The 60,948-nt window shown below is 40.8% G+C and overlaps 4 protein-coding genes across 9 annotated transcripts; 1 reads left to right on the top strand and 3 right to left on the bottom strand.

The window, feature by feature from the left end:
- Nucleotides 1–5,826: 5,826 nt before the first annotated feature.
- LOC105009447 (protein NYNRIN-like) lies at nt 5,827–12,432 on the bottom strand. 3 transcript variants are annotated; one of them, XR_004575181.1, is made up of 4 exons: nt 12,319–12,432; nt 8,541–8,596; nt 7,822–7,939; nt 5,827–7,555 (listed from the first exon to the last, which is right to left on the bottom strand). XR_004575181.1 is itself a non-coding variant. In XM_020042066.3 (3 exons), the coding sequence occupies exon 1, from the start codon at nt 9,522–9,524 to the stop codon at nt 8,613–8,615; it is 912 nt and encodes a 303-aa protein (XP_019897625.1). In that variant the 5' UTR covers nt 9,525–11,266; the 3' UTR covers nt 5,827–7,555; nt 7,822–7,939; nt 8,541–8,612. The 3 variants fall into 3 exon arrangements, 2 of the variants coding, with proteins under 2 accessions (XP_019897625.1, XP_019897626.1); XM_020042066.3 differs by lacking the exon at nt 12,319–12,432 and having other exon boundaries at nt 8,541–11,266; XM_020042067.3 differs by lacking the exon at nt 12,319–12,432 and having other exon boundaries at nt 8,515–11,266.
- Nucleotides 12,433–17,121: 4,689 nt separating this feature from the next.
- LOC114830061 lies at nt 17,122–18,622 on the top strand. The gene is made up of 2 exons (XM_029116794.2): nt 17,122–17,197; nt 17,310–18,622. Exons 1-2 carry the CDS (start codon nt 17,150–17,152, stop codon nt 18,609–18,611), a joined length of 1,350 nt encoding a protein of 449 aa, XP_028972627.2. The 5' UTR covers nt 17,122–17,149; the 3' UTR covers nt 18,612–18,622.
- Nucleotides 18,623–24,107: 5,485 nt separating this feature from the next.
- Nucleotides 24,108–42,542, bottom strand: LOC105009448 (ATP-binding cassette sub-family B member 6, mitochondrial). The gene is made up of 20 exons (XM_029116816.2): nt 42,330–42,542; nt 40,747–41,276; nt 39,526–39,669; nt 38,272–38,461; nt 37,964–38,056; nt 37,638–37,830; nt 37,185–37,306; nt 36,794–36,903; nt 36,551–36,616; nt 36,280–36,405; nt 36,082–36,158; nt 35,532–35,595; nt 35,366–35,451; nt 35,135–35,192; nt 34,840–34,944; nt 34,218–34,392; nt 28,718–28,830; nt 26,241–26,335; nt 26,080–26,148; nt 24,108–25,807 (listed from the first exon to the last, which is right to left on the bottom strand). The coding sequence occupies exons 2-20, from the start codon at nt 41,269–41,271 to the stop codon at nt 25,648–25,650; spliced, it is 2,571 nt and encodes an 856-aa protein (XP_028972649.2). The 5' UTR covers nt 41,272–41,276; nt 42,330–42,542; the 3' UTR covers nt 24,108–25,647.
- Nucleotides 42,543–43,788: 1,246 nt separating this feature from the next.
- On the bottom strand, nt 43,789–60,736 carry LOC105009449 (ATP-binding cassette sub-family B member 6, mitochondrial-like). Of its 4 annotated transcripts, none has more exons than XM_029116517.2 (20): nt 60,340–60,736; nt 58,968–59,497; nt 57,766–57,909; nt 56,135–56,324; nt 55,827–55,919; nt 55,464–55,656; nt 55,018–55,139; nt 54,664–54,773; nt 54,408–54,473; nt 52,885–53,010; nt 51,763–51,839; nt 50,784–50,847; nt 50,436–50,521; nt 49,701–49,758; nt 49,436–49,540; nt 49,149–49,323; nt 48,585–48,697; nt 48,114–48,208; nt 45,708–45,776; nt 43,789–45,371 (listed from the first exon to the last, which is right to left on the bottom strand). In XM_029116517.2, the coding sequence occupies exons 2-20, from the start codon at nt 59,490–59,492 to the stop codon at nt 45,257–45,259; spliced, it is 2,526 nt and encodes an 841-aa protein (XP_028972350.2). In that variant the 5' UTR covers nt 59,493–59,497; nt 60,340–60,736; the 3' UTR covers nt 43,789–45,256. The 4 variants fall into 4 exon arrangements, with proteins under 4 accessions (XP_028972350.2, XP_034145429.1, XP_019897662.3 ...); XM_034289538.1 differs by having other exon boundaries at nt 58,968–59,351; nt 60,340–60,735; XM_034289537.1 differs by having other exon boundaries at nt 45,263–45,614.
- Nucleotides 60,737–60,948: the final 212 nt, after the last annotated feature.

Below are 60,948 nucleotides of genomic sequence, written 5' to 3' on the forward strand. Positions count from 1 at the left end.
CCAGAAGGTGATCGGTTGACAGCCCCGCCCCTCTCTTTATCCGAGTGTCCAAAACATGCGGTCTCAGATCCGATGACACGATCACAAAATCAATCATCGACCTTCGGCCTAGGGTGCTCTGGTACCATGTACACTTAAGAGCATCGATGGTGGTGTTCGTTATAGATAATCCATGACTGGCACAGAACTCTAACAACAAACGACCACTCAAGTTCAGATCAGGGAGGCCGTTCCTCCCTATCACGCCTCTCCAGGTGTCTCCATCATTGCCCACGTGTGCGTTCAAGTCCACCAGCAGAATTATGGAGTCTCCTACTGGAGCCCCATTCAGGGTCTCCAAGAAGGCCAAGTACTCCGAACTGCTGTTTGGGGCATATGCACAAACAACAGTCAGAGACCACCCCCCCACAACCCGTAGGCGTAGGGAGGCGACCCTCTCATCCACTGGGGTAAACTCCAACATAGTGGCACTCAGCCGGCGGCTTGTGAGTTTTACTTTGTCATTGAGCACGTACAAGTACAGTACAAGGAAATGCAGTAAAAGCCACGCCCCCTGCGAGGACCGAACTCTCGACCTAGACGCTACAAGACTGACTGCGTTACAAGCCTGCCTGCCTGCCCTACCTACTGCCCTAAAAAGTCAGCTGTCAATGCCAAGTGACCAGTATCCTTCGGCCTCTGCTGCCGTAGCTATCCGTCACGTTTTGCCTCATTTATTTGGGTGGGTGGAAATAGCCCATTAGCTGCCGTGTGGCTATTCTCGCCCGGGTGCAAATAGACACTGCGATTCAATATTTCAATAAGTTCTCATATCCCTGAGCTGGGTTACAGAATGATTACAATTCTTAGTATGTTCCTTGTTTTTACACAAATCCTTGTTGGAATATTTCCTGCTATTTCCCCACTCCTGACTCACTCCCCCCTTGACCTAACCTTATCTACCATCACAAATGTTCAATGCATTCTGGATTCATCTTATCATACAACACACTTATATCTTTTCAATACTTCTGGTCTATTGTCCATTATATGGATGCTAAGTGTCACAGTCACCTTCCCTTGATTAATGTATTTGGATTTGTTCAACACTTTTTCGGTTATTACATGACTCCATATGTAATGATAATGTCAATATAGACAATTCCTTTGTAACAACTTTTGGCAATGAAATAGTCTTGAAATTGTTTGTAATGAATCCAGAAGAATACTGCAAATGTAAAAAATTTTAGATTTTGAAGTGTATTATATTGGGCTGTGTTTGTGTGTGGCACCTTTAACAGCCTGTCTAACAGATCACACAGTAGAATATCTGTAGGGGAAGAGGGCTTCCAAGATGACAACCATCTTTTGCTTTTCATAAACCCTGACTAGTGTGTGTCACATCAGCATCAGCTTGCACAGGGTCTCCCTTGACCCTTTCCAACACTGTGTGTGTGTCTGTGATGGTCTTATATCTATATTTGACGGTGGTTACATTCTTAAATCACCATCTCTTTCTTTTAGAACAAACTTAGTGGGTTCAGAATTAACACTAAAAGCCCTCAGCCATTGACACCTACTAGAAGCGCCATCAGGGGTCATTTTAACCCATGCATATTTTGAACGGGAGGGTGCTGCTGACACAATGATCGGCAGATGGCGCATCTAGCGCTTATATCCAATGCCAGTTACACTTAACGCCAGGAGAACAACATTTTGACCAAGAGGGACTTAAAAAATGGTGTGGGTGTGTGTCGTGGAAATCACTAATGGGAAAGGTACAGAGACTGTAGGTTCTTTTCACAAGTAAAGTTTTATTCAAGATTTGCAAACACTATTTTTCCTAGCCACTGAAATTCAACACTACTGTTGTTTGCTCCTTGTGGTTAAAGGCTGGGTGTTTTGTAAAAGCACTTTGTGACTGCTGATGTAAAAAGGGCTTTATAAATACATTTGATTGAAAATTTGATTGATTGCAAACCTGGAGCAGTTAACAACAACACTCTCTGCAGTCAGGTCAAGAGCTCTCTGTTGTAGGTTGAGCTCAGGCCTAAATACATTCAGTACAGCCCACTGTGTTCCCCTCCTATGCATGGTTAGTCTACATGTCTCACCAGCTTCTCTGTGAACTTAGAAAGATAAGATGTTTACGGCCCTTGAGAAGTTTAGCCAAAACTATAGCTATCTGTTGTAGGCACATCCTGTACAAGTGGGCAGAGCCAAAACACACAATGGCTTTACTAAATGACTGGATTGAAATCATAAGCAATATAATTATAGTGTTCTATGGAATAAGAACGTCTACCATATTCCCTCCTTTTGAGACTAAGTGTCAACAACAAGAAATTTGAAACAGTACAACCAATGAAATAACAAAACAGTAGAAATTACATCATACATTCCAGTAAGAGCAACATATTATTATCCCCCCAAAAGAATCTCTCCTACCATTACTCATCATTAAACTAACATTGTTTGGATGCAAAACAATCTTTTAATAAAGCATGAACATTTCTTCCCATATCCTAATGAATGGGAGGTGACTAAAACTTTGTTATTTATGTTACGGTTACAAAAACTATTTCCGCAAGCAATGATTATACAAAGAGTAATGTCTACTGTGTGTTGTTACACTTCATCCAAGTCCTTCACATTGATCCCCTGTACAACCGCATAACATTCAAGTGCCTTTTGTCCAGGTCAGTTTCAGTGTAATGAGGTGGGAGAATGTGTGGTTCATCAGCAACCACCAGACATTTTCATGGTGGTGCCTCCCGTGGGCCGTTGCCCAATCATGTAGATGGGCGGTCATCCTGTGACGGCTGGGGAGGCTGTTATTTGCTAGACTCCAGTCTTGAGCACGCCGTGGGCTCGCGCTGAGGCGGCTATTATTTAAGTCCTGCCGTTGGACTATACTGCTGCTGTTGGTTCCTCCAGTTTCTCCGTTGTTCCCCCCCAGCCTCTATGGTCCAGATAATGGCGGAAAGAGCAATACCGGCGATGAAGTCAATGAATGTGACTTTCAGTAAGCCCTCCTCGCTACTCCATGGCCATCGTGGTGGTCATCGTCCTTCTCAAATCTTCCACCAACCCTCTGGGATCCGCCCCCCCAAACCACTGTTGGTGGCGTGATGGTGATGTGATTTCTCTCATTCTCCCCAGATTCTGCCAAGAGAGTCAAGGACAAGCTACAGGTCCTTCGGTCCTCAATATGAGATAACAACAATCACTCATTGCACTGTCCATGGGAACAATAGTCGAGCCAGAGCACAGTTCTTCGCTCTCTCTTAACAATTAAATTGTTTAGGAAAATAATATGAGCCCTGGTTAAATGTTTCATCAATTAACACTCAATAATATACAAGTGATCACATGAGACGTTCTGTCAACTCTTCATCAGGTTAATGTGAAATAACATTTTATGAAAATATCCCTACACATCCCCCCTCTGGGACTTCTAAGTCCCACAATCTAGACCTGGAAATGGTGGGTGAGGAGGAGAACTCAGTTCCTATAAGAGAGTTGAAATCAACCCAATTACCTAAAACAATCTCCTCTGTCAACCACTGCTCCAGAGGCTGGAAGCCAAACCTCTCCCTCCCTGTTTGGCTGGGAGGAAGTAAAAGACTTCCAACCTGACCAATCAAGTCAGTTTGTGTATGCATGTGCAGATTTCTTTCAGAGCCTTGCAAAATATGTTTCAAACGATTACATATGAATGGAATATAAACTGATTATACAATGAGAATAAATTGCATTAAATAAATCATACATAATTTGAATGATAATCACTTCCATCAAAGAGAATGAGAATATAAGTAAAGTAATAAAAAATAATAAACCATCTAATTCTCCAAGCAGTCCTCTCTTTGTACTAGATTCGCTACTAGCCACCTAGAAACTTGACACCCCTTTACAATCCTTCTCAGCACAGAAATCACAGCCCCTCTCTGACACAAATCACAATTATAGGGTCTTGGGAAATGATAATGTCATCATGAAACATTTGGTCATCTATCTTCCCAGGATATTTGTATTCCTGCAACACCTATACCTATATCCCCAAAAATGGCAAGGGTAACAGCTAACACAACCCAATTACTATGTCGATCCAATTTAATAATGGTTTTACACTTTGGAAAATGTCTCCCTACAACCATACCACTGGCCTAAAAACATTCATGCCTGCCCAAGATCTTTAAACCTTCCCCCACAGGTATCCTGTATCTCGGACTCCTATCCCTATCAATCTCAGATTCTCACCACTTATTTACTTTTCCACTTCTCTGACCATCATTGTACTTCTTGTACCCACTTCTCTTCTCCCACATTTCACTTCTCTTTCCCTGCATTCCACCTCTCCTATCCTTCTTCTCACTTGCCTTGTCCTTCTTCTCACTTGCCTTGTCCTTCTTCTCACTTGCCTTGTCCTTCTTCTCACTTGCCTTGTCCTTCTTCTCACTTGCCTTGTCCTTCTTCTCACTGTCTGGGCCGTGGTACTGCTTGTGTCCCTATTCTACCTATTAGTTACTCATTTTCTGGGTCGTTTCCATGATATGAAAGTATGTAATTCCTCACTGGTCATTTTCCTGTCCCATACTTTTCCCCAAATATTTCCTTTTATTTCTACAACACCTTTCTCTTATAGTTGCTGGGTGGGCTATAACAAAAGAGTTACATTTTAGTTTTGACTTCCCGCTCCATTTAGACTTTGTGTCACAACCTCTATCCCAATACATGGCAAAGTCTGAATTTAACTGGGAAGTTACTCCCTAGTCCACTCCCTTCACCTGGCACATTGTCCTTTTGTCGTTATTTTCTGTTGATCTTTCAACCCAAAGGCCTCTTTTCTTTGGTCTTAAATACTTTAACAGAAACTCAGTCCAATCTTCTTTGGCAGTGAGCCACTCTGTGCTTCAGATCTGTTGCTTTTCTGTCTCACCGTTTATGTGTTCCAGACATAACAAGGTCAGGCCTTCCGCCACCTTCCCCAAAGAAACGTTCATGAATCAGGTTCTGGAACCCAGAAAGTGCCGAAGGGAATGGTTGCAGGAGGTTTCACTTCACACCATTGTTCCCAAATCGTCTCCATGCATTGAGTTAGAGGTCCATGACACCATCCTTATAGGAGAAAAGAGAAGACAAAAACACTACATCAGTTTACCTATTCTCCTGGGCCCTAACATCTGGGCTACTGCCATACTAAAATAATACTCAACTATTAGAGATGGTGGAACCATTAAATGTCAGACAAATAAACAATTGTTTCAGATGCATAAAATCATCACAAATAATTAAAAAATCCAAAACAATGATCAATTTAGATTAAAAATAATAATATGAATTATCAGTGACCTAATAAAAACTTTTCTTTTTGTCCAAGTTATATTTCCACCCAAACTGTTTGCTTAGTGCTATAGGGGTATCATTTTACAAAACACTGTTTCACATAAATAAAAAAATGGGCAAAAAACTAAAGACTAAAACTAGCTGGAAGTACAATCGCAATGACCAAATAAACAATTTAATCAGGATCTGCCAGAACATTTCTAAGACCCAAACATAACATTGATATAAAAAGTGTATTAAAAATTGAAATACAACTCCCCTCTCCTCTCTGATGTCCCCATGTCCAGTCAAGTGGCTCCTGGCTGTTACAGTCATGGTTGTAGGAGCCTCTTTGTTCTGCATGTGTCTCTCCATTCCTCCACCCTCTCCTTGACTGTGGTGCAGCTGGAACCATCAGTCTCTCCATTCCTCCACCCTCTCCTTGACTGTGGTGTAGCTGGAACCATCAGTCTCTCCATTCCTCCACCCTCTCCTTGACTGTGGTGCAGCTGGAACCATCAGTCTCTCCATTCCTCCACCCTCTCCTTGGCTGTGGTGCAGCTGGAACCATCAGTGTCCAATATTCTTATTCTGAACCCAAGGCAGTCTCTCACAGGCCTGGGCTTGGTTTGGCCTTGGAATGATCTGGGCCATCTGGGTGAGGTACCCCTTCATTGTACAAGGTGTATCAGGGTTGCAGGATTCAGGACTCCTACTTTGTGAGAAACAAAGATGGACTCTCGCACAACACAAAGCTAAAACCTTGACTGGAGAGTATAGCATTAACTTACTGAATTTCAAGGTGTGCTAATCAGCAATTTTAAACCCCAATCTTATATGTCTCTCTCTTAATGTCCTAAATTGGGAAATACCATTTTACCAATGTTCCATAAACGTAGAACTCACTTTCTTTCTCTCCTTTTAGAGTGAACCTCAAATCACTGATCTTGTAGACATATAGAACAAATAACACAAATAAGCAAGCATGGCGTTAGTTTGCAATATAGATACATAACATGACAAACACATGACCTACAAACACACAAACAATACATTTAACCCTGGCCAGTTGATGTACATGTCTTTGTCATGTTTCATAATTTAGATGAGCAAAATTTTTCTACAATTTCATGTACACAGAGGTCTCCAACTGGAATGTGAAAACAATTGCCATTTAAATCTTCCAATATAGAACCTGAATTTGATCTATTTTAATATTGGGAATCTAGTTCCCAGAATCTCAATTGGTGTGTCTGTCATCTTTTGCACCTCTCTCCAAGTGTCTCTCTGTGTTCTGGATTGGGATGCCTAGCGTTACTCCCTACTTTCTGGGACGGCAGCCAAAAGCCGTCTTATCTATGTGACTCCTCTCACTATCCTTTAACTGGACTCATTCAAACGTAACCAACAGACCACCTATACAATATTTTCAAACAATTGAATGAAACCACTTTAAAGAAAACCCAAAACTTGACCAGATCCTTTGTCCACTGTTGAATACTTTCTCGTGGCACATCTCCCACAAAATCTTTGTCTATCTGTCTATTTTCTTCCCATCTATCCACACGTCCCTTTTCTAGCAAATATCACTATCATCTACTCCTATCAATTTACCCAATATACGCATCACTCCCAATGAATCTCCTTTCACAAAGATCCTTACAGACAGGAATTCTCTTCCCTCACACACACTCTTTTGCACACACATTCACACTCACAGTCTACTGGTCCCTGCCTGCTTCCAGGTCCACAGGACGTTACCATACAGGTCTTCTTACAACCCCACTCGTTCACACACAACATGTCGTATACCTCCTTGGAACTAAGTTCCTGTTCGACCTCAGCCTGTCTTCTCGAATATTGACCTTCATCCCATTCACAAACAACTCAACACTTCTCGCAGCACTTCTCTCTGCGCCTACACACCCCTTAACATATTCCTCTATACTCCTCCGAACAGGAGAGTGCTATACTTTCCCACTCTTGGCCCTAACCATTCACGCTCAACTATCCCACAGCAGCGGACTCCCACACACCTGTAAGAGGCGGCCACTCATTCAGCCCCCGCCCGTGCTGTCACCCAAAGTTTGTCTGAGGTGGTACTCGCGGGGCACACTCATACAGCTAAACTCAAAGCTGCCTGGTCCTGTCCCACAGCAGTCTTCTCCTACTGAGGGTGACTCGGCGCGGTGGATTCGTCCATGCAGTCACTCGGGCCTTCCTGCCTCCTCATCTCTCCCGGTTGGCCCTAACAGACCGTGGTGGGAGCACAGGACTTATACTGGTTGCAACCCACACACTTATTTAATTATGTCCTATCTTGTTGTGCTGTGTCCTACCTAAAATGTGTAGCATGCCATTTACCCCCCAATTTTTGGATTCAAAAGCTCCCCATTGCATCAATCAAAAAAGGTTTAGTTTGTTAAATTTAGTAAGGCCTCACGTGGTGCCAAACTGCCAGGTCAGGTGTTTCAAGTCACACAAACCACAGAATTAAAGTAAGAACATGCTTACCTCTCAAAGTGGCCATGTGTTGTTTGTCCGAACCGACCCACGGCGCCTTCCGCAGTCGACAGCCAACCAGCCCGATGCCAACCCTGCTCGCAGCGCCAAGATTATGTTGTGGAAAACACTTCAGATTTCCAGACAAAAAAGATGCAAAGACTCAGGAGCCTTCGAATCCAAAAGCTTACTTTATTGACGTCATAAAGCTGTGCTGATCTGCAGAGCAACCAAGCCATGTTGGTCTGCAGAACAACCGACTTCCAAACCTTAAACACACATTTTTATACAGTATGGTTGTACAATTATATTAGGTCCTCCCATTATGCTAATTTCCAGATGGATCCTTCTCAAATCTTCCACCAACCCTCTGGAATCCACCCCCCCAAACCACTATTGGTGGCGTGATGGTGATGTGATTTCTCTCATTCTTCCAAGATTTTGAGTCAAGGACAAGCTACAGGTCCTTCTGTCCTCAATATGAGATAACAACAACCACTCATTGCACTGTCCATGGGAACAATAGTCGAGCCAGAGCACAGTTCTTCACTCTCTTAACAATTAAACTCTTTGGGAAAATAATATGAGCCCTGGTTAAATGTTTCATCAATTAACACTCAATTAATATACAAGTGATCACATGAGACGTTCTGTCTACTCTTCATTAGGTTAATGTGAAATAACATTTTATGAAAATATACCTACAAGGTCCCTCACAACGACCTAGTCACCTGGTTGGATCTTGTGGAGTGGTCCTCCCTTTGGCTCAGGCATGGCTGCTTTCACCCTAGGAAAAATAGACTTCAACACATTGTTAGGAACTCACCATCTCTGTTTTTCAGCGTCAGTCTATTCTGTGGGAAAGGAGTGGAGATGATCCTCATTGGTCTGCCTATAATCTCCTCATGAGGAGAAAGACCCGTAGTATGATGCTCTCTGCCTCGCATGTACATTAAGGCAAGTGGCATCACTGTTACCCATGACAACCCTGTCTCAGCCATCAATTCGGACAATTGATTAGCCCTATCAACCAAGCCACCACTGGCTGGATGATAGCTACAATGTGTGCGCGGATCGGTTTTCGGACTAGTGGAGATGCATTCAATCACACTATTTACAAAATGGGAACCATTTTCTGATGGTAGGCCCCATCTGGGAATAATTTCCAGTATCAAATTCTTTGCGACAGCGATGGCTGTGGCATGTTTGCATGGAAATGCTTCTACCCACTTGTAGAATGCATCCACCTTTACCAGGCAATAGTTGTATACCTGGCATGGAGTCAACTCATTGAAATCCATCATTAAGTGCTCAAACGGCCCCTCAGACCTTGGATGGGCTGACATCGATGTGCCCCTACCCACATTGTGTGACATACAAATCACACATTTTGCACCAACATTTTTGGCATATAGGGAAAATCTTGGTGCAAACCAAAAGTTAAGTACAATATTCACAACCCCACCCTTGGAAACTTGCTCTTGGCCATGTACCAACTTTGCAACATGAGGTAACAGGGGCGAAGAAGGACAAACCCAACACTTCAGCTTCTGGTCAAAGGAGCATTTCAACCCCTTCTGACGAGAGACCTCCAATGTGTCAGCGCCTGATTGCGAGTCAGAAACGTCATTACGAGAGAAAACATCAGTTGGAGGCAGAGAAACCATCTGAAAAATGGGGGAGACAGGAGACGTGGCAGCAGCTTTAGCAGCCATGTCAGCTACAGTGTAACCTTTAGAGACGGAATCAGAGGCGTTGAGTAGTACGCCACCCGCCACTGCTTCCCACCCTGATCCTGTGTAAAAACAGAAGACATTAACCAATTTTTTGAGGTCCGTCAATGGTCCAATGGTTTACAATTTTGTTCTTCATGGCCATTTTGTGGTCAAGATCTGTCAACACCATGAACAACCCGCTGTGCCGGGGCAGCCCAATAGAATGGAACACACATAACATACAACGTGGGGGAGAATTTAGAACCATCTTTCAGCCAGGTGCCAGCATCCTCCCAGTTAACCTGATCCGTCTTCGCTATTGAAATGTGGGGTATCCTATCAGTAAAGCCAAACAATGATTGTCGTTTGCTTGTTAATTGGACCGCCAATACACAGTGGTCTGGTCATATATACACACATTCCTGCATATCACAGTCTCAGACCCTGGTTTGACTAGCCATTTCTTCTCGTAGTTTGCGTTCCTATCTCATTGAGAGAGCACACAATGGAGTAGATTTAACCAAGGTGCACCTGGTCATAAATCCCATGCATAATGCCAATCTGGACCTGTCTGAATGTCAGACAGCATCAATATCAGACAGTCCTCATGTGGCTGTGTAATCACAAGACAATCCAGGATTTGATTATAATTTATTTATTTACAGGGACAATGGCAACATTTACTTTGGAGAACGCCTACCTCTGCATGTCAGAACCAGCCTAACAAAGCTCCAGCCACCATCCAGACAAAATCCAGCTATGGACAAGATCCAGATGACTTCATGGACTGGACAGAGGGGCCACAGAAGTATAAGAACAAAATCGGTCAATGGCAGAATAAATACCCCTGTCGTCAGGTTGAGGAACCTATGGAAGTAGATGTTGTGGACAACAAACATTACTTCGGAATACGCCTCCCTCTGCAAGTCAGAACCAGCCCAACACAGCACCAGCCACCATCCAGAAAAACATCTGCTATGGACAAGATCAAGATGACTTCATGGACTGGACAAAGGGCCCACCGAAAGATAATATGAAAATCGGTCTATGGAAAAATAAATATCCCTGTCATCAGGTTGAGCAACCTATGGACGTTGATGTTGTGGACAACAAACATTTACTTCCAAATAGGCCTCTCTCTGCAAGTCAGAACCAGCCCAACACAGCTCCAGCCGCCATCCAGTCCTGCTATGGACAAGATCAAGATGACTTCATGGACTGGACAGAGGGCCCCCAGAAGGATAAGAACAAAATCGGTCAATGGCAGAATAAATACCCCTGTCGTCAGGTTGAGCAACCTACGGATATTGATGTGGACAACAATCAATCAACACTGAGTAGCAAGAACACAATGCGGCCAAGCCAATCAGCTGGAACTACCAAAACAACCATCCGGCGCCGCTCATCAAAAGCAGCTACTCGTTGGTCATTCTCACGTCAGAACAAAGTGAAATGTTGGCCATACAGCCAGACAACCCGTATCCAGGCAACCAGGCAGCAGACACCAATTGTCACGCCCTGATTCCTTCTGAAACCCTGCCTGTCCCAGACCACGTACCTGCCTGTCACCCGTCTAAATAAACACTCCATTTTGGCATGTATCTTTGATTGCAGTTCAGTATTCTGTTGCAATCTCCATATGGTTTCTCTGCACCCTAAAAAACTGAGATTATCTTTTGTAATGAGAAACTATAACATTTAAATTTGTATTATTTATAATAATGCACATGCACGAGCGCACACGTTAAAATACCTAATTTATTTTATAATAAAGATACTCAATACAGGTAGCAGCATAGACAGGCTGGAGAACATTCACTGACAAAACTTGTTTCTCTCCTCTGGGGCATGTGTATCGCAGAACATGTTACTGTTCCACATAAAGTTAACTATCCTGTGCTCCTAAAAATACTTCTAACAGTTATGTATAGATCATCCAAGGAGAATAATAGAGTTAAACTGATAGAATTTATACAGATTAAATATGGCAGGTGCTATTTGCACCCAGCTGTCAGTAGCCAACAATGATATTTGCACCCGGGGTGGAAATAGCCCATGAATCCACATGGTAAACACCCTATGATTTGGTGAGGTAATGACTCAGGTTTTTTACTACAGCCTGTGTATGCATGTCACTAAAACAAAACAAAAACGGAATACCTAATATCAGATCTACCTGTTGTGAGTCATTTATTACATGATGCAAACGTACGAGCATTATATTCACATATTTGGCCTTGGTCGGCTAGCACAAAACATGCATATATGTGCTGAGCCTTGGAATTATTAATCATATGTCACAAGAACCAACGTATAAAGTCAAATTCAGGTCATCAAATGCAAAAACATTGCTAATATGTATGTAAATTCAGCCATTCCCCAATGTCCCCATCTAACGTTAGCTAGTTAATTTAACAACATAACATTGGACAAATCTGTTCCTACAGTCTAAAATCGAACCATTAGCCCTATTTTGGTGTTTAAAAACTTAATATGGCAACACAGCAGAATATTTCGATCCACTGCAGGAGTTTTGCCAAAGCTTGTTGAGCTGTAGCAAGTTAGAGCTGGTTAGCTAACACTAACACTACTATTTAGCAAAATGACTGTATGCCCTCAACACTGCTGGCTAACGTTTGCTAAATTACTTGGCTAACGTCTAACATTTGCTAAATTAGCTGGGCATAGCTAACCATAGAAGTTGGCACATTGGATCATTTTAGTTGAATTCTACAAACATCGAGAAAATACAGCGTCGTTGAGCAGGTTCTATTTTGTGTTTAATATAGCTTACCGTTTTTAATTGAATCCTCCTTAGGCACGTGCAACAATTGAGGCACGTAGCTCTGAACTTCTGTATTTTTTTTGTCATTGAGCACGTACAAGTACAGTACAAGGAAATGCCGTAAAAGCCACGCCCCCTGCGAGGATCGAACTCACGACCTAGACGCTACAAGACTGACTGCGTTACAAGCCCGCCTGCGCTAAAAAGTCAGCTGTCAATGCCAAGTGACCAGTATCCTTTGGCGTCTGCTGCCGTTCATGCATGTAGCTATCCGTCACGGATTGCCTCATTTATTTGGGTGGGTGGAAATAGCCCATTAACTGATGTGTGGCTATTCTCGCCCGGGTGCAAATAGACACTCCGATTCAATATCCCTGAGCTGGGTTACAGAATGATTACAATTCTTAATAAGGTCCTTGTTTGTACACAAATCCTGGTTGGAGTATTTCACATTTCCTGCTATTTCCCCACTCCTGATTCACTCCCCCCTTGACCTTTCCTTATCTACCATCACAAATGTTCAGTGCATTCTGGATTCATCTTATCATACAACACACTTATATCTTTTCAATATTTCTGGTCTATTGTCCATTATATGGATGCTATGTGTCACAGTCACCTTTCCTTGATTAATGTATTTTGATTTGTTCCACACTTATTTGGTTACTACATGACTCGAAATAGTCTTGAAATTGTATGTAATGAATCCAGAAGAATACTGCAAATGTAAAATATTGTAGATTTTGAAGTGTGTATTATATTGGGCTGTGTTTGTGTGTGGCACCTTTAACTGTTTGTCTAACAGATCACACAGTAGAATATCTGTAGGGGAAGAGGGCTTCCAAGATGACAACCATCTTTTGCTTTTCATAAACCCTGACTAGTGTGTGTCACATCAGCATCAGCTTGCACAGGGTCTCCCTTGACCCTTTCCAACACTGTGTGTGTGTGTCTGTGTATGGTCTTATATCTATATTTGACAGTGGTTACATTTTTACATCACCATCTCTTACTTTTAGAACAAACTTAGTGGGTTCAGAATTAACACTAAAAGCCCTCAGCCATTGACACCTACTAGAAGCGCCATCAGGGGTCATTTTAACCCATGCGTATTTTGAACGGGAGGGTGCTGCTGACACACAAAGATCGGCAGATGGCGCATCTAGCACTTATATCCAATACCAGTTACACTTTTGCCGGAAGAACGACATTTTGACCAAGAGGGACTTAAAAAATGGTGTGGGTGTGTGTCGTGGAAATCACTAATGGGAAAGGTACAGAGACTGTAGGTTCTTTTCACAAGTAAAGTTTTATTCAAGATTTGCAAACACTATTTTTCCTAGCCACTGAAATTCAACACTACTGTTGTTTGCTCCTTGTGGTTAAAGGCTGGGTGTTTTGTAAAAGCACTTTGTGACTGCTGATGTAAAAAGGGCTTTATAAATACATTTGATTGAAAATTTGATTGATTGCAAACCTGGAGCAGTTAACAACACTCTCTGCAGTCAGGTCAAGAGCTCTCTGTTGTAGGTTGAGCTCAGGCCTGTATACATTCAGTACAGCCCACTGTGTTCCCCTCCTATGCATGGTTAGTCTACATGTCTTACCAGCTTCTCTGTGAACTTCGGCCTAGAAAGATAAGATGTTTACGGCCCTTGAGAAGTTTAGCCAAAACTATAGCTATCTGTTGTAGGCACATCCTGTACAAGTGGGCAGAGCCGAAACACACGATGGCCTTACTAAATTACTGGAATACATTTTGAATAAGCAATATGATTTCATTGTACTATGAATTAACAACAATTCTACCACATTCCCTTCTTTTGATACTATGTCTCAACAAAAACAGAAAACCAATTTGCAGTGGGTGGGACATCAGATAAGATAGTGATGGGGTTGGGGACGACAGGGGAACCAGCATGTGTTCATTAACAGGTCTGAGATCTTGAACAAATAGCCAGCACGACATTCACAACTCCATATGGACTTATTACATGATATTCTAAACGCGTTACTTTTATGCCATATACACTCACCTAAAGGATTATTAGGAACACCATACTAATACTGTGTTTGACACCCTTTCGCCTTCAGAACTGCCTTAATTCTAGGTGGCATTGATTCAACAAGGTGCTTAAAGCATTCTTTAGAAATGTTGGCCCATTTATATAGGATAGCATCTTGCAGTTGATGGAGATTTGTGGGATGCACATCCAAGGCACAGAGCTCCCGTTCCACCACATCCCAAAGATGCTCTATTGGGTTGAGATCTGGTGACTGTGGGGGCCATTTCAGTACAGTGAACTCATTGTCACCAATTTGAAATGATTCGAGCTTTGTGACATGGTGCATGATCCTGCTGGAAGTAGCCATCAGAGGATGGGTACATGGTGGTCATAAAGGGATGGACATGGTCAGAAACAATGCTCAGGTAGGCCGTGCCATTTAAACTATGCCCAATTGGCACTAAGGGGCTTAAAGTGTGCCAAGAAAACATCCCCCACAACATTACACCACCACCAGCAAGTGCACAGTGGTAACAAGGCATGATGGATCCATGTTCTCATTCTGTTTACGCCAAATTCTGACTATACCATCTGAATGTCTCAACAGAAATCGAGACTCATCAGACAAGGCAACATTCTTCCAGTCTTCAACTGTCCAATTTTGGTGAGCTCGTGCAAATTGTAGCCTCTTTTTCCTATTTGTAGTGGAGATGAGTGGTACCCAGTGGGGTCTTCTGCTGTTGTAGCCCATCCGCCTCAAGGTTGTGCATGTTGTGGCTTCAAAAATGCTTTGCTGCATACCTTGGTTGTAACGAGTGGTTATTTCAGTCAAAGTTGCTCTTCTATCAGCTTGAATCAGTCGGCCTATTCTCCTCTGACCTCTAGCATCAACAAGGCATTTTCGCCCACAGGACTGCCGCATACTGGATGTTTTTCCCTTTTCACACCATTCTTTGTAAACTCTAGAAATGGTTGTGCGTGAAAATCCCAGTAACTGAGCAGATTGTGAAATACTCAGACCGGCCCGTCTGGCACCAAAAACCATGCCACGCTCAAAATTGGTTATATCACCTTTCTTTCCCATTCTGACATTCAGTTTGGAGTTCAAGAGACTGTCTTGACCAGGACCACACCCCTAAATGCATTGAAGCAACTGCCATGTGATTGGTTGATTAGATAATTTCATTAATGAGAAATTGAACAGGTGTTCCTAATAATACTTTAGGTGAGTGTAGATCCAATTATATTGATGAAACTTACTGTAAGGAGTAAGCCTAGGCTATAAAAGATGAACACAGTCTAATGTGCCATTTGTCAGTTCCTGCTCTTATTTCCACCCGAGTCAAGTGCTGCTATAAACACACAATGCAAATCTCTCTACACACTTAAACACAATTTTTAATAGAAGCTTCCATAACATGCATTTAGTAGACTTTCAGTGGGTAAAATAACTGTTAGTTCAATTAATTCAAATTATTGGTGGGCTACCATCTTCGCCCCATCGCCATATCCTTACATAATGTAATGATTGGATACTAGAAAAAATCTAATTTTGTTGACGTGGTGTGGTGTGTAATAATTTTTTAACATTTAATTTAAATTAATCAGCAATGGAGTGGTCACAATCTTTGCCAAATGACCATACAAGGGCTGTCGCAATTACTTAAACAACTGCCTGATCGTAATTATTTGCAACGATATTTTTGCACTCTGAATAAGGGACTTTCGTCAAATTTTAGAAACGTCTCAACAAATAGCCTACCACACGAATAATGTCCTTTTCCATAGGAAAAGTAGACCACGCGTGTTGCAGGAGCGCCTTTGACATGCTCTGTGGAAAGTTTTAAATCTACTTACACTCGTTTGCTTCTTATTTTCAGTATGTTTAACCCTGGTTGAGAATTTTTTTTTTCTAATGTAGCCTAATTTCGCATTATAATTGGACAAACCCGTTTCAATCGCTTATTTGTGGCATCAACTCTGAGCTAAAATAGAAAAACACTCAAGCGTGTGTAAAATACTTTGGCTAATATAATCAGTTGATATTTGTCATTTCCAACCATATTTCCGAAGTATTATGCCCATTCAAATGTATGGATAAATGTATATTGTCCCATCCGCTGAAACCCCGTGCTCATGTCTAACCATAAGAGGGAAAGGAGGCTCGCGGTTTTCTTGGCAACGTATCATATAGGACACACAATAGTAGGCCATTTAATATTTTAATATGCTTTTGATCAATGTTTTTATTTATTCAGCATATTTCCCACCTGACAGACGATATTTGCATCTGCATGACACGTGATACCACCTTGACATGACGCGCGCGCGCACACACACAAATCAAAAATACCAAAACGTTGCCCCATCTGGTGGCAAATAAGCAATTATTTTAAAGAATTACACCTATAAAAAATTAAATAGAAATGGCAGATAGTGCGACTGGCAGAAATACGGTGGTCCATGACAACAAGACTTCGATTATGACGTCATAAAAGAGCCCTGGTCAAAAGTAGCTTACTCTCAAGGGAAGCAGTATCATCTTGTAGTCATCAATTATGATGTCATAAAAGAGCCCTGGATATAAGTAGTGTACTCTCAAGGGAAGCAGTATTTTATAACTTCAATCATTTCAAGACACTTCAACAATGTACCTGTCACAATACTTCCAATTACTTTTCTTCATTAGCTGTACCACATTTCAGATAATAATCGACTCTCTCCATTACCTGAGCCAGTTTGGACCCCTCCACCTGATTCCTCTAGACCAGTTCACCTTTAATGTGTTGAGTAGTGTTCCCAAGGATGTTCTGTGTTCATGGCTGACCAGTCAGATGAATGGAGGACCTCCCACATCTGGAGTGGATCCCTCCCAGAACCAGGTTTGTTTGGCCTAACTGTTAACGTGTAGTCTGAAATGGCAATGTAGATGCTATAGAGTAGACAACAGGATTTAATTTCGAAGGGTATAATTATTTATTTATTTATTTACAGGGACAATGGCAACATTTACTTTGGAGAACGCCTCCCTCTGCATGTCAGAACAAGCCCAACACAGCTCCAGCCACCATCCAGACGAACTCCAGCTATGGACAAGATCCTGATGACTTCATGGACTGGACGGAGGGCCCCCAGAAGGATAAGAACAAAATTGATCAATGGCAGAATAAATACCCCTGTCGTCAGGTTGAGGAACCTATGGACGTTGATGTTGTGGGCAACAAACATTTACCTCCAAATAGGCCTCTCTTTGCAAGTCAGAACCAGCCCAACACAGCTCCAGCCGCCATCCAGAATAAGTCTTGCTATGGACAAGGTCAAGATGACTTCATGGACTGGACAGAGGGCCCCCAGAAGGATAAGAAGAAAATGGGTCTATGGAAGAATAAATACCCCTGTCATCAGGATGAGCAACCTATGGACGTTGATGTTGTGGACCACAAACATTTACTTCCAAATAGGCCTCTCTCTGCAAGTCAGAACCAGCCCAATACAGCTCCAGCCGCCATCCAGAAAAAGTCTTGCTATGGAAAAGATAAAGATGACTTCATGGACTGGACAGAGGGCCCACAGAAGGATAATATGAAAATTGGTCTATGGCAGAATCAATACCCCTGTCGTCAGGTTGAGCAACCTATGGATGTTGATGTTGTGGACAACAAACATCTACCTCCAAATAGGCCTCTCTCTGCAAGCCAGAACCAGCCCAATACAGCTCCAGCCGCCATCCAGAAAAAGTCTTGCTATGGAAAAGATCAAGATGACTTCATGGACTGGACAGAGGGCCCACAGAAGGATAATATGAAAATTGGTCTATGGAAGAATAAATACCCCTGTCGTCAGGTTGAGCAACCTATGGATGTTGATGTTGTGGACAACAAACATCTACCTCCAAATAGGACTCTCTCTGCAAGTCAGAACCAGCCCAATACAGCTCCAGCCACTATCCAGAAAAAGCCCTGCTATGGACAAGATCCAGATAACTTCATGGACTGGACAGAGGGCCCACAGAAGGATAATATGAAAATTGGTCTATGGCAGAATAAATACCCCTGTCGTCAGGTTGAGCAACCTATGGATATTGATGTGGACAACAATCAATCAACATTAAGTAGCAAAAACACAGTGAGTCCAAGCCAATCAGCTGGTACAACCATAACAACCGTCTGGCGCCGCTCATCAAAAGCAGCTACTCGTTGGTCATTCTCACATCAGAACAAAGTGAAATGTTGGCCATACAGTCAGACAACCCGTATCCAGGCAACCAGGCAACAGACACCAAATGTCACGGCCTGATTCCTTCTGAAACCCTGCCTGTCCCAGACCACATACCTGCCTGCCGCCCGTCTGTCTCTCAAGCTCATCGATCTGGTACCGAACCTCTGCCTGTCCTCAACCACATACCTGCCTGCCGCCCATCTGTCCCTCAAGCTCATCGATGGTGTACCGAACCTCTGCCTGACCTCGACCACATACCTGTCTGCCGCCTGTCTGTCCCTCAAGCTCATCAATGGTGTACCGAACCTCTGCCTGACCTCGACCACGTACCTGCCTGCCTGCCGCCCGTCTGTCCCTCAAGCTCATCGATCGTGTACCAAACCTCAGCCTGTCCTCGACCACATACCTGCCTGCTGGCCGTCTAAATAAACACTCCATTTTGGCATGTATCTTTGATTGCAGTTCAGTATTCTTTTGCAATCTCCATTTGGTTACTCTGCACCCTAATAATCAGAGATTATCTTTTGTAATGAGAAACTGTAACATTTGAATACATTATTATTATTTATAACAATGCACATGCGCACAAACACACACATTAAAATACCTAATTTTTTTAATAAAGATACACTTACAGTAGTGGTTAACTCAAAACAGGTAGCAGCATAGACAGGCTGGAGAACATTCACTGACAAAACTTGTTTCTCTCCTCTGGGGCATGTGTATCGCAGAACATGTTACTGTTCCACATAAAGTTAACTATCCTATGCTCCTAAAAATACTTCTAGCACTTATGTCTAGATCTGCCTGGGAGTATAACGGAGTTAAACTGATATAATTTATACAGATTAAATATGGCAGGTGCTATTTGCACCCAGGTGTCCGTAGCCAACAATGCTATTTGCACCCAGGTATCCGTAGCCAACAATGCTATTTGCACCCAGGTGTCCGTAGCCAACAATGCTATTTGCACCCAGGTGTCCGTCGCCAACAATGCTATTTGCACCCAGGTGTCCGTTGCCAACAATGCTATTTGCACCCAGGTGTCCGTAGCCAACAATGCTATTTGCACTCGGGGTGGAAATAGCCCATGTATCTATTTACACCCTGGTGTATATAATGGCAGACAATTTGTAGCCATGTGTCTGTAGCCAACTACCCGAGTACAAATACTCAAATTGATCACACACCAATATTATTTGCATTGATCTACATTTACTTTGACTTAAATGGTAAACACCCTATGATTTGGCGAGGTAATGACTTTATTCTTCTGTAAGATTCTGTTTTTTTACTACAGCCTGTGTATGCATGTCACTAAAACCAAAAACACCCAGAATACCTAGTATCAGTTTACATTTTTTGCATGATGCACACGTAAGAGCATTATATTCACATATTTGGCCTTGGTCGGCTAGCACAAAACATGCATATCTGTGCTGAGCCTTGGAATTATTAATCATATATGTCACAAGAAACAATGTGTAAAGTCAAATTAAGGTCATCAAATGCACCTTTGAAACTTTGATAACATGTATGTAAATTCACCCATTCCCCAATGTCCCCGTCTAACGTTAACTATTTAATTTAACAACATAACATTGGACAAATGTTTCTACAGTCTAACATCGAACCATTAGCCCTATTTCTCAGCAGGGGCTAGCTATAGCGGCATCGGCAAATGCTACAAACACCAGCAGTTGCAGTCGGATATGCTCTTTCCTCTACAGTACGACAGGCTACTGGTTTGGTTGTATATGTTGAGTAGTGGGTGATTTCGGACACAGCCCTTGTTTGCCACCGTTCTATCCCATAATCGGTTGAGTAAATTTGTGGCATCTCAGGCTGCCACCGGAAATACCATATAAACGGCGAAAGATGCCGTGGCATCTCAGGAAAAATCGTTGGCATCTCAACCTGCCACACAAAACAATGCCACTGCTAATGGGGCAGATGCCGTGGCATCTCAACCTGCCACTTTAAATGCCACTGCTAACGGGGCAGATGCCGTGGCACCTCAACCTGCCACCGGAAATGCCACTGAGAGCTGCCAATGCCGCAAATTGAGCTAGCTGTCACTCCACATTTCAGGAAAAACGAGTCCTAGCTACCTAGAACTCCAATCTATCAGGCTCCAGTCCGGATATTCCGTAAGTCCTGCCAAGCGAGCATTCTGGCTGAAACCACACACACAAGAACTTGTCGACCAAAGGAAAATGTGTCTCAAAAATGTGTAAATATAAAATTCAGATCGGTAAAAAGATTTGTAAATGTAAGTCAAACTTGTAAATGTTAAGCAACAGTTGTAAATGTTTTACAGATTTGTGTTTTATTTGTGAAACATGTTTAAAATGTTTTTATACACAAAATATGTTTTCACATTTACAAATCCTATTTTATTTGTGAGGTGTGATGAATATAGATATATTTACGAATATTGAGACACATCTAACTCCACACATTATTGCTGCCTTGTGGCTATTCTCATCCTGGTGCATATAGACACTCTGATTCAATATGTCTATTAGTTCTCATATCCCTGAGCTGGGTTACAGAATGATTACAACTCTTATTAAGTTTGTTTTTCCACAAATCCTGGTTGGAGTATTTCACATTTCCTGCTATTTCCCCACTCCTGATTCACTCCCCCCTTGATCACAAATGCTCAGTGCATTCTGGATTAATCTTATCATAGAACACACACATATCTTTTCAGTATTTCTGGTCTATTGTGCATTATATGGATGGTAAGTGTCACAGTAACTTTCCCTTGATTAATGCCTACTGTTTTTATTCAACCCCAAATCTGTAAGAAAATACACTTCATATTGTAGATTCCTCAATGTAGCCACCCTACTACTACAATAGATACATAATGATTCTGTCTTCTGTATACCCTACCTACCTTGTCACCCTCTGCATACCCACCTTAACGCATTAAGAAGGAAATACATTACACAAATGTACTTTTAAACAGGCACACCAGTTCACTGAATAGCGTACCAGGTGATTACTTCATGAAGCTGGTTGAGAGAATGAAAAGTGCGCAAAACTGTCATCAAGGCAAAGGGTGGTTGCTTTGAAGAATCTTAATGTGTACATGTATTTTGATTTGTTTTTTTTTTGGTTACTACATGATTTCATATGTAATGATAATGTCAATTCAGACAATTCCTTTGTAACAACTTTTGGCAAAGAAATAGTCTTGGAATTATAACTAATGTATCTAGAAAAATACTGCAAATGTAAATTTGTGTTTGTGAGGGAGAGAGGATGCTTTTAGTACATTTAGAAGTGTGTATTATATTGGGCTGTGTTTGTGTGTGGCCCCTTTAACAGATCACACAGTAGAATATCTGTAGGGGAAGAGGCCTTCCAAGATGACAACCACCCTTTGCTCTTCATAAACCACATCAGTGTCACATCAGCTTGCACAGGGTCTCCTTTGACCATTTCCAACACTGTGTGTGTGTGTGTGTTTGTGTGTGTCTGTGTATGTCTTATATCTATATTTGACTGTGGTATTTTTACATCACCATCATATTTCTTTTAGAACAAACTAAGTGGGTTCAGAATTAAGGAATAGACATATAGCTTTTTAGTTGAAGCTAGTCTAGAATGTCACAGACTTCAATTATGATGCTGATGTCATTTCATCAAAGAGCTCTGGCCAAAAATTTTCTCTAAAGGGAAGCAGTATTTTATAACTTCAGTCATTTCAAGACACTTCAACAATGTACCTGTCACAATACTTCCAATTACTTTTCTTCATTAGCTGTACCACATTTCAGATAATAATCGACTCTCTCCATTATCTGAGCCAGTTTGGACCCCTCCACCTGATTCCTCTAGAACAGTTCACCTTCAATGTGTTGAGTAGTATTCCCAAGGATGTTCTGTGTTCATGGCTGACCAGTCAGATGAATGGAGGACCTAACACATCTGGAGTGGATCCCTCCCAGAACAAGGTTTGTTTGGCCTAACTGTTAACGTGTAGTCTGAAATGGCAACGTAGATGCTATAGTGTAGACAACAGGATTTGATTTCGAAGGGTATCATTATTTATTTATTTATTTACAGGGACAATGGCAACATTTACTTTGGAGAACGCCTCCCTCTGCATGTCAGAACCAGCCCAACACAGCTCCAGCCACCATCCAGACAAACTCCAGCTATGGACAAGATCCAGATGACTTCATGGACTGGACAGAGGGCCCCCAGAAGGATAAGAACAAAATTGGTCAATGGCAGAATAAATACCCCTTTCGTCAGGTTGAGGAACCTATGGACGTTGATGTTGTGGACAACAAACATTTACTATGGAATAGGCCTCCCTCTGCATGTCAGAACCAGCCCAACACAGCTCCAGCCACCATCCAGTCAAACCCCTGCTATGGAGGACATCAGGATTTCTTGGACTGGACGGAGGGCCCCCAGAAGGATAACAAAATCGGTCAATGGCAGAATAAATACCCCTGTCATCAGGATGAGCAACCTATGGATATTGATGTTGTGGACAACAATCAATCAACATTAACTAGCAAGAACACAGCCCAGCCAAGCAGGTACGACCAAGACAACCGCCTGGCTCCGCCCATCAAAAGCTGCTACTTGTTGATCATTCTCCCATCAGAACAAAGAGAAATGTTGGCCAGACAGCCTATATCCAGGCAACCACGAACCAGACACCAATGTCCAACAGCAACATCCACTAACAGAAGTGTTGGCAACTTGAGGAAAAGAAAACCACCCACACTTCATCCCAAAGAGGATGTAGATTTCTTTCCTCTGAAACTGTCAAAATACATAGCTCAACACAGACATTAATATATAGATCAGCACAAAAGAAGACATGGAAGTAAAATGATTACTTAAAAAAAAAAGATGAAGTCTCCATTTTGGCATGTATCTTTGATTGCAGTTCCTTTTGTAATCTCCATATGGTTACTCTGCACCCTAAAAAACAGATTATTATTTGTAATGAGAAACTATAACATGAGTACATTTGTATTATTTATAATAATACACACACACACACACACACACACACACATTAAAATACCAAATTTATTTTTTAATAATGATACACTAACAGTAGTGTTTAACTCAATACAGGTAGCAGCATAAACAGGCTGGAGAACATTCACTGACGAAACTTGTTTTTCTCCTCTGGGGCATGTGTATCGCAGAACTTGTTCTGGTCTACATAAAGTTAACTATCCTGTGCTCCTAAAAATACTTCTAGCAGTTATGTATAGATCTTCCTGGGAGTATAATAGTTAAACTGATAAATATTTTTATTACCTTATATCCCTGAGCTGGGTTCCAAAGTTTTTTGAACTTTTAGTAAGTTCCTTGTTTTTCCAGAAATCCTGGTTGGAGTATCCCCCCACTCCTGATTCAGGGAAACCTTTAACCAGGAATTGGGGGAAACCATAAATTGTAATGTTAGTTCCCAAAAGGTTGCAAATCCAACTCTAAATCAGTTTTTGGGTAGATGAATTGTTGAAAATTGGAATACAATTCTATTTCTGATTGCATCACGAAACATTCACATCCATTTGAATCTTGTCATTAGTTTAAGAGGTATGGTACAAGTTTATTTCTTGTATAAGTGTCGCTAATGGAAAAGATCCATCTCCTGCATTTGTGGTATTGCGCCAACTCTGTCCCTCATTCATAGTCATGACCAACTATTTGGCTTGACTGCAGACTGAAATATTACAAGCAAAAGAACCAACAGCTATGGGATCTGGTTCCATGGACGATAGTGTTCAAAAAAAGGAAATATTAATTTGCAATGAACATCGTTCTAATAGGTCTATAGAAGTTGTAAGTAAAACAAACCAATAAACAGGTCACCAACCCCTAAACATTAGTCAATAACTCAACTTTATAGACACTGTATAACTGCCTAAACCTGAGCTTTCGGGTAGATATTTGCCTACACTGGACACGTTGCCACTTCTGTGGTCAGCTGCAATCATCACAGACTTGATAGAATGTGGACGGATCATATTGATTCCAGGGTTGTGTTCATTAGGCATAGGAGTAGACAGCTTAAATTTGTTTTACCACTTTTTGGGCAGGAAAGATGCATAAAAGCAATGTATAACATAGGTAGAAAAATATTATTTCTAAACGTATCATAAGTCCCTCACCTTTGGCAGTCGTCTAAATAACATCCAGATAAGTTAAGGAAAATTGAGAATTCACAAAAACATGATAAGATTACTGCTCAGATCTTCAAACATATAACATTCTTTGGCATATTAAGGGCAAAGCATTAGCCATGGCAATTTCAGTTAATTAACTTTAAAATGTGTAGAATTTCCCAAAATGACCTTTTAAACCACATTTTATCCACAGTCAGGGTAGGAGCCTCAAGTTGTTTTGAAACACCCACAGAGTTATTATATTATATTCAACACATTCAAAAAAACTAAAACAGAAAAAATACAATACCAAATAAATAACTGCTGAATAGAATTGACCTCAAATAAACCTAAACCTTATACAAGTAGAAAGACAAAAAGCCTTAAGAGGTATATAATCCATCTCATTGGTCCCTGCTCCTCCTGTGTCACAATGGCTGTTTTCATTTAAGTAAAAAAAATAATACATACTCTGTACATCACCATCCTCTCAGTCCTCAATAACACAATTATTGGTTGAAGAGTATTATTAATTTAGTAAGCAAACAAATGACAGTCCTCTCCTCCTCGATATCCAAGGAGTTTCCCACTACAAATATCCTAGCAGAAAATCAGCCACACCCTTCTGAATCAGATTGTTTTATAGTTATACTACTTTATACTACTTATCATTTTATCCATAAAACAGCTGTTGTACAGCAAAAATAGTATTTTTCTTTCTCACTTTATACATTTATTTTGAGATCCACCCCATAAACAATGTCTGACTGATAATGTGTGAGTGGAGAAGGACAATTTCATTTCAAGCCAGTGTATTTTCATCCCGGTTCATTTTCCTTGATTACCTTTGACCTCTTACAAAAAGAGACGAGAGGATGGAGGCCAAGAAACGCAGGTGTTAAGCAGATTTAATTAACGAAAGGCTAATGTCCCCATGTCCTTGACCTTTAACTCCGTCCTCAGTGACTCCTGTGGCCTACGATGGCTGATGGGGGCTGTAGTTTCTCAGACGCCATGTCTTTGGTCTCTGTATCGGAGGCTGAGTCAGAGTCCTGTGCTTGCTGCTGCCTCATCCACATGTCAGAGTACAGACCGCCCTTAGCCAGCAGCTCCTCATGTCTAGGATGGAGAAGAATATAGAAGAACAGTTACAATTAGTAGACCAGAAGGCAACCCTTTCAAAAAGATCATCATTGCATAGGTTAAGTAAGGTGCATTATGGGGAAGTTTTGAACAAAGGGAATACACTGTAAGAAGACCCACAAAACCCTGGCTTGTGACATTCTTGCCTTTGAAATATTATTCAATATGTTTTTTCTTAAGATGTATAGTATATTATTTTGACCAGTGGAACTTGCAACAGTCGGACAACTGCACTCTGATCTACTCACCGTCCACGTTCCGCTATCTGGCCATCGCTCACCACGAGAATCTGGTCGGCACCGATGATGGTGGACAACCTGACAACAGACAAAAGAATCAGGCCGTGGACCAAACGGATCGAAAACCATATAGTTTCGACATTTGAGGCGAGACGTGACATTTTCCTTACCTGTGAGCCACGACAATGGTGGTCCGATTAGAACATACTTTGGCGAGTGAGGCCTGAATGTTGCGCTCCGTCTGGGTGTCTAGAGCAGACGTAGCCTGGGTATAGAGAAACGCTTTATGAGATTGGACACATGATTAAAGAACTGAAGTTAAGTGAACTCAGTCAAATGTAACAATACGATAGAGGGTGTATAGAGGCAACCATTGGTCCTGTTCAAATACGCCAAGCAAGCAAGCAAGTTTTTTTTATAAAGCACAGTTCAAACATCGAAGCAATTCAATATGCTTTACAAAGAAAAGTACAGTAACATAAAAACAAATACTCAAATGAAAACAAAAACAAATGAATAAATCATAATAAGAAAAAATACAATAAGAAAACATACAGATTAAAAATGGGATAAAAACAAAAGGAAGCTATAAGGCTAAACAGTGTGGATAAGTTTAAGTGCTCAGTCATAGGTACGTGAGAAGAGATGTGTTTTTAACCTGGATTTAAAAATGGATACGTTTGGGGCACGTCTAAGATCGTCTGGTAGTTTATGTACAGTTGTGTACAGCATAAGTGCTAAACGCAGCTTCCCCATGTTTAGTTTGGACTCTGGGCTCTACTAGCTGACCTGTGTTCATGGATCTAACCGAGCCCGGCTCGGTTGATATTCTTCAAACAGATCAGAAATGTATTCGGGTCTGGCTATATTTTTTAGATGATAAGATATATCAGTTCATATGTGTGGATGGCATATCTTTCAGATACGTTTTCAGATAGGCTAGAACATGTCCACGTAGCCCAATATGGGTTTCCAGTCTCTCTAAGAGAAGGGAGTGATCAATAGTGTCAAAAGCAGCACTAAGATCAAGAAGCAACAGGACGGATGCGGAACCTTTGTCTGAGGCCATTAGAAGGTAATTTGTTACCTTCACGAGTGCAGTCTCAGTGCTATGATGGGATCTAAAACCGGACTGGAGCATTTCATATATGTCATTTGTCTTGAGGAAGGCATTCGGTTGTTGGGAAACACATTTTTAAGATTTTTGAGAGGAACGGGAGATTTGATGTTGGCCAAAGAAGTATAGTTAAAGGGCTGTAAATAAAAATAATAGATGGCTAGATGCATTTTGTATTTTGGTGTTCAGACAATGGTTTTGAATCTGTCCTGCTGCTCCTTGATCTAAGTGCTGCCTTTGACGCTATTGATCACTCCCTTCTCTTAGAGAGACTGGAAACCCATATTGGGCTACGTGGACATGTTCTAGCCTGGTTTAAATCTTATTTATCTGAAGGATATCAGTTCATATGTGTGGATGGCATATCCTCGTTATTGGGCCCGTTATTGTTCTCACTATGCTGCCTCTGGGTGATGTCACCCGGAATCACAATGTCAATTTTCACTGTTATGCTGATGACATACAGTCGTATATTTTGATGAAATATAGAGAAGCCCCAAAATTAGCTAATTAGGAAGCATGCGTTTCAGATATTAGGAAGTGGATGACAGAGAACTTCTTGCTTTTAAACTCAAGAAAAACAGAAATGCTCGTCTATAAGAAATAACCCTTCAATTTCTTGCCTTTTTGCCAGACCACGTAAGCGAAGCCAGCTAAGAAGAGCGAATGTCTCTGAGTGAGTGTGTGTGAGTGAGTCCCTTGTTATATAGCGTAGTGATTAGAGAAGCGGACTTGTGAACTATAGGTCCTGAGTTCGTATCGCCTCGCAGGCGAAGCACGCATTATGAATTATTCCATATAGATGAAAACGTCGCTGGCTAAAACCATTAGTTTCTACGTTATAGTAAGTCTGAAATAAAACAGTTTCCGGTTATATTGCGACGGTTTCTGGTGGATTTTCAAAGTACGCATCCATGCATGCGTTTTGGGTCAGGATAGATAAACACATTTGCTGGCTTAACAACGTCGTTATGTTATAGTAAGCCTTAACTGAAACTGTATATGGTTATATTGCGGCTGTTTCTGGCATGGAATAGTTCATCTTCAGTCTCGCTAGCAATTGCTAAATTCTTATGATTATTCCTAGGAAGTTAGTAGATACTTGTAAACCTGTTCCTGGCTAATAAGCTGTTAAAACGGCCAGTGGCAAAAGCAACACAGTTCATAGACGCTATGGTGGAGGTAAACTTAAGACACAGTCAGGTTAACACAATTCTCAGTGGAGTCTAGCGACTGCTGAAACGTGTAATGCCGTGGCGTAGTGGTTAAAGACAGTGCCTCTCATGTGGAAGTCCTAAGTTTGAATCTATTGAGAGCAACGACATTTATTAATTTTTTTTTTTTTATGTTGTTTTGCCACAAAAGAAAAAATTACAATCTTATGCCATGAAATGAAATAGCTTTGGCAGACTCGCTACCAATTGCTCAATTACAACTATTTCAGGAAGCCCAATTTATTCTTATGGCCTTGGGGGCAACTGGTTTGAACAGGGTTATTTACTTTATGGGTGGCCTTTCTTGTAAGTTTACCTCATCGAGCAGGATGATCTGAGGTGCTTTGAGGATGGTCCGGGCGATCGCCACTCTCTGCTTCTCCCCCCCGCTCAGTTTTAGACCCCTCTCCCCCACCTGGCTGTCGTATCCTGGGAAGGGAACAGAGAAGTGAAACTAACCTAACAGAAAGTCACCTGATGGCCACTGTGTCCCCTTTCCACTTGTGTGAAGGGATTTAGATGTAAAAATACTTCTAAGCAATGAGTATGGAAGATATAAACAGTTTTAGGCACCACTGAACCAACAACATTGACACCCATGCGCCAATTTCTGGTTAACTACATTGAGAATTACAGTCATGAGAATAAGTTCGTACACCTCCTGGAAAGGTTTCCTTTTTTGTTTTTAAGTATTTCGACATATACATGTAATCTTCACATCAGCACTATTGACGGATAAAAGTAAACAAATGTCATTAATGTTTGGTTCAGCATCAGCTTTTTGAGAGATGGCCTCACATCCCCTCAATAAGAATTTTGGAATAGATGGTTTGACTCAATGATGGCAAGTTGGCCAGGCCCAGATGCAGCAAAGCAACCCCAAACCATAATGTTACCACCTCTATATTTTCCAGTTGACATTAGGTCGATATCCCGACTTTCATTTTTGCCAAACATGGCGTCTGGGATTGTGTCAAAACAACTCCCCCTATGATTAATCTGTCTAGGGTTGCTTAAGTAGTTTTGGTATTTATCCAGGTGGCAACAATCATTAATGTATTGGTAGTTTCCATTTTATGTGATGGCAAAGGAAGGGCTGTACTAACCTTTTCTACAAAAGGAAATTGCATTTCTGTTTATTTTAATTGCGTAAATATTTTAAAAGTTGTTGTTTGTGTGATTTGTTAAATTGGGTTAGCTTTATCAATGAATATGTAAAAAATTGCTTCATATCAATGGCCTAGATATCCATGTGTCCAAAGTTATATACGTAAAGGACAACTTTCCAGGGTGTGTACTTTCTTATTCACATGAATATATTATGGCAATATCTGAATTATTTCCTGGATACAGACAAACCCCTGAATTTAAATACTATATTTTTTAACTAGGCTTCATTTCAATACTGGACTCTAGGGTTGGGTATCGTTTCAATTAAATTGATTCGGGTTATCGAATCCGGTTCTTATCGAATCTTGGTTCCAATTCCAATATTCTTCGGAAAGAAAGAACCCAAAATAAAATATACATTTATACTTTGCACATTTAGGCTTTTATAAGTACTGTCAACTCTATATAATCAACTGTGACAGCAAGATTTATTTTTCCCTTCATTTAAAAAAAAACCATTACTAATAAGGAATGAGCAACAAAAACAATTACAAACCAAAACTATTTAAATATTAGAAAAATATAGAAAAACATTATGAAAGTAGCATCAATGTCAAATTCTTTGAAGACAAATACAGCTCTGTGACATTCATCCTCCTTCTCCTTGCTCATCTTCCCCTTCATGGCTAAAGTAAAAGGAATTTATGTACTAGAGCAGGGTCTCTTGGGATTAACCGTAGGTAGATGGATACTCTCCGAACTCAAATATATATTTGAATAATTTGTAGTAGACGTGATTCATTTACCTTCAGTATAAAAACCAAAATTCAGGCCACAATGTTTCTTAACCTGAGCACGAGACGCTGCTGTTTATGTGGTGCTATTGCGGCTGGTACACCGCAACAACATCGAACACGGAGCATTCTTTTAGGTTTGCACCGTGTCGAAGTAAATGCGTCATCATATTTGACGTGGTGCGTCCCTTGTGTGTGTTGCATTTTGCGCTGACTTTGTTTTTTTGTGTGAAGCTAAGCCACACTTTCGACCGTTTGCTGCGGTTAGACTCAGTCATGGTCCAGGATCTAAACAGAATTGTCGCTTCTCACATGCTTTTTTGACGTACTGAATAACAAAACAAGTACATGTCCACGTAGCAAGTGCAACTTTTATTGACTATAAAATGGTTGATGTAGTTTAATCAACTCGTTATCCCCGTGAGAGACCCACAAATACGCGCTGTTTTTGTAACCTACAAAAGGACCTCGTATTTTTCCTCCTGGGGTTTTCCTATTGGCCATCTGGCATACATTGCACTGGCCAAAACAGAAGCAGCCTACCAATCTTTCTAACAATCTTTGCAGTCTGCAATGTATTAAGACCAAAGTAACTGCTCACGCATGCATCCTCGCTACTACCGGTATAAATTCTGTTTACAGTATGCTACTCTTGACTATTATAGCTGGCAATTAATAAGGCATTTATTTATACCTTTTAATCGAGATGGACAGTGGACATAAAGTCTACACAGCCCTGTTAAAATGCCAGATAAATCATGTCAGAACTTTTCCCACTTTTAATGTGAACTATAATGTGAAAAATGTAATTGAAAAAACAGAAATCTTCAAGGGGGAAAATGAAAAATAAAAACCTTAAGAGTGCACACCCTCTTATAACTGGGGATGTGGCTGTGTTCAGAATTAACCAATCACATTCAAACTCATGTTAAATAGAAATCATCACACACATCATTAAAAGTGACTTTGATGAATCACAAATAAAGTTGTTGTTCTGGTAGGATGTTCTAGTAGCATTTTTCTGACATTTTCTTAGTTGCATCTCAGAGCAAAAGCCATGGTCCACAGAGAGCTTCCAAAGCATCAGAGGAATCTCATTGTTGAAAGATATCAGTCAGGAGAAGGCTACAAAATAATTTCCAAAGCATTAGAAAATCCATTGAACACAATGAAGACAGTCATCATCAAGTGAAGAAAATATGGCACAACAGAGACATTACCAAGAACTGGATGTCCCTCCAAAATGTATGAAAAGACGAGAAGAAAAATGGTCAGGGAGGCGACCAAGATGCACACAGCAATATTAAAGGAACTGCAGGAATTCCTGGCAAGTACTGACTGTGTGCTACATGTGACAACAATCTCCCGTATTCTTCATATGAATGGGCTATGGGGTAGGGTGGTAAGACGGAAGCCTTTTCTTACAAAGAAAAACATCCAAGTCCCCCAAAAGCATGTGGGAAAATGTGTTATGGTCTGATTAAACCAAGGTTGAATATTTTGGCCATAATTCCAAAAGGTATGTTTGGCGCAAAAACAACACTGCACATCACCCAAACAACACCATACCCACAGTGAAGCATGGTGGTGGCAGCATCATGCTTTGGGGCTGTTTTTCTTCAGCTGGAACCGGGGCCTTAGTCAGGGCGGAGGGAATAATGAACAGTTCCAAATACCAGGCAATTTTGGCACAAACTCTTCAGGTGTCCGTTAGAAATCTAAAGATAAAGAGGAAGTTCATCTTTCAGCACGCCAACAACCATCCAAATCCACAAAAGCATGGCTTCATCCGTTTTGGAATGGCCCAGCCAGAGCCCAAACCTGAATCTAATTGAACATCTGTGGGGTGATCGGAGGAGGGCTTATTCACAGGAGATGTCCTTGCAATCTGACAGCGCTTTTGGAGCGCTTTTGCAAAGAAGAATGGACAAATATTGCCATGTCAAGATGTGCCATGGTAATAGACTCATACCCAAAAAGACTGAGTGCTGTAATAAAATCAAAAGGTGCTTCAACAAAGTTTTGGTTTAAGGGTGTGCACACTTGTGCAACCAGGTTATTGTGAGTTTTTTTAATTTCCCCCCTCAAAGATTTCAGCTTGTTTTTCAATTGAATTGTTCATGTTATAGGTGGAAAAAGACATTATTTATTTTTGTCTCATTCTATAACATTACAAGAACCTGGCATTTTAACAGGGTTGTGTAGACTGTATATCCACTGTAGGTTGTTTTAAATGTGTTGGTGTTAAGTTGTAAGCAAATGCTGGCTTCCTTATCAGATGTAGGATATCTCCATTAATGTTCCCGTGTGTGTCGTGTTGGAGGAGGCGCTACGGCAGTTTTCCAGTGATGTCACTATAGGAGGGTACAGGGTGCTATCTGCAGTGGAAAACTAACCGAGCAGAGCCGTGTAGAGCCGAGTCGAGCTGGTACCATGCAGTGGAAAAGCTCCCAAAGCGGGTAGAGTCGAGGCAAGTCGAGCCGGTGCCAAAAATACTCCCCCTGCCAGAATCTGTCCCCACTTCGCATGAACGCACACCCTATTCTCCGTTGCTGCGATATGCTTGCTTGTGTGTTGATATGTGGCCTGTACTTCGTTGTCAGTTTAGCATCAAGCCATAGCTTTTCTGACAAAAAGAAAACTAGCCAATTATAGCCGACGCCCCTGAGACCCTGCAAAACATGTTTTAGAATGTAGTTTTATATCACTGTAGTATTTGGTGCATAATAGACATTAACAAACATGAAACCAGGCAAGCCTAGTTCAGCCGGCCTGCAATAAAAAAAAAAGTGTTACCCTCTCGAGATTCAAACCCAGGTCGCCCAGGTGAAAGGCAGTGTCGTTAAGCACTACACCATGGAGTTACACATTCGGCAGTTGTCAGTATAGCCTCATGTTTATCTTGAACAAATCCCCTTTTGCCACTGGCCGTTTTAACAGTTCATTGGCCATTAGTGAATAACATTGATACAGTTAAACTGACTAACGTTTCTTACAAAGTTAACCTCCGCTGTTTTAACAGTATAATTGAGCAATTGCAAGAGAATCTGCCAACGCTATTTCATGGTATAACAACATAACTTTTTCTTTCATTCGTGTATGACGTGAATACAATAACCACCAATAAAGGTGACGATAACTAACTTTTTAACCAATGAAAAGACGAGAGAATCGTGGAATCTACCAGAAATAATAAATGACTTTGCCCTCAATAGATTCAAACCTATGTCTTCCACATGAGAGGCAATGTCCATAACCACTACGCCACAGCATTACACGTTTCAGAAGTCGCTAGACTCCTTTGAGGATTGTGTTAAACTGACTAACCTCCACCATAGCGTCTATGGACTAATGTTTTTTGCCACGGTCTGTTTTAACAGCTTATTAGCCAGTAATAAGCTTTCTAGTATCTACTAACTTCCTTGGAATAATCATAAGAATTGAGCAATTGCTAGCGAGACTGAAGATGAACTTTTCCATGCCAGAAACAGTCGCAATATGATCATATACAGTAATTCTTTGATAATCAAAATTTCTGATAATGTTTTGTTCAACTAAGATCAGGAAAACTTATGCCAAATTGACAACGAAGTACAGGGCACACAACACACAAGCAAGCATATCGCAGCAACGGAGGACAGCGTGCGCGTTCACGTGAAGGGGGGACAGATTCTGGCAGGGGGACAGTTCAGCACAACACCGGTACCAAGCTGTGGAAAAGCGCCATAGGGGTCTTATCGAATCCACAGTTCTTTGAAATTTGGAACCAGCTCCAGCTGGGAACCGGTTATCGATATCCATCCCTACTGGACTCTCCATTAAAAGTTTTTATGTATTCATTAAAATTTATTTATGTTCCTAGATTAGACTTTCAGTGTCCACAAAAACTGTCAGAAGGGACTGTGGTATTACCTTCTGGGAATGCTTGGATCTTCTCATGAATGTCTGCAGCGATGGCTGCCTCCTCCACCTCCTGGTCGCTGGCGGTGACGCGTCCGTAGCGGATGTTGTTGCGGATGTTGTCATTAAAGAGGACCGTATCCTGGGGCACCACGCCAATGTGGGCACGCAGAGACACCTGTTTTACCTGAACACAGAGACCATGCGGATCATAATACACTATTTGAACTACCCGAGGTGTGTTCAACCAGAGCGACCATTAGCTAACATATTACGTTTGTAGTGTGTTTGATCTATAATGCTTACTAATGGTCTGAAAAGGTTGTGTATGGCAAATTTAAGTATCTGTTTGAATCTAGACTTCCGCTACAAAAAATGAAGCAAATATAAAGTCTGTTACATGCAACAGAAAGAGCAAAGTAGTTATATTATTACTGCCGCTAAAATACCAAAGTAATCCTATAAAATGTTTTTGGGTTCACCATGATATTTTGGAATGTTCATTTACATTGTTCAACAAAATTAATACTTTCCAATCTAATTTGTCATAAATAATCAACAAAAGGAATGTTACATAAAGATGCTAACAAAAATTTCCAGGAAGCTATTTTGTTGCCACTGGGCATATACTCACCTTAGAGATATCCTGGCCATCAATCCGGATGCATCCTCCCTGGATGTCATAGAAACGGAAGAGTAGGCGGAGGATGGTGCTCTTACCACTCCCTGACTGGCCGACCTAGGGACGATCACAAACACACATAACCAGTTCAAAAGCAAGTGCCATCAACAAATAAGACCCAAGCAATCACATAACTTCAGAGGAAGACAAAATAAAAACTAGACTGAAGAATCAAAAACCAGAAGGAAGTCTATGTTATTTTTGCCTAACCTCTTGGTAATGTTTGAAGCTTGGATGGCAAACTTACCAATGCAAGAGTTTGGCCAGGCTGCACAGTGAATGATACATCCTTTAGAATTTCCTTCCTACAGAAGAAACACAGAAACAATGCTTCCATTTAATAAAAGGAGAACGCTGTAATTACTGGAACTGTGTTCATTCGAAAAATTTCTGAATCATTGTGTGTGTTTGTGTGTATAGTCAATAGACATGACACCATTGGAAACAAAACGTTAATAAACGGGAAAGATCTTATTACCCGTCAGTGTAGTTAAAGTACACATTCTCAAACTCCACTTTTCCACGCTTAAAGAGAAGATTCCCGGCATTGACTTCATCCTTCACCTGAAGGGAAATCAAGAATAATTACTTTATTTAATGATGCAATGCAAAGATTAGATCCAGAGAACCAATTTGGACAATACCTCTTTTTCCTCGGTAAAGAGCTTAAACATGCTCTCCATATCGATGAAGGAGTTCTGGATCATTCTAGGGGAAAAAGGAAGATAAATATTTGTGATGCTGCTTGTTCACCCATCCTAAAACTGCCATTTACCATCTTTATATGGTATAAACCATGCATCCACACAATATCTCAATGATGCATCTGGATAACAGTGATCCAAGGAACACAGTCCTGGCAAATGTATATTAAATGGAAACAACTGCTTTATGGATACCCTCGTAACCAATGCAAAAAACAACCGCTCATCAAAAAGTCAAGGTCTTTTATTTGTCAAATGCATAAAATAACATGCGTCATTCTGAACAATGAAATTGTGACATGGCACGGAACATCTAGAATTATATAAAGCTTTCTCAATCTCAGTCTAGGTGCATTTTCCTCAATCTTTCCTGATTTAGCAACACAGATTCAAAGACAGGTTCAAAACTTTCCAGTCAGGGATTATAAATAAAAGAGATTAATGAAGGATGGCAAATGGTAGTACTGAAAGCCATCCCATAATAACTCACCTGTAGTATGTTCCAAACCAGTTGAGAGGGGTATAGAGCTGGATGATGTAGGTGCCGAAGAGGACAAAGTCTCCAACCTGGGGGCAGAGGGCACAACCGCACTTAATTTACATATCTTCAAAGTGGTCAGCCTGGTTTAACCAAACCGAGCACAAATTGATTCCCTTCCTATGATTAGTAAAATACAATGTTCAGTACCTTAAATTTGCCATCCTGGACAAAGTAGGCACAAAGCAGTGAGCCAGCCAGTAGGCCAGCGCCGATGATAATGTTCTGGGTCTGGTTCAGGAAGGCCAGTGAGGCTTGGGTCTTCCATTCTGAGACCTAGAACACGAGTGTACAGACCAACAGATGGGCAGCAGACGCAACATCACAGTAAATCCATTTATAGTTTGATGCAGACTTGAAAAACAAATGCAATATACTCAGGTTTAACCTTTTCAGAGTTGATATATATGGTTTAGATTACCTGATACTTCAGAATGGCATCCTCAAAACGGTTCACTTCGTAATTCTCTGCATTGTAGTATTTTACCTGTTGGATAAACGTGAAAATGAGACATCACAGCAGGTCGGGATTTCGGTTCATGCTCATTACGCACAAAAGAGAACAAAGATCAGGAGCATAACATTTCAAAATAAAAGATTCTCTCAACTCCATAATGAACACAACCTGAGTATTAAAGTTAAGTCAATGGGAGTGTCGCTGTACCGTCTCAAAGTTAAGCAGTGAGTCCACCGCCTTAGACTTGGCGTTGTTGTCCTGGGTGTTCATGTCTCGCCGGTACTTAGTCCTCCATTCTGTGATAATGATGGTTAGGGCTGGAGGAATAGATCAATAGACCAATGTGAAATAGCACATTTTTATCACCTGACCTTAGTCTATTTCATAAGTAAAATACTTTCATGTATGGGTTTATTTTGGATTACAGAGGGTCCTGTGTAGCTCAGTTGGTAGAGCATGGTGCAGAAGACTCGTAAAAAAATTACATGTAAATATAAATTTTTCAAGAATTTCCCATTTCAATCTAAATTTGTATTACCTTATAAAAAAATAATATAACTGAAACAATTCTATAGAGGAAGTAAATCCTTGTACTCACTGAGGTAGAGAAACATGCAGACGAACACGATGAGTCCAAACCAGGCATTGAAGTAGGTGACAAAGTAGATGATGGAGATGACAATATCAGCGATGGTGGGGAAGATGCTGAAAACAATATAGCTGTGGGAATAAACAGAAAAAGGCAAGCTTTACCTCAGCATTCAGACCTCAGACTCAGGAAATGCTCGACTGTCCAGATGTTAGGAAGATGCTAAGAAATGCTAAGCTAATTAATCTTCCTAGCTAATACAGCTTTTTTTCAAGTAGTGCTGTCGCTCAGTAGGCAGAAATGCAGTTCCTTTATGTAAAAATTATGTTCTTATTACATACAGATGTGGTAAGCTGAAACATTCAACAGTGGATGGCATCCAGGATGTATAGAATGTCTAACACACTCACAAACAGACACATACACAAACCCACACACTAATGTTCTTATTAGGACGCCAACCTGAGCAGGCTGTTGATGGAGGAGGTGCCGCGGTCGATGCTGCGCAGGACATCCCCGGTGCGTCGGCCCAGGTGCCAGCGCAGTGACAGCGAGTGCAGGTGGCCGAACAGACGTACCTGCACCACCCGGTTGGTGTACTGCTGCACACGGATCCACAGGAAGGTACGCATGTTGCTGATGAAGCCGGACGCACCTACAAAAATAAAAGAGGGAGGAGAGAAAGCAAGATAAAAGAATAGTAAGACAAGAGGTTTTGAGAAATAAATTCCCCAAACAAGAACTAAGCAAGTACAAAAAGACAAAATGGAGGTGAGAGTCCAACTCACCTGACCCTCCACCTTGCAGGAACTTCAGCAGGACGTAGACACACACAGTGGTGGCCAAGGTCTTCCAGCTGCTTCCATCAGTCAGCTCATTCACTGTACCAGAAAGAACGAGAGGGGTTGTGAAAAGCAATGAAAGTTCCAGGCAATTCTTTCTGCCGTTGTGCTGGGCAGATATTCCTGCTTTAGCTTTAACAATCTCCCAAACCCTCCTGACTGTGTGCACCAAAAACAGACCGGCAACACAACAAATAAGTCTGTGACAACAAAGCATCTACATAAGACTTTCCCAAAAGGAGGGAGGCTCTCACCGATGTTCTTGTAGTAGATGGGAACAAAGACGTTGATGACTCTCTCGAGGCCCAGCAGACAGAGACAAAGCAGCACCAGGCCTTGTAGCAGAACATTACCTCTGGGCCACATGTAGGGCAGAAGCATACGCACCTTCTTGCCAAAGTCCTGCCAGGTAGACTGGGAATCTGGCGTGTCACCCAACAGGGGCTGAGGTAAAGATGTCAGGGGTTACTAAAGGACATGCATATGCAAACCTGCTGAGAGTTATTTAGTTGCCATGGTGCCTTAGTAGCTACCTAAGCACAGAACTCATGTACATTAATAATATTAATTAATAATGCATTATATTTATACAGGGCATTTCAAGGACGCAAAGACACTTTGCAAAATGAACAGAAACAAACAAAGAAAATAAGAAAACAAAGACAATTTAGAGAATGGGATTGGCCATGGCTAGAAATAGAAAAAAAAACTAGATCCAAAGTATGTAAAAATTATTATGGACCTACAAATGTTTTAATTGCCGCTCTAACAACTAGACTCCCGTCCCCAGGATTGGCTAGTTAATAAATGGGTGGATAAAAGTTAGATTGTGGGAAATATGTTAACTATTAATTTAACTAGCTAGCCAACTATGCTTTTTGAAAGCAAGCATATAGAATAAATAGGTTATACTAGTGCACAGCCTGTCCATACAACAAAGAAAGTTACATTGCATTTTCAATTCATCCCATCAAAGAAAAGAAATTATCTAAATAAAATCAATCCATCGGGATGTGCATCATCTCCTGACATTTCTTTCCCTGAGTGACCACATTACGTAAAATGTATGCTAGTAAGCTGGAATCTTCAAATTTTAAGGAAATCATTACAAGGTCAGTTTCAGCAAAAAAAGTATTGGCATAGTTGATGAAAATAACTAAATGGTCGAATTGGCATATTTCAGCCTTAATATAATAAGGTTACTAGTAAAGCATTGAATTAACATCTATTGTATCTGTCTGCACTGAACTGGTGTATTCATGTATTGTCAATCAAAAACATATGCATTCTATTTCTGTATTGCAATTTATATGTATTTAGTTCAGTATTTTCACTACTGAAAGTCTGCTTTATTATCTCTTGTTTTTTGTGGACTTCAGGAAGGGCAGCTGCTGCTTTGATTGTAGTTAATAGGGGTCCATAAGAAATCCATGAATTTACTGGATTTAGTACACACACAGAATAAACAAATGAACATATACTCAAAAGAGATGTGATTAACAGGTTACCTGGCCAGTGCCACCCTCTATGTCACGTTCGTCCTCATTGATCAGGAGCATGTAAGGCCTCCGCGGCAACCCGGGAGCCTTCAGGCCCAGGAAGAAGAGTGTTCCGGTACCAAAGTAGCGGACCAACCACAGAAAAAACTCCACCTGAGGTAATTATTTAGACAGACTGTTTAAAAGGAGTACTATACAAAAATATATATATTTCATTAGCCCACTGCTAATACAATGCATAATACCCAACAAACACAAGTTACAGACACCAAATACATTTGACATCCACACTCAACCGACAATCATTAATAAATAAATAAATACATACAAAAGAGTTCACTCTGTGTGAGCCTAAGAAACTTTCACTAGTGAATATACTGTGTTTACTATCCTTTCCATTGGCAAGACAGTGAGGACTCAGTAAAAGGTTTATAAAATGCATCAGTTGAATAAAACTACAAGGAATAAACAACCAAACTGCAAAAACATGCAAAGCTAGTCATGGTGACAATTTTGACATCTGTGATCTGAACAGTTCGAAAAATATTGGGGGATTTGGCCTGAGGGAGAAGAATGTGGAAGGGTAAGATCTGGAAGTGACTCAGCACTTCTACAGTTACTGGTCGGGTTTGGTCACCCAGATGGGTGGAGATAGCACTCAAGGACCAATGGAATGAAACCAAATGCAAAACAAACATAGCTGACAAATGGCTCCCCCCTTTCACTGCTATGCCATAGTTTGAAAATGTATCAAAAACCTTGTGAGAACATCAAAATACATGGATTCATAAGCTGATTCATAGAGGTTAAACATTCAGTATTTTTCTAACAAATACAATGAGCAAATCTAACACTATTTCCAATTTAACCCAACCATTAGACATGTTTGTTCTAGCCCAGCATGTTTCAATCTTAAGGTCCGGTTACACTATAACCAGGTAATTCTCATTAAACCCATATGATCATGTCTAAAGCGAACTGAGTTACAAAAAAACAATGCACCTACAAAATAAATAATTCAAAGGACTAATATATAACTTTTTGGAGGGATGTCTTAATTTTTCATGACCTAAATACAACATTACATTTTTAAGGTAATTTCATTAAAATGTATAATAGTAAAACCATGAACTGAAAACAAAATATGTTAAGTAGTTGGTCCTTTTGCATACTAGTGAAAGTTACGGTGCAACACATAGGATCTAACATAGACTCATGCTGTTCTCTCACCTGCTGCTGTGTGTTCTCCAGCCCCCACCACCAGTAGGGACTAACCCAGGAGACGAAGGCCAGGTTCTCCGCTGAGAACGCCACGGCCCAGAAGAGCAGCAGAACCGTGCTGTGGCCCCGCGTCCGGTCCCTCACCAGAACCCTCTTCCTCTCCAGCCTCAACAGCGCCACAGCCCAGGCCCAACCCAGCATGGACAGGCAGCCATACAGGATCACGTAGCCCGGGAGTTCCCCTCCACCTCCTCCCCCCGCCGCCCTCCACACCAGCCCTCCCAGGAACTGCAGCAGGACGAGCAGGGAGACAGCCAGTTGGAGTCTGTAGAGATGCGAGCGCGGCACAAACTTAGGCTCCATCTCGGTGCCATAGCGATGGTAGAAAACGCACTGGAAGGTACCGAAGAAGAAGGAGAGGGTGAGCAGGACGGTGGGCACCAGGGTGAAGTAGAAGCAGGGCGAGATGCCTCCCTCCAGCCAGGCTTCGGAGATGGAGGCACTGGCCTCGCAGTAGCTCTGCATGGCTAACATGGTGGCTGGAAGGTGGAGACAGGGACAAGGAAATAAACATACTTTAACCACATTATACATAAGAGTCAGAATCAACAAGAAGTCTGCAAGAATAGCGACGAACAGGCTGAAGCTAATCATAAAGTATCTCTTATCTAAATCAAGTTAGTCAGCATGAAGAACATTGGCAGATCAACATGTAACATACCCAATTTATTTATATATATATATAATTTTTTTGTGTGTTTATTTTAGTTTTGGTTTTTTTTTGGAGACAAGGGCAGATTGAATACATTAGTGCATTAGGGTGACATGTTATGAAGCAAAACACAGCCAGTATTCCTTTCTAACCTATAATCATTAATGCAGAACTTTATAAGCCTAATAAATGTAGACCAGCCGAAGAGTCAGGGTTTGCTATATTGGGATGTGAACTTTACCAACATGGTTAGTGTTTGAGTCATGGCACATGTCTTTAGAGCCCCCCAGCAAATCACACACTGTTGTTTTATCTGGTGTGAGAGGTGGACTAATAACTGAGTCAATCAAGGAATTTATGATATATCAACTGACGATCATTCAAAATAACACCAACTTTATGTTACAGGGGTTTGTCTACACAAGGCTAATGTTTCTCTTGAGCTTGGCATGTTGGTAAGAAGCCACCACAAGCTCGTGTTAGGAGAAAGGTCAGAGCGTATTCTACCATTTCAACTAATGAAAATCTTATTTAGTTGAATGAAACCACAAATGTTCCTAATCAAATCCGTAACATGTTGTGTTCATTATAATACATACATATAATGTTTAGTTAATTTGTCCATGTATTACTGACGTTGTATAAGCATTTGACCAATATGTTTTGGTAGAGTTGCGATCTTTGACAACAGCGCATGAGCCGGCTACGTTTATTAAAGAACGCAACCGCCACTCGTCCACCATAGAATTGTATCTATTTAGTATGGCTAACCTTGGCAGTTTAGATGTTTTTCTAGTTGGCATTTGTGGTTTTAATCTAGGTGACATATCAACCTACATTAAGATAGCTTTAGCTTAGCTAACTAGGCTTTTACACTCACCTTCTCAATTCAACGTGTTGCTGGAAGGTGATGCAGTGAATGAGAAGCCCCCACAAAAGCTCAGTTGTGCGCGGATATATTAAAATTCAATGCAACCAAAAAACTATAGGAGTCAAACAGCTGTATCCACTTATAACTTGACTAATTCTTTGTACGGCATGCATTAGACGAACTTATCCATGACTCGGCAATCGACATAATACACAACCTAACAAACCACTGCTGACAGGTCCTAGCGCCGTCCCTTTTCCCCGCCTACTTCTAAACTGTCACAGAGTCGACCGCACAGTCTTTCCAGATAATAAATATTACATATAATTACTTTAAAAATACGTTAAATAGTTCTCCTTCAGTGATGGCAGTGATGGCAATTTTTCCTTATACAATGGAGTGGCATACCGATATACAATGCTAGTGGACTGCTCATCAGGCCAGCTCATCAGGCCAGCTCATTCTGCTCAGGAGACAGGTGTTAGATGATCCTCATTGTCAATTTTTAGCTCTGCTTAACTATTACCATCTAAACGGTCTAAGATAAAAGCTAGTGGGGATTTAAAAGACCAAAAAACTATTTCAAATTATGCTTTCACCACCAATACAAATAGGATGAATTACTGGGTTATGAGTATGTAGTAAATGTCCCAAACCATTGCTTATATCTTTGTACACGGTTTGAGGTGCATTATAAGCTCCACTGTTTGAGGTGCAAATTTCCTATACCGCCAAAATCAGGTCCATATTTTCTGAATCTGCTTAAGACAATGTGCATGCTAAAATTGCTAACGCCATTCCTTCTGCATTAATGTAATTTTTACGCAACTTCAAAATGGAAAAGAAGCATACTTAATCTACCATTTGCATGACAAAGAGGAGTGGTCATCTTTTTCTTGAGCACATAGGACAATGATCATCAGAACATTTAAAAGGTATTTTATGATTGAGGACCATTACACATTTTTATTAATGACCTGAAAGCAATTAAGGATAACTGCCTTGCTCAGGGACAGATTTTTCTCCTTGTTAGCTCTGGGATTCCATCTAGCACCCATTTAGTTACTGATCAGACTGTCTAACCACTAGGCTACACTGCTGCCCAAAAATATAAATGAAAGTGCTTCAAAGTCTTATCCTGGTTGCTAGCATTGTACACTGTTCATTTGCTTTTAGCTGGTGGACTAAAACTAAAAGGAAAACACTAAAGTGTGAATGGTATGCAAGGGAGGGGAGAGTTGTTATTAATGAGACCTAGTTTTGTTGCAATTCCCCTCACCACATGAGAGCAACATCCTACATGTTGCGCCTTTCCGGACCTATACTAAACATATATACCGCAGTGTCATTGTTTTTTAATAGCTTGATCATATTAATCAAATATTTAATTCAGTGAAAATGTTTCAAAGAAAACAATAATCATCAAGAAGTAATTCATTTTTCTTTAAAAATAAAAATATGTGACACAATTATTAAGATGTACAAATGGGGAAATGATACACAATGAAAGGAGAGAGGTTAAAAAAAGATAGAAAAGAAAAGCAATTTATATTAATTTGCCATCCTGTGATAAGAACATGATCTAGCTACAGGGCCCCCTTTAATGTGTTCCAAGATTATGGGTAAGACATTTTAGTCATTTAGCAGACACTTTTATCCAGAGCAAATACAAAGAACTAGGTGAAACAACCGAGTGAATTCTAATAAATGAATTAGTTATCGGCAAAAGTCAGTGCCAGAATACAAATGATAAACATAATAACAAAGTTTACAAAAGGCAGCAGAGGTGGTGGTGGCTGTTAAACTATATTAGGTACTCTATGAAAAGGGTTAGCAAAAATGATCCTCCTGTTGGAGGAATGTTCCAGCACAACCGGAAATGCAGACTTGTGCAGACTTGAGGTAAAAGGTTTTAAAAGTTTGTTACATCCAAAGGGGACACAATCTTTTAGTATAGTAACATTTTGTAATTTGCACTTCAAATTTCATAACATTAACACATATGTAAAAAAATAAAATAAAAATAAAAAATAAAAACATCCATTATAGCACATATAACTCATTGATTTCAAATCTGCTAGTATTTTCCTACAGTATTTAACACGGCTTCAAGTGAAAATATGCCAGCTGCCCCAGTCAAAACCGAGACTGTGGTGGTCAGGTTGGTGCTTCAATACAACACCTTAGACCAGTGCATTACCTGGGAGGTCCCTAGAAGGTGTACATTTCTCAACCCCTACACATCAAGCCACAATTCAAAGTATTGCAGGTACAGGGTAAGCCTAATATGGTTACCGCCGTGCGGTAGAGTGGCTGTGTCGAAAGGGGAAAGTAGATGTGTCAGCTTATTTGACAGATTAGTTGCCACTCAAAACTGATTTATGTGGCTGATGGATGTGAAGTACCTAAGGCAGTTAGTGCAGTGAATAGTTGTGTAACAGTGCTTGGGTACATTTATTAAAGTACAGGTACCTACTGCTATGAAAGTATAGGAGACTATCCTGCTGGGGAATAGGTCAGCATGTACTTTTATACAAAGGTGCACTTTTCTCATGTTAACTACCATTATTCAAGACTGTTTTGCATGGCTGATTGAGCAGTGCTATGTTATTGTATTTATGTTTTTTGCCGCCCTGTAGTACTTCACAATTCTCATCCAGAGTTTATCGTCTCCTCATGAACACTGCTCATAATACACTTTTACCCTGAGGCATCCAATGCATAAACATTTCCATGATCAAACATAAGAATGAAATAAATATGTGCTTAAACATTCAACTACAATAAAACAAACAACTAAGGACCTTGAAGTGTAAAGTTAAAAATGTCTTGTGAGGTATCCGTCTGTCTACTTACAAGGTCTACATGTCCTTACCCTGTCGCTCTGTGCTCAGTGACTCATTTGGCCTGCAGTGACTGATGGGGGCTGTAGTTTTTCAAATGTCCTTGTCTTTGGACTCTGTATCGGAGGCTGAGTCAGAGTCCTGTGCTTGCTGCTGCCTCATCCACATGCTAAAGTACAGACCGCCCTTAGCCAGCAGCTCCTCATGTCTAGGATGGAGAAAAGGGAGAAGGGTTCAAGTATTGAGATGCATACAAAGGTAGTTAAAATAAGAAACACATCATCACACAGGTATTTGTTTCTTGATGGAATGCTTTCCTAACGAGCTGTAGTAGTGGAAAAAGTTGCCTGGTTTCGAGACCCCTTCTGCCATCTCAAAAAAAATACAGGAGTTGGCAAGACAGTCATCTGAATCAAGGCTAACCAACATTTGTTCATGTCACAGGCGGGATCTGTTAAAACCAAAGGGAGAAACCAAATGATTGAGCCTAATTGAATGAGAAAATGTCCTCATTGGCTGACTATCTCAAGTCTGCCAGACTCACCTTCCTCGCTCTGCTATCTGACCATCGCTGAGTACAAGAATCTGGTCAGCGCTGATGATGGTGGACAACCTGAAGACAAACACTGACAATCAGACCATGGTCCAAGACAGGTACACAACCAAAGGTTCCTTAAGATTAAGACAAACTCAGTCGGAGATAGTTTTGAGCATGACAAGTTATGTAACATGGATGATATTGTGCAGTTTGGGTTTCAGTTTGGGTTTCAGTTAAGGTGGGTGGGTGGGGTCATTGGGTGGCAGAATCTTTTTTTTTAGAGGTGCAAAAAGTACAAAGTAAAAGTACTCAGCTGTGTTCGGTTGTGTTCACCACTTTAGGGAAGTATCAAATTAAAATCTAAGTAACCAGGTAAAGGGAGATCAAAACTATCCAGTGATCAATTAAATAAAAGTGTAAATGATCAATTAAGGTTAGTTATGAACTCTGTTGACCCGGTCATTTAGCTCTTCCTTAGGAACTTCCCAAAACTGGTGAACACAGCCGAGTACTTTGTACTTTTTACACCACCTTTCTTTTTTTTTTAAGAAATATAAAAAAACTTTTTGATGAATCCCAAGTTACCTTTTTTCAGTACGTGCCACCCCAATTTAAAAAAAAAATAAAGTTAGCAGAATGAATTAGTCAAATGTATTACGATTAGTGGAGTAATTGAATTGGATGTGTTAGTTTAGGGTTAAAACAGAAATAAAAAATTTCTAGTTGGCCCCAAAGAGTGGAAAACCCCAGTATAAGGCAGGAGTTGGCCATATGCTGTAAGTGATTTCAGCCAGAGGAGAGGATGTATAAACCCTGTTCTATGCGTTCATATACAGTGCCTTGCGAAAGTATTCGTCCCCCTTGAACTTTTCGACCTTTTGCCTCAAACATAAATATATAAAACTGTAATTTTTTATGAAGTGGAACGAAATTCATTGGATATTTCAAACCTTTTTAACAAATAAAAAACTGAAATGTTTCACCCCCTTTACTTTCAGTGCAGCAAACTCTCTCCAGAAGTTCAGTGAGGATCTCTGAATGATCCAATGTTGACCTAAATGACTAATGATGATAAATAGAATCCACCTGTGTGTAATCAAGTCTCCGTATAAATGCACCTGCTCTGTGATAGTCTCAGAGGTCCGTTTAAAGCACAGAGAGCATCATGAAGAACAGGGAACACACCAGGCAGGTCCGAGATACTGTTGTCGAGAAGTTTAAAGCCGGATTTGGGATACAAAAAGATTTCCCAAGCCTTAAACATCCCAAGGAGCACTGTGCAAGCGATAATATTGAAATGGAAGGAGTATCATACCACTGCAAATGTACGAAGACCCGGCCGTCCCTCTAAACTTTCAGCTCATACAAGGAGAAGACAGATCAGAGATGCAACCAAGAGGCCCATGATCACTCTGGATGAACTGCAGAGATCTACAGCTGAGGTGGGAGACTCTGTCCATAAGACAACAATCAGTCGTATACTGCACAAATCTGGCCTTTATGGAAGAGTGGCAAGAAGAAAGCCATTTCTTAAAGATATCCATAAAAAGTGTCATTTAAAGTTTGCCACAAGCCACCTGGGAGACATACCAAACATGTGGAAGAAGGTGCTCTGGTCAGATGAAACCAAAATCGAACTTTCTGGCAACAATGCAAAACATTATGTTTGGCGTAAAAGCAACACAGCTCATCACCCTGAACACACCATCCCCACTGTCAAACATGGTGGGAAGATGGATGGAGCCAAAAACAGGACAATTCTGGAAGAAAACCTGATGGAGTCTGCAAAAGACCTGAGACTGGGACGGAGATTTGTCTTCCAACAAGACAATGATCCAAAACATAAAGCAAAATCTACAATGGAATGGTTCACAAATAAACATATCCAGTTGTTAGAATGGCCAAGTCAAAGTCCAGACCTGAATCCTATTGAGAATCTGTGGAAAGAACTGAAAACTGCTGTTCACAAACGCTCTCCATCCAACCTCACTGAGCTCGAGCTGTTTTGCAAGGAGGAATGGGCAAAGATTTCAGTCTCTCGATGTGCAAAACTGATAGAGACATACCCCAAGCGACTTACAGCTGTAATCGCAGCAAAAGGTGGCGCTACAAAGTATTAACTTAAGGGGGCTGAATAATTTTTGCACGCCCAATTTTTCAGGGTTTGAAATATCCAATACATTTCGTTCCACTTCATGATTGTGTCCCACTGGTTGTTGATTCTTTACAAAAAATTACAGTTTTATATCTTTATGTTTGAAGCCTGAAATGTGGCAAAAGATCAAAAAGTTCAAGGGGGCCGAATACTTTCGCAACGCACTGTAGGTCAACCTGAGAACCATCACTTACCTGTGAGCCACGAAAACCATATAGTTTGGACCTTTGAAGCAAGACGTGTGACATTTTCCTTACCTGTGAGCCACGACAATGGTGGTCCGATTGGAACATACTTTGGCGAGTGACGCCTGAATGTTGCGCTCCGTCTGGGTGTCTAGAGCAGACGTGGCCTATGGTGGGGCAGAGAGGAACGCTTCATGACAAGTCACATGACTAAAAGATTCAACTGAAGTGAACTCCTATAAAACAATATTACGGGAGGTTTAAAGTCATCAGGCAAACATTTAGCCTGGCTCACATGATACACAGCAGAGAGAGCTGTGACACACTAGTCTGGCCTTTGTAATTACAGTATTTGCTCAGAAATTTAGCAGACGAGTGGCCTTGGGTGCTTTAGCTGGCTAACCCATTGACCCTGGAACACGTTTGATTCAGCATGGGTTTGAATCTGGTCCAACTGCCCTTGACCACACCCCATTTTTTATGAATTATTGGGACTGCCACAGTATGTTTCTTTATACAATGCTTTCCTCTTCTCAAGTTTACCTCATCAAGCAGGATGATCTGAGGGTCTTTGAGGATGGTCCGGGCGATCGCCACCCTCTGCTTCTCCCCCCCGCTTAGCTTCAGACCCCTCTCCCCCACCTGGCTGTCGTATCCTGCGAGGGGAACCGAGAAGAGCCACAGACAGCTACATCAATCAAATGTATTTATAAAGCCCTTTTTACAACAGCAGTTGTCACAAAGTGCTTTACAGAGACACCCGGCCTTAAACCCCAAGGAGCAAACAACAGTAGTGTTGAATTTCAGTTGCTTGGAAAAACTCCCTAAGAAGGTCGAATTTTAGGAAGAAACCTAGAGAGGACCCAGGCTCAGAGGGGTGACCAGTCCTCTTCTGGCTGTGCCGGGTGAGATACATAGCTGATTTCCCTCCTAAGTCACATTCTCCTTCTTTCAATTTGAGGCCAATTAAGTGCACAGACAATCTGGTAAGGGGAGGTCCTTACGAATCAGTTACAATAACTAATCAAACAGGTACAAATGGAAGAGCGATGGAAAACAGAGTATGACCATTATGGTTTACGACAACACCCTTTGGTATTCCCACACCTTGTGGGAATGCCTGGATCTTCTCATGAATGTCTGCGGCGATGGCTGCCTCCTCCACCTCCTGGTCGCTGGCGGTGACGCGTCCATAGCGGATGTTGTCACGTATGTTGTTGTTGAAGAGGACCGTATCCTGGGGCACCACGCCAATGTGGGCACGCAGAGACACCTGTTTTACCTGAACACAGAGACAAATACACTTGAATTACACAAAGGTAAATGAGACCGTGTAGATGGAAAAACACAAACTCAAATCACAGGCAAAAGCTAAATGTGAATCAATTACTCACCTTGGAGATGTCCTGGCCATCAATCCGGATGCATCCTCCCTGGACGTCATAGAAACGGAAGAGTAGGCGGAGGATGGTGCTCTTTCCGCACCCTGACTGGCCGACCTAGGGACGATCTCACACACATACACACACACACACAAATACAACTGAGAAATCAGTTTTATTTATGTGACTTAGAGAAGTCTAATCCTGTTCAAAACCTCAGTCAATTATTTTTTGTTCAACCACTGGGTAGGTCATCATGCTTGGATTCCAAACTTACCAATGCAACAGTTTGGCCAGGCTCCACAGTGAATGATACGTCCTTCAGAATGTCCTTCCTTACAAAAGCACAGTAGCACAAGAAATATATGCAATTAGAGAAGAATTCTAGAACTACTACAACAATTAAAATTAAATAAAGTTTCTGAATCACTATCTGTGTAGTCTACAGTGTTAAGTCAGTCCAAACATACTTTTTTGATCCCCTGCTGATTTTGTACTTTTTCCCACTGACAAAGAAATTATCAGTCTAGAATTTTAATGGTAGGTTTATTTGAACAGTGAGAGACAGAAAAACAACAAAATATTCATAAAAACGCATGTCAGAAATTTTATAAATTGATTTGCATTTTAAATAGTGAAATAAGTATTTGATCCCCTTTCAATCAGAAAGTTTTCTTGTTCCCAGGTGTCTTTTATACAGGTAATGAGCTGAGATTAGGAGCACACTCTTAAAGGGAGTGCTCCTAATCTCATTTTGTTACCTGTATAAAAGACATCTGTCCACAAAAGCAATCAATCAATCAGATTCCAAACTCTCCACCAGACCAGAGAGCTGTCCAAGGATGTCAGGGAAAAGATTGTAGACCTACACAAGGTCTCTCACTGTCCAAATAAACCTACCATTAAAATTATAGACTGATAATTTCTTTGTCAGTGGGCAAATGTACAAAATCAGCAGGGGATAAAATATTTTTTTACTCACTGTATCTAAGAGATCTAAGACAGGACTTACCCGTCAGTGTAGTTAAAGTAGACATTTTCAAACTCCACTTTTCCAGATTTATAGATAAGTTTACCGGCATTCACCTCATCCTTCACCTGAAGGGTAAAAGAAATGTGGGAAAATGTAAATGACATGAAGCTCCATCCTATATCTGTGCAAGGTTTGTTTTCTCTCTTTTCCACCAAGTAAAATCATAATTTTCCCAAATAACAAGTTACCAAACACTTTCGTTACTTCTGTTCGTTCATGTACACATCCCAATCATTCCAGACATATTCTCTGGATTTACATGCTGAATCTTTTCACAGGGAATGATTAACAACCAATTTCTACCCCTTAAAAATAAACTAAAATTACCTCCGCTTCCTCATCAAAAAGCTTAAACATGCTCTCCATGTCGATGAATGACTTCTGGATGACTCTGTGGAGGATTAGGACATACGCATTACCGAGCCGCTGTGATGCATTTTGTGTACTGTCATTTATGTAATCTGTTTTTCACATGTCTTCTTAAGCATTTGGCATCATAGACTGCATGGACAGCGCTTAATCGTGGTATATTGGAAATATATCGCAAACCGCTTACATGGCTGTAAGAGCTGCAGCTCCTGAAAAATTAAAAGACCACTGCACCTTTTTCTTTACTTTACATAAAAGTTGAAAAGGAAGGTTTTGACTGAGGAACAGAAGGGTTAAAATCAAGAGGCCACTGCAATTCGGATGCTTCTATTCCTCACTCAAAACTTTCCTTTTTAACTTTTTTGGAAGGGAAAGAAAAAGGTGCAGTGGTCTCTAAAATGTTTCCGGAGCTGTATGTAAGAGACATACAGTACATGATGCTAGGGAAGGACACCAGGATTATGTAGTACTAAAACCTTGGATGGGGCCATATATGAATTTATTTGCAATTATAAATTTATTTGCATTTATGAATACCATTCCCTAAATGTGAACTGATTTTTTTTTTTTACCGTAACCCACAGGTAGTACAATTCAAAACAACGAAATTCAAATGGCAGATTTATTTTCTACATAGCTACACACATTTTTATTTTGGTAAGCAATTATATGTAAAACATTGGTAGAAATATAATACGTTTAATACATAATTCTTCTTTAATGCATTTAAAAATGACATGTAATTGTCTGGAAACATAATTGAAATAAAACATATACTTTTGTGGATTACAAAAATGTATTCGCATTCATGTTTTTAAATATTAAAAACAATATTGTTCCCATGTATTCCATTGTGAGTGTTCAGTTTAATATATTATATACAATTCCAAAATTCCAAATTGACCCCAACCCTAACTGAAACAGTCCCATAACTGACCTGTAGTATGTTCCAAACCAGTTGAGAGGGGTATAGAGCTGGATGATGTAGGTGCCGAAGAGGACAAAGTCTCCAAGCTGGGGAGAAAGGGCACTAGCCTAGTTAATCCAGAATGATTCCTTCACTCACTAATGTGTCACTGAGTTTAGCATAATTGAACCTGGTTGAATTCATCATAATAACACAATACTCCACATTTATTATTTATACATTTAACAACACTCAAATATCAGAAGAACATTTTGTGTTCTTTTTTGACAAAGTCTCAAAAATGTATAGAACATAGCTGTATGGACTTGGGTTTTACATGTATTAACTGCTTTTGTCTGCAAGGCAAGCAGCAACAATGTCTCCAAATCTGTTTAATTTAGGACAGCCAAAAAACAGTAGCCCAAAACAGAAAGGATTCTCCAAGCTGCACTGGCCTTGTTCACATTGAGAAATTCACCATAGTTTCTGAAACTGTGCTGAAAATTACAATGTGAAAAGAGCCAGTGCAGTTTAGCAGCAGAATCTATCCTGAAAGTGGCTATACTGTATAATAAAAAAACTCAATTAGTTTGTCTTTGTCTTTTATCTTCTACCAAAATAATGGACAATGGCAATTTGTTCTGAACAGACAACAAACATCACTAGATTCAAAGAGAATACATCACATGTATTACTGAAAGACTTATATCCAAATCAGAATTATGCACTGAACTGGATTTATTTTTTATACTTGTTGAAGATCATATGAATCATATAAATAAATAAGTCATTTCCATCCATCCATCCATCTTCTTCCGCTTATCCGGGGCCGGGTCGCGGGGGCTGCAGTCTAAGCAGGGATAAGTCATTTTTTACTAGTAAACCTATTAGACAATTTAGGCACAGAAGGAAGGTGAAGGGGTAATGGATCGTTGATACATATTTTCCCCACATTTTTTTTGGACCTGGTTTGGAGAATGGAGTCCAAGAGAGGGATAGGAAATTATTGACAGCATCATATAACAGTAAGGGTTAAGATCCTTGCCTAGAGACAGATTGACAGATATTCAAACTAGCATCCTTTCAGTTTCTCATCAATCGCTCTGATAGGCTAGCTGCTGCTTTAACCTTCAAGCCATCTGTGCATAGTACCTTAAATTTGCCCTCCTGGACAAAGTAAGCACAGAGCAGTGACCCAGTCAGTAGGCCTCCGCCAATAATCAGATTCTGGCTCTGGTTCAGGAGGGCCAGCGAAGCTTGGGTCTTCCATTCTGCAATCTAGGATTTCAGGGGATAGACAGGCAGATAACAACACCTTACATATGTAACCTACTATCTTTGTGTGATGTCAAACAGCCCTGGAAGACTCATAGGACTGGTTTCATGGACACAGGTTAGGCCTAGTCCTGGACTAAAGAAATCAAGAACAGGACTAAACTTAATGTGTCCACAAACTGCCTCATACATATATAACTGCTACAGAGTTCTAGAATCTTAGTGCTAACTAAATATTAACAATGGCAAACTATGCATCAGTTGGTCACATCTACCTTAACAACCAAAACACTATGCAATTTATATATACATTGCCTTCAGAAAGGATTTAGACCCCTTCACTTTCTCCACATTTTTAGTGTTATAGACTTAATTTATAATTAACTAAATATATTTTTGTTGCCATCAAACTACAAACAATACCAGATAATGACAAAGCTAATTTTTTTTATAATTTTTTTTGAGCCAGATAGATTTTTTTCAGACCCTTGACCTGGCATGACACTCCAAATTGAGCTCAGATGCATCATGTGTCTTTGAGATCTAAAACTTAAATGGAGTCTACCTAGGGCAAATTAAACTGAAGCACATATCTGTCTATACAAGGTCCCATACATTACATGCATGTCAGAAAAAAAACATGAAGTAAAACAGGTCTCAATAGAGGCGTACATAATAAAAAAATGTATGAAGCATTGAAAGGATAAACAGTGTGCTGCGTCACTTGAAAAGTCAGAAGTTAAGAACAACCAAGACTCTTCCTAGAAGAAGGGTTAGGATTTTGTCAAGCCTCTCTCCCAGGACAAAACAGAAGTCAAAGACTAGACAGAAGCCCCACCTTAGTAAAAGGCATATGACATGTCACCTGAAAGACTCCAAGAGCATTACAAAAAAGATAATGTGGTCTTATAAAACCGAAATCATCATGCTGTGGGGATGCTTCTCATCGGCAGGGGCAGAGAGACTGTTCAGGATTGAGGGAAAGTAAAAAGGGACATAACACAGAGAGGTCCTTGAGGAAAACCTGACACAGAGCGCACAGGGCCAATAACAAACCTGAAGCACACTGCCAAGACAACACTGGAGTGGCTTTGGGGGAAGGCTATAAATGTCCTTGAGTGTCCCAACCAAATCCCCAGCCTTAAACCTCATTAAACATTGATGGGGAGCTTGAAAGGATCTACCAAGGCATACCCAATAAGCCTCGAAGCCGTGATAGTTGTCAAAAGACACTTATACAAAGTATGAAATAAAGAGTCAACATGCTTATATAAATAAGGCATCTGTTTTTTATTTTCAGTCATTTCTAAAAACATGTTTTCACTTTGTCATTTGAGTGTTGTTTAAAAAATATAATTTCATCAATTATATACGGACATACTATATATGGACTGGATTACCTGATAATTTAAGATGGCTTCCTCAAAGCGGTTTACCTCGTAATTCTCTGCATTATAGTACTTCACCTGTTGAAAAATATCACAACTGCAAACATAAAGCTGCAAAATGTATTATGTCTGCGGGCAGCTTCATGGGCCATTGTGCAAATTAAGAACCAAACAGACAACATACTTTTTTATTTTCTGTTGGATAACATTAAAATAAATTCTGTTGCACTCTATAATGAAAACAACCCAAATGGGAGTGTCGCTGTACCGTCTCAAAGTTAAGCAGTGAGTCCACCGCCTTAGACTTGGCGTTGTTGTCCTGGGTGTTCATGTCTCGCCGGTACTTAGTCCTCCATTCTGTGAGGATGATGGTTAGGGCTGGAGGAATAGAATGATGAATTACTTGGGGAAATATGACACTGTTATTATCCCCTTCCCCTACTGCATATGTAAAATACTTTCAAGTAGGTTTTGCTTGATTTAGCATATTTTACAGTTTCGGCACTATTCCAATGTTGCAGAATTAGTATTTGGATTTTTTTTTACATATCAAAGTTAAATCAGATAATTATTACCTTGTAAAACAAATAAACTGATTCTGGAAAGGAGGCCTTGTACTCACTGAGGTAAAGGAACATGCAGACAAACACGATGAGTCCAAACCAGGCATTGAAGTAGGTGACAAAGTAGATGATGGAGATGACAATATCAGCGATGGTGGGGAAGATGCTGAAAACAATATAGCTGTGGGAATAAACAGAGGAAGGTCAGGTTCACCTCAGATGTCAGACACAGGAAACAATGCATTGTCCAGAGGTTAGGATGACAATAAGAAACTCATTGGGTACAAATCTGTGAAAGTAGAAATGGATGTACTGTACACTCAATTTAAAGGTGGAAAAAGAACAATTTAAGCTTAACTGTGAATTTGCCGATGAAAAAATCTGGGACAGTATCAAGAATTTGATGTATCCAACCTGTGTCTGTAAGTAATTCAAATATTCGGCAGGTTGAGATCCCCCCCAACATCAAGCATTTTGAAAACATACCCACATGATGAAGACCTACCTGAGCAGGCTGTTGATGGAGGAGGTGCCGCGGTCAACACTGCGCAGGACATCCCCGGTGCGTCGGCCCAGGTGCCAGCGCATCGACAGCGCGTGCAGGTGGCCGAACAGACGTATCTGCACCACCCGGTCAGTGTACTGCTGCACACGGATCCACAGGAAGGTACGCATGTTGCTGATGAAGCCAGACGCACCTACAGAGTGACAGACAGAGGGACGGTGGGGAGAGACAATGGGGAAGGACAAACAGGGAAGTGGGAGAGATGCAGAGCAATAGAATAACAGAAAATATTAAAAAACTGTAAGAGACCAAGATAAGGGTGCTGGAAGAGAAAGACAAAATGGAGGTGAGGGTCCAACTCACCTGCCCCTCCACCTTGCAGGAACTTCAGCAGGACGTAGACACACACAGTGGTGGCCAAGGTCTTCCAGCTGCTTCCATCAGTCAGCTCATTCACTGTACCAGAAAGAACGAGAGGGGTTGTGAAAAGCAATGAAAGTTCCAGGCAATTCTTTCTGCCGTTGTGCTGGGCAGATATTCCTGCTTTAGCTTTAACAATCACCCAAACCCTCCTGACTGTGTGCACCAAAAACAGACCGGCAACACAACAAATAAGTCTGTGACAACAAAGCATCTACATAAGACTTTCCCAAAAGGAGGGAGGCTCTTACCGATGTTCTTGTAGTAGATGGGAACAAAGACGTTGATGACTCTCTCGAGGCCCAGCAGACAGAGACAAAGCAGCACCAGGCCTTGTAGCAGAACATTACCTCTGGGCCACATGTAGGGCAGAAGCATACGCACCTTCTTGCCAAAGTCCTGCCAGGTAGACTGGGAAACTGGCGTGTCACCCAACAGGGGCTGAGGTAAAGATGCCAGGGGTTATTAAAGGACAAGGTGGCATGCATATGCACAGCAACTGAAGAGGCCTGTTGGTCACTTAATAAATACTGAGACCGACAATTAATGCTTTACAAACTGAATTCAGTAATGTGTGCCGATCTTGTCTTACATGTATCTGTTCATCATAGTTGAAACTTAGTTGATAACACTATGTAACACATTTTTTGTTTCTGGGAAGTAAGTGTTATTTCATAATAGCATATGCCTAAAAAGTATAGAAAATAACTATTATTCCCCAAAAACTTTTCTTTTGTGACCAGGACAGTGATATTTTGAAATGTACCTATTTCCAATGAGAAATGTGTGTCTTTTCATTCACATAAAGTCAGAAAAAAAAAAAATATGAATCCAAATTAACATGTATTTATACTAAAGTAATACAAAAATGACTACAAAGGATTTTGAAGTGAGTAGTTTTTCGATATTTAGTCTCCCATCATGTTCTCATTATACTGTCCTTGGTAGCAGTGTTCAAAGTCCAGTATATCGTGGTGGAAGTGCTCGCTTTGCACCTCCGAATACGCTTCCATGTTTTTCTTGAATTTATCAAGATGAGCATCAACGATATGGACTTTGAGTGACATCCTACAGCCCATTGTGCCGTAGTTCTTCACCAGAGTTTCAACATGCTCCACATAGTTTTTGGCCTTGTGATTGCCCAGGAAGCCTCGAACCACTGCAACAAAGCTGTCCCAAGCCACTTTCTCCTTACTAGTGAGGTTCTTGGGGAATTAATTGCACTCCAGGATCTTCATCTGTGGTCCGACAAAGACGCTGGCTTTGAACTTTGCCTTTAGCTTAGGGAAGAAGTCTTGAAGGTGACAGATTCTTTCATAAGGCCCAATTTGATGTGCGGTGGTGGCATCAGCATCCTCCTGGGCTCCACTAGTGGCTCCTATTTGACGTGTTCCTCCCCACACAGAACTCGGTCTGCTATGGCCAGTCCCGCTTGGGGTAGTGCACCTTGGTGTCTCTGCTGTCCCAAAGGCAAAGACAGCAGGGAGACTTGGTATAACTGCCTTGGAGACCCATCAGGAATGCCACCATTTTGAAGTCTTCTATGACCTCCCAGCCATACTCATCATACTTCAAGGCATCCAGAAAGTTCTTGATGCTGTTGTAATCCTGAATTTATACTACCATTTTATTACAGTACAGTTCTAGAAGTTACTCCAAGTTTACTCAGCATTGACTCTATCTGGAATGTTCTGGAAAATATATCAATTTCAAAATGTCACTGTCCTGGTCAAAAAAGCAAAGTTTGTGGGGAATAATATCAATTTTCTACACTTCATAAGTAATTGGGATATAACACTTACTACCCTGGAACAAAAACATTTAATAAAATGTTTTTACACGTTGTAGTTATTTGAAACTAGGCTTAGAAGACCTAGGTTACCTGGCTATTGTCGCCCCCTAGGTCACGTTCATTCTCATTGATCAGGAGCATATACGGTTTCCGTGGCAACCCAGGAGATTTCAGGCCCAGGAAGAAGAGCGTTCCGGTACCAAAGTAGCGCATCAACCACAGAAAAAACTCCACCTGAGGAAATAAATTACAAGTACAAAGACTCATCCTTCAGTGTTGTTCAATTAATTCACTGTTAATAATTACTGTAATCCAGAAGAAATATTTCCAATATGTTTTTCGGTGTTGTGATCCTTCAAACTGAAGTGCTGACTGAAATCCTTCACTGCATAAAACACATAAAACATTTAAATGCTTATTTCAACACACTGCATCAACATCAACAATGAGCTAACTTCATCATTATTAATAAACCACTGAGCAATGTACTCAAGAATCATGGGATCATTCTGGATTATAGGAGGGGGAGTCAGTTATCACACCATAAATGGCATTAAATGCCTTACATGGTGTATTCCTCTCAGACCCCAAAGGTACCTAGTCAGATGTAGTGCATACTAATTCCTGTAGGGCACCATAGGCAATAGGCTGCCATTTAGGCCTATGACTATTCAGGAAGTACTGTTCAAAACACAAAGTAAAAACTGATGGACAGTCCTAGAGGCTAAACTGTTATAACAACTTACTGCATTAGAAAAGATGAGCCCTCTGTAACTAGATTAATAAAAATGCATTAAATACAACTGTAATACATCCTCAACTAACAGCTAAGAAAGGTTCCCTTAAAAAGTCCCTTTGAAAACATAGGAAACGAAAGTCCATGACAGCAAAATGTAAGGGCTAAGAAGAAGTCTGATCTGATTGGTTATAAAAACACATTTGGGGAGAGGCCAGAGGGAGATGGATCTGGCAAAATAGGGGCAGTGACTCAGCACTTTTAGAGACTCATATCTGACTAATGATCACAGCTCCTCCCTCTTCCACTGTGTTATTGTTAAAAAGTAACTCCTTACATTTGGTGATGAACTGCTTTGTAATGGAATATCAAAATCCCAATATTCCATTATGAATCCGATAACGAATAGGGTATTCAGCTGTAAATAAATATGTACTTAGGGTTGATAAGAAACATTAAGGTCCTGAAACACTTAAACCTCCTGAACAGACCACAGTGACACATTCATTAGGTAATTTCTGACTAATGTTTTCAACCAACCCGTCTGTTCTCTCACCTGCTGCTGTGTGTTCTCCAGCCCCCACCACCAGTAGGGACTAACCCAGGAGACGAAGGCCAGGTTCTCCGCTGAGAACGCCACGGCCCAGAAGAGCAGCAGAACCGTGCTGTGGCCCCGCGTCCGGTCCCTCACCAGAACCCTCTTCCTCTCGAGCCTCAACAGCGCCACAGCCCAGGCCCAACCCAGCATGGACAGGCAGCCGTACAGGATCACGTAGCCCGGGAGTTCCCCTCCACCTCCTCCCCCCGCCGCCCTCCACACCAGCCCTCCCAGGAACTGCAGCAGGATGAGCAGAGAGACAGCCAGTTGGAGTCTGTAGAGATGCGAGCGCGGCACAAACTTAGGCTCCATCTCGGTGCCATAGCGATGGTAGAAAACGCACTGGAAGGTGCCGAAGAAGAAGGAGAGGGTGAGCAGGACGGTGGGCACCAGGGTGAAGTAGAAGCAGGGCGAGATGCCTCCCTCCAGCCAGGCTTCGGAGATGGAGGCACTGTCCTCGCAGTAGCTCTGCATTGCTAACATGGTGGCTAAAAGGTGGAGACAGGGATGAGCCTATTTACAATAACAGAAATACAGCATGTAACTACATTATAAACTGGCTTGTTAGAACTCTGATTCGCTGAAAGCTGTTGTATATTAAAGTAATAAGGCAAGAGGGCGTGTGGTTTGTTACCAATATACCATGCCCCCTCATGTCTTATTGCTGACATATACATTGACTATATGTCAATAAGCATTCAGGATTAAAACTGGTTTATAATAACAAATGTGCATCTCATTAAGGCCTCTTGGTATTATTGCTTAGTTTTACATAGGATTATTCATCAGGTCTGCATAGATTAGAGCTTTTACAAAGGTGTAACAGGCAAAGGATTTCACACACTAATTTTTTCTAAAAGAAATTCACTACACTGTTTTTTTAAAAATGCTATCCAATATTGTATCACAATCTAATATACTATACATTTTGACATTCAACTATTCTAAATTCTTCCATTGATAGTAACTTCTTTTGGCAATTATGCTTTTATTAACACTATTTAAAGAGCAGTTTGGTGTGTGTGTGTGTTGTCTATTGGTGGTAGCCTACTGTGAAAAACAAATACTGCCAGCATCTTATTCATACCGTCCTAGTCCATGGAGTCGCTTGACTTGTCAATTGGAAACGCTTAGCAATATGTTCAATTACTGAGCTTACAACTCTAACCAATTGTATTATCATATGACAATAAAGCGTACTATTCTCTGCGCAAGAATTCACCGAAAACTATCAGTAGTTTTTCAACCGCAAACTGACTACCATTAAAGTATAATGTTATCTATCTAGTTGAGCTTGACCTTTTTAGCACTGCTACTACAACAAACGTACCTTTTCAAGACAAACAGGTGATGAAAACTGGTTTTAGTGAATGGAAGTTCCCCGAATATACACTGTTTTGCGCGAATAACTGTATATATATATATATTTATATATATATATATAAATGATATTAGCGATCTTGTACACTTATGATTTGCCCTTTATATTGGGGAATGCAATGGGAAGAGATTATCCATCTCCTGACGATCGATACTTCCGTATACAAAACAAGTTAGGGAGCGTTCCGCTGCAAAGACCGGTCATAGCGCGCAGAAATCAGTTGATTCTACCTCGCATGTCTGCCTCACCTGGGACAGCTTACATACAAAGCTAGTACATACAAGTCTCTACCAGATGAAACGTTCAGGGCATCGCTACTGAGGACATTCGGTATTTTAAAGCAGTTAGATGGTTAGAACATTCTATCTATGGGTTAAACGAAGGATCACATGATTCAGTCCGTCATAGACGGCTCATCCAATGATACTTGTTCTCCAAATGCAGATGGCTTTATACCTTTCCAACAGCACTTCCTAGTGACAAGTGAACATACTTTAATTTGTATACATCCGTAGTTTCATATATGCAATACTTTAAAATGATTTACCAAACTGCACT

Source organism: Esox lucius, chromosome 22 (assembly GCF_011004845.1).
Source record: "Esox lucius isolate fEsoLuc1 chromosome 22, fEsoLuc1.pri, whole genome shotgun sequence".
In the NCBI taxonomy this organism is placed as follows: domain Eukaryota; kingdom Metazoa; phylum Chordata; class Actinopteri; order Esociformes; family Esocidae; genus Esox; species Esox lucius.

Excerpts from the sequence above, each read along its gene's own strand:
- LOC105009447 (XM_020042066.3), bottom strand. The coding sequence starts at position 9,524 with ATGGCTGCTAAAGCTGCTGCCACGTCTCCTGTCTCCCCCATTTTTCAG.
- LOC114830061 (XM_029116794.2), top strand. The coding sequence starts at position 17,150 with ATGAATGGAGGACCTCCCACATCTGGAGTGGATCCCTCCCAGAACCAG. Across the intron at positions 17,198-17,309 it reads TGGATCCCTCCCAGAACCAG|GGACAATGGCAACATTTACT; the intron begins GTTTGTTTGGCC and ends ATTTATTTACAG.
- LOC105009448 (XM_029116816.2), bottom strand. The coding sequence starts at position 41,271 with ATGTTAGCCATGCAGAGCTACTGCGAGGCCAGTGCCTCCATCTCCGAA. Across the intron at positions 35,452-35,531 it reads TCTTTACCGAGGAAAAAGAG|GTGAAGGATGAAGTCAATGC; the intron begins GTATTGTCCAAA and ends ATTTCCCTTCAG. Across the intron at positions 26,336-28,717 it reads AGATCATCCTGCTCGATGAG|GCTACGTCTGCTCTAGACAC; the intron begins GTAAACTTACAA and ends CTCTATACCCAG.
- LOC105009449 (XM_029116517.2), bottom strand. The coding sequence starts at position 59,492 with ATGTTAGCAATGCAGAGCTACTGCGAGGACAGTGCCTCCATCTCCGAA. Across the intron at positions 55,140-55,463 it reads TCCATCAACAGCCTGCTCAG|CTATATTGTTTTCAGCATCT; the intron begins GTAGGTCTTCAT and ends TTATTCCCACAG. Across the intron at positions 50,848-51,762 it reads TGGTTTGGAACATACTACAG|AGTCATCCAGAAGTCATTCA; the intron begins GTCAGTTATGGG and ends AATCCTCCACAG.